This window comes from Cupressus sempervirens, chromosome 2 (assembly GCF_028749045.1).
Source record: "Cupressus sempervirens isolate cs-2001-9-10 chromosome 2, ASM2874904v1, whole genome shotgun sequence".
NCBI classification, from domain to species: domain Eukaryota; kingdom Viridiplantae; phylum Streptophyta; class Pinopsida; order Cupressales; family Cupressaceae; genus Cupressus; species Cupressus sempervirens.
Window position 1 is genome coordinate 449,016,554 of NC_143119.1, and position 72,089 is coordinate 449,088,642.

General features: G+C 35.8%; 1 protein-coding gene across 1 annotated transcript; it reads left to right on the top strand.

The window, feature by feature from the left end:
• Positions 1-17,542: 17,542 nt before the first annotated feature.
• Positions 17,543-49,130, top strand: LOC149572990 (nifU-like protein 2, chloroplastic). The gene is made up of 4 exons (XM_089814134.1): positions 17,543-17,647; positions 17,720-17,846; positions 18,867-19,177; positions 48,751-49,130. The coding sequence occupies exons 1-4, from the start codon at positions 17,573-17,575 to the stop codon at positions 48,937-48,939; spliced, it is 702 nt and encodes a 233-aa protein (XP_089670260.1). The 5' UTR covers positions 17,543-17,572; the 3' UTR covers positions 48,940-49,130.
• Positions 49,131-72,089: the final 22,959 nt, after the last annotated feature.

Consider the following 72,089-nt stretch of genomic DNA (forward strand, 5'->3'; position numbering starts at 1 on the left):
ATCTAGTGTAATTGTGTATGTGCATCTTGTTATGGTTGTTTTTTACTTTGGTTGAATGGTCAAGATTAATTAAGGTTGATAAATGTTTTAATTGGATAACTGATTCACCCCCCCTCCCCCTCTCAGTTATCTTGGTGGACTATTATTTCTAACAAAGAGAAGCTAGTCCACATGTCTACCCTACATACCCATGCTCATCACATGACAAGTTCCTATAGGCAATGCATTTTCTCAACCCAAACCCAAATAAATGATCTCCCTACTGTCCTAAATTTGAGAGTTAGGGTCTTGCAAGATCTCGTCATAGGCACACACACATGTTCATGTGTGGGAACAACCATCCACACTAAATCAAAACTAAAACAAGGGTTGGATGAGGAAAACAAGAAACACCAAGTGTAAAAAAACACACTCAACCAAGCATATTGTGAGGAGTATAGATTCAACATGAATAGCAATAAAGATAAAGTAAAACCATGGTTGGATTGGAAACCTAGTATACATTTTGGATCCACAACCAAAATTGGTGCCAAGAATTACTCGAGAAAATTGGGTAGCACATAAAATGAGGTGATGCAAAAACTCCTAAAAAATGAAGGTTGTCAAAAATCAACAAAATTAAAACCAATTTCCCAAATAGGGGTCAAATGCCCAAAAGTCAAATAAAATCAAGGTCCAAGTTTGTATGCAAAAATGACCAGCATAATACCATAGAACTTATAATTTAACACACCAAAATGCCCTAATTATTCATTCCTTCCCAATTAGGCTAGTTTAACATATGAAAATTGAGGAGAACGCTAGTTCTCAACCTCAAATCATAAAGCAATAAAAAATGGAAGTTAAAACATACCAAAAACTATTAAAACAAAATAATCGTACCTCATAGCCAAAAGGAAAGAAATGGGAATAGACGCCAAAATATAACAGGGGCACCAAAGTTGATTAAATGCTCGAAAAAGGATGATTTCCTTGCTAAAAATCCAATGAGCCTATTCTCACAATGATTCCATGAGCATAACTCACACAACGAACAAAAGATCAAAATGCTCACAAGGGGTTTTGGAGGATTTGCTCCAAAATCCTAAATTTCAAAAGTGAGTAGTGAGAATATACTCACTTTTAGCCAATATATGTAGTTTTACCAATTGACATATAAATTAGATTATTTAAAATTAATTAATATAATTAGCCCCCTAACCCAAATAATTCAAGCAATCCCAATTGCTTGAGATTTAACTATGACAAATTAGTCAAAAATAAAAATTAAATTTAAATCAAATATAAAATTTCTATAAGTAATTAAATCATAATAACTAAAGAACTTTCGTGACCACTACAGATTCTTAAATGCACAGACATGCTCACAAGTTTAATCACAAATGCATAATGAGTCCAAATTTACTAATTAACCAGAGGTTTTGTTATTTTAATTAACACAAACATGTCGCCTATATAGGGAAGTCATTGACTTAGTATGAACAACCAAATCACTAACTCCATGTGCCACTATTGGGGATATAAATCATGCACAATAAAATAACCCAATCAAGGATAGATGCATGATAATAGTAGAGCTAAAACAATAGTGTGTGAAATCATGCAAATTATCCTTTAATTAATTTCATTAAAATAATCTATTTAAATCATTCATTTAATGAACCATAATAAAATTTTACTACAAGAATGATATAAATCTCCATAGAACAAACACATCAACTATAATCTGATAAAATCCATCATATATCCATAAACAAAATTTATATCTGAATATAAAACAACCAAATATCATCATAAAACATCATGTCACATCACTAGCATCATCATGCATTTATGATCAAACTAAATAGTGTAGCACCTAATATCTATCAACTATGATATTGACAATCAAAATAATATCAAATCCTCAAATCATCTCAAATTCACATAAACATGAATATCATAAAGTATCCCCGAATCAAAATAGGCCATGGTATAGAATGCAAACACACGAGGCACTACATCCTCCCCCACTAGGTATGGGCTTACTCTCATAAGCCTGCAAAAAGATAGGTGTACATCTCCCTCAATAATGTGATAGCCTTTGAAGCAGCTGAAGTCTCATTGATCAAGTCACATTGGACCCTTACCTTCTCTATGTCTTGACCTCTGATTGTTAGTCTCCAATGTCAAAGGATGCAAATGGGCTCTAAAGAAATGTGCTTGTCCTCAACCTATAAGGCATCACAATCAAGTAGATGTGTCACATTGGAAATATATCATCTAAAAAAATAAACATGAAAAATAGAATGGATGTGTGATAGACTATGTGGCAAATGCTAGGTAATAAGTAACATGAATGATTTGTTGTAGGATCTCAAAAGGTTCAATAAAATGTGGAGCCAACTTAGAGCCTTTTCCATAATGGTTAGCACTCTTATATGGGTACACTCTAAAAAATACCTGGTCACTAACAGAAAAGTGATGATCCAACCTATGGGTATCTACATACTTCTTTTATCTATCATATGTAGTAACCAAAAGCTCTCTAATACAAACAACTTGCTACTCCATATCCGAAAGCATCTTTGGACCCAAAATTACTTGGTCCTCTGATTGATCCCAACTCAATAGGTTATGACAAGATCTACCATACAAGGCCTGAAAATGTGACATGCTAAAAGAACTATGGTACCCATTGTTATAAGAAAATTACACCAAGTACATGCAGTCCTCTCACTTTGTTTATTGATCCATCACATACATGTGAAGCATGTCCTCCAAAACCTGAATCACCCTCTTAGTATGTCCATCACTCTCTATGTGATAAGATGGACTAAAATTTAGTTGCACACCCAATGAAATATGGAGAGATGTCCACAGTGCTAAGGTAAAAACTAGATATCTATTTTAAATGATCCTATGAGAGATCCTATACAACTGAATAATATCCTCCAAGAAAACATGAGCCACTAAAGCAACTATATACGATGCTCTCATGGACGAAAAGTGTGCTACCTTGAACAACTTGCCCACTGTCACCATGATAGCATTGTGACAACATGATGACATAGGTAGTCTTATGATGAAATCAATAGATACAATATCCCACTTCTACTTTGGAATGTAATGCGGCTACAAAATATCCACAAGATGTTAATTCTCTACCTTCACCCTTTGGCACTTGAGACATCTAGCAACAAAATCAGCAACTACCCAAAAGTACAATTTTCTAAGGTCAACATGCATCTTCTTGATGCTGAGATGTGAAAAATATGGTGCACAATATGCCTAACAAAAATTATAGGATGTTGTTGCTAAAGGGTACATCTAGACTCAGTCTCCATTCTAACCTCCTAATACCCTGTATCACTAGGAAAAGCCTCTAAGACATGGCTATGCAAATCCACCCCTAATTACATCACTGGTATCTCATGCCTCCTCCTACTCATAACAAATATCTAAAGGTCTCATTTGATATATCTATATTTTTTCCTTTGTGCTATTTTGCTTAGTCCCTCTATCTAATTTTCCTTGAAACTTCACTCGTAGCTTCCAAACTTTTCTTCTCTGGCATGCATATGAAATCAGTGTTTAGATCCTTCTTTTATAACCATCTATAGAAGTTTTCTAGATCAAAATTAATAATCCAAATCCTTCACTATTGCCAATTAAAATTTCAATTTTTTTGATTGGTTGATCACTATGCATAGGGATTAATGACCTTCAACAAAACATGTAATTATCTCCATAAATGACTCTATGATCATTAAATCATACATCCATGTCAGCTAAAATGGTTTACCTCAGTGTTTGTGGCATTTGTTAGTGAATGGTTTTTCTCCCCAGTTGTTCAAGTTTATATTAACAATAAAAACCTACTTTCACCACAAATGAGTCTTGATGAACTACAAAGACTCTCTATGTTTCAAAGGCACAACTCCCTTCTACAAAGATTTGCAATACAACTCTTGTTAAAAATGAATTATAATTGACATTCTTTTGACCCAAAAGAACTTAAGGAAAGATGTAAACATCCCTTAATAACCATAAAAGAATTTTGTAGATTCTATTAATCACACTATTAGATATATGCTACACAACATACAATCTTCAAAATTTGAAACTATGATCAAGCTCACCAAATAATCAAAAGGAAAAGAACTACACCATCATTAATGAAACAACATCCATATCGAAATGAATTTTATACAAATTTCACCACCAATAAGATAGCCACTCGATTATCAAATAGATACTCTAGAAATAACCAAATGATCACTTATATTGCTATTAACTTCAATATTCACACTAACTAAAAGAAACAACCAAAACTTACTAGAAAAAGAGAAATCATGCAAAAGTCTAGAGATTCGACCCTTAAGATTGCTTCAAATATTAAATATATAGTTGCACATGACTTTTTGAATTCCATAAAAAAGTAACTCCCCTTAGGCAGTTAAAACATTTTTTAAACAACAGAGTTTTAAAACATAGATAACTAAAAATAAGAAAAATATGCAGGTGACCCTTCACTTCAACTTTAAGCTCTAGTTGTACTATCAATATTGACATGAGATTCCTAGGTGTTAGAAAAATCACCACCACTTTCCCTCCAAACGTTATGTGCTGTGAGAAAACCAACTAGCTCCTTTTGTTTTGGGACACTTAGCTGTTCCAATCTAAGCTTCCACATTTTCATGATTCAACAGATATGATCCAATTTTTTGTCTTGTATCTCTAGGTGATCAATACATATAATCATCATAAGGTCTTCCCTAGCAATCATGGTTAGATTGTGAATAGATACTTTGCTTGTTTCTTTTAGCAGCGTAATTTTGGAGAAAAAGGCAGTCTCCACCTCCTTAGGGGGCTTTTCAATTCGATCTTCATTTCCCATGATCTTAACATCAATACACTTTATTTCAACAATCAGGATCTCCTTAATGCACCCTACCTCCTTAAGCAATTTAGAGCACTCTTCTAACCCCTATTCCATCACAATGTTCCTCCACTCCAAAATAGCTCTGGCAATGAATAGAAAATTGGCATCGATTTTAGCTCCAAGGAATTCATTCCTAAATTTTTTCTATGTCATACACTTGAATTTAGAAATTTTGTTTATATATTCATCCCATTTCATTTTCTCATAATCTTAGGCATTCATTTATGACTTCAAAGTTGTCATCGATTTATCAGCTCTTGCACTAGTACTGATAATATGAAGAAAGTAATTAATTGTCTGAGCATGTACATCATTCAACCACTCACCATAAGCTTGATTGAAAGAGTAATCTCTTTTAACCTACATGATGAAGCTCTTATTCAAGGGAGACTCAACATCAATAATCGTAATGACTTTGACAAGGCCTCTACATATGGACTTTGAAGCTCATGAATGTACTCAACCATTTTCAACATTGATTGTTTTAATTCTTATTTATCTCTCTCCTTCTATATCCATTGGGAAATTCTAGTATTATACACATTCCATATCTTCATGTCAATGGCTTTGGAAGCAAGACCCAGGATATTCTTCTCTACCACATAGTCTTGGGATTGCATCTCATCTATATTTTTCTCAATTTCTAGCTTCATCACCTTTGTAACCCATTTTCGTGTATCTTCATCGATGTTCAATAATCTTTGGCATTTTAGTCTTGAGAGTCTTCCTAAGACATTTTCTCACCATGTCACCCACCAGGAGTGTCACTGGAACAATACTTCTCTTCTTGCTTACTAATAGCTCAAATGGGGAGGGAAGAGTTCTCTTTGGGAAGTGGAGTTTATAACACAGGAAATAAATTGAGAGACATCACACTCAAATTATTAGTACCCTCTATCACTTATTGGCACTCATGTTCCATTTCATTGGTTAGGGACTCTCCTATTCCTTCTATTTCTTCTCTAAGATCAAGCTCTATTATTTTTGGTTGGTCACGAATCTTGTTCAAGCCCTTTGATTGCTCTTGCTTCCTCCTATTATGAGAGGGATTCCACTTAATAAATGAAGGGAAATGAACTGAACCTTGAACTAAAAGTTTAGGTTCAACACTCGACTCTAACTTTCTTGCAATGGGAGAAGCAAAAACCTTATTAGAACTAAGAATAACCAAGGGAAAACTTGAACTATAACAGACCCTCTAAACACTGCAGGACATTGATCTTGACTGCTTCTTGTTCTTGAGCCATTTCTCTATTCTAGTTAAGATAGGCAGGGTTCTTGTTTGCAAGTCATCTTCCTCTGGCATTGTCTAGTCAATCTTTGGTAATGGGTAGGCTTCTATTTTCTCAATGTACATCGAGTCAATGGTCTCTTCACCCACCTCTTCGATTACTCTTGAGACATCTAATGGGAGACTGAAATCTTTAATCTATGCTAATTTTAGTCTAGAACATAACCTTTTTCTAACTTTGAAATCATCTTGACAATCAACCCAAAATATTCTAAGTGGGCAGAGAAACCTAGTTGAGAGTACTTTAGGGAAAATTCTTGGCTATAAAATTTGGGTCTAGTAGAGTAAGTCAGTAAGCTCATGGATTTAATTTCAAATTTGAGCTTGAGGGCATCTTGAATGGTTTTGTATGTATAGTATCCAAGCTCGACAAGGAATGTGTAACCTGAATCCTTCCTTATCTTACAACTATCTACATATTTCCATCAATACAAAATAATCAAGGCAATGACGAGGTAGTTGTAGTGGCTTGCCTTCGTATCCTCCAATCCCGAGATAAGTGAACTTGGGAAATTGGGTAAAGAAACTACCATAAATATCAATTAACTGGGTGGCTTCATTTGTCAATCTCATATTCACTTTTCCTTGCAATTCAAATACCATTTTGGCTAGGAAGGTGTCTTGGACTATTTTTAAACCTTTAGGGTTTTTTTCTCTTCTACAAGAGAGGGTAATACTCATAGATCATGGACATACTTGGGTTCCAGTCTAATTGTGGTAAACCCTTCCATTCCCTGTCACAAGCTAGAATGTAAAACAAGTAAGAAGTCATATAGAAACCAAACATTCTAAAGGCTTGGGAGAGCTCTTCCTATAGCCTAGTAGCTATTATGTTTACCCAATCAATGAACTCATCTTATCTTAGAATAGTCTAGATGAAAAATTACATCTAGTTCTCCCAATGAAAGGCATGTGGGTTACACTTTATCCTGTTCAGTAGTGTGATGGTGTCTTTAATCTCAAGGATCATGTGTTCTCTAGTTAATGGTCATGTGAGACAGAAACCCCCTCTCTCAAACTTGCAAAGCTAGCTTTTAGAAATGTTGATGTTCAACTCTATGACATCTATGGAAAATTAGGCATAGAAGGAACTGATAATCTAGTCTTCATAAATTTCACATGGGAAAATTTTTAGAACATCCATGACAACAACTGATCTCACATATACCAAGACTTCACCATTGAAAGCATGAATAAGTTTCTCAATCGTATCATATCTATCTCTGCATGCTAAGACTAACTTTGGGTAGGGGAAGACTTATGGAAAGGGAATAGCTTGCAATAGACCACTATCTAAGACTTTCTAGGATATGGAACCAGGTTTTGGATTTGTGAATCTAGCTAGCAATTTGCTCATGTCCTCTTTAGCAAGGAAGGTGTCTTCCATGTCAGGTAGAATAATACTAATGAAAGACTCTCTAACTTTTTTAGGTAGCTTTGGATAGAAAGGAGTGGTCATGAAAAGAATTTACCTAGAGCAAGGTAACACTAAAGTACGCACAACTCTACAAAAATGCAGAAGAAAATGACACGTAAAGCTTAGACTATTGTCATGTACATCTGAACTAGACAAAATGATCTTTACCAAAAATTGAAATAGCAGGGCAATGAAAACAAGGTAGCTTCCAGTTAAGATGTAAAACCTGGACTTAAAACATGCAGATGGATGACAAGACTAATGACAGGATAGGAGTTACGATCATTAAAACTCACCTAAGTTCTGCACATGTTGCAACATGCCTTACCATTATTACCCTTAACTCTTCATTAATGCAAATCTTTTCCGTAGATTTAGTAACATTGCACTTCTATTGAGTTGTCAATTTATACATGTGGCATTGAAGGCATTCATATTTATGACCGGGCAAACATGAATAGTTGAACTACAAAATAGTTCAATATTCAAGTTCAATAGTTGTGATAGACATGAAGGTGAAACTATGAACTTGAACCTTGAACAAAGTGTTTAATGTTCAAGTTCAACATCGACAATGAGTGATAGTATTCATGGAGTGTTTAACCCTTTTTTGGCTCGACCAAAAGGACTGATGAATTGATGAATCTTGAAAAATGAACAAATTGTTCAATGTTCAAGTTCATAAATTTGTTCATTGGGAGACAAAAATGTCAAAAGATTAAGATTCACAAAGAGACTTAAAAAAGGGACCCAATTTCTCTACAAAAGCTTAAGTATTTCCATGTTGTGTGCAAGAAAAATATGTGAACCATTTATGGGTAACATCATTCCAAAAAAAAAAAACCAAAATTAGCTTGCTCGACACATGAAGACTCTAATGCTTGGTTATAAGTAATATCCATTTTTCCCTCAACTTTTATCTACTTGGTACATATTGTATGACCTGGCATGAAATGACTCTAGATAGCTCAACTTATATAGTATCCTGATCAACTTGACATGTACAAGAGTACTCGATGACCATAGAATTGCTCGACAATAATAACTTCTCAACTTTAACTGAAATATGGACAAGTCCTATATACAGTGCTCATCCTTCATAGGATGGCTCAGTAATGATCGACCAACTCTTCTTTATGAATAACTAAGTGTTTGATACTAATAGACAACAAGACGTAGGGATCAAAAATCTCCCCCTTTGACATTAGTGACAAAAACACTTTGTCTTGATCCAACATTACATCCAAAACTGAAAATAGTACTCCCCCTTTTACTATGACTTGGTCTCCAAGAGACTTTGATATATACACCATATATACATGACTATTGACATACTCTGACCTCAAAATGATTATATATTAAAATTTTCTTTAAAGAATCACACCTTTGATCATATCCATTTTTCATTTTCATTTCCCCCTTTATGTTCATTTTCCCCTTATTTTTATCACTCATGGCTACTGGGGTGAAGGGGTCAAGGCATATTTTTCCAAAAAGGGTTTATGAATCTGTATAATCATTTCCAATGCATTATCCCAACTCGATCTGACAAATTTCAAAACTTGAATTTTGATTTCTAGCTAAACAACTAGATCAACCAAACTATTAGCAATAGACAAATGTGAATCCCTTTTAGCTATCTCCTTTACTAATGACTACTCTTTCTACATAACCTCTAGGTATCAACATTGACTGAATAGAAACAAGTTTTTCTCGCATCATGCCATATGTAGCTAATTCAACCAATTTTCCTTGGGAAAACATCAATCTATTATAATGAATAGAACTTGAACTTGCATCCATGTTCAAATAATGTCATGTTGATTTTAAATCTAATTGCAACTTCTCAATCTGATTTCAAATATCCTTTATAAATCTTGGTACATCACATAATGTTTTATACAAAGTTTGGATATTCATTACAACTCCCTCTAAAGTATCTACAAGATTAGAATGTTCAACTTGCTTGATAGTGATTTCAATTGACACTTTCTCCAAAACTTTCTTCTCAAACCATTGCATTAGCCTCAATGTCATCATTATTCACCTTTTCTACTATATGAACTAACTGGGCCATTATTATGGTTTTTTCATCAATATCTTTGATATCATAAGAATCTATAAAGATATCTTTAGTCTCTTGTAGTGCCTATTTCTATTGATGTTCTCTTCTTAATTCTTCTTGCCTAGTCTTCCTTTCCAATAGGTCTTGCAAGATTTGCATTTGCTCATAAGTTAATTTATCAATGTCATACTTTGGAATCACTATACTTTCATTAAGGGATAGTGGCTTCCTAGGTGATCTAGCCTTCCTCTTCAATATTTTCTTCTTCTTAGACTATGGGGTGTTGCTACTTGGCAAGGCTAATTCTAAAGATTATGTTGAGACATCCACACTCAATCTATTCTCTTCCTCTACTTTCTTATGCTTTTGACCCTATTCCTTGGTCCTTGCATCACTTGGTGACATTGTATCCTTTGCTCCCTCAGTGAGAGGTCTTGAGACTTGTGGTCTTATTTCACCAGAAGTAGAATTATCTACTTGAGTGTTCATCTCATCAGTATGACCCTATGTGGTCTGATCTACCTTAGTAGACTCTCCATCTCTTTTCTCTTCACTAGCCAACACACTTTGTTCCTCGACATCTATAACAAGTATCTTTTACTATAATTTCTCATTGTAATCAATAGTAATTCTCGTTGTTTTTGTTATACTCATAGTTACTTGATGATCCAAATCCATCTCTTCCAATCTTTGGATATTCCTTAATTTGCACAATAATTGGATTGTAGGTATCCATTAGAGTGTCTTTGATAGATTTAGAAGCTTGCTCCTCTTTTTCTAACTTGATAGACACTAAATTTTCTATTTATTTGATAGCTATAGCCACATTGGGCAATGTAGTAGTATGGGTTTCATTCGAAATGATGATTGTCTCTATTTGTTGTCCCTTTTCTTGAGCCATTTTCTCTAGTGTTTCTACTAATTGTTCAACATCATTGTAGATGTCTTCTATCTTATCCAATTCAACTTTGACATCTTCCTTTTCTTCCTCTTCCATTGTTGTTGGCATCAACCCAAAACTTTCTTCTAGACAACTTTACTCTCCTCTACAACATCCTCAATTCTATTTCTCAAAATTTTATATGTCGTTGTCTTAGGCATAAATTTCTTCACATAGTCTTTCATAGCTATAGCCATATGATGCTTCCCTAAAACTAGCATAACTTGGGCTAATGTAGTCTCTCTCATTTGTCTTTGAGTAGCTTATGCCCATTTCCATTTTGTATTACTTTTATTGTATAGTTCTTTAGGCAATTTCTTACCTAACTCTATGGGTGTGTAATTAAAATTCACCATCATGTCCAAAACAACTTGTTCTACTTTACCTTTATGACCTTTATCTAAAGTATCATACTTTACATGTTTAAAACCTATTAAGTTTGTTGAACTTCTTATGTTCTCACATAACTTTTCAATATCTTGAGGAGCTCTCCTTGGTACTACCTAAAATTTTCTTAGATCATCAGATTCAATCCTCTTAGCTTCATCCTCCTCCTCATTAGGTTTGACAACAATTTTTCTCCTAGCCTTTTCTTTTGCTAACCTTTCTTGGTCTCCTTGGCTTTAGATGTCCTCTTCTTTTGTATCTTGCCCTTAGCTGGCCTAGTTATCTTTACTAGTTATTTCTTTGGCTCGACAATTGCAACACTTGTTGCCTTAGATCCTTGCTTGGTGACTCTCCTTGATGTAAAGGTGGTTAGTGTAGCTACTTTATTTAGACTCTTTTTCACCTTAGGATCAACAATTATAATCCTTTTGTCTTTCATTGTCTAAGGCTCGACAACAAAAAGTTGTTTTCCTTTAGCTTCATCTTCTTCTTCATCATCACCTTCACTACCATGATCTTCCCCTTTACCTTTTGTGATTTGCAATGGTGATTATCCAAGCTTACCTTCTAAGTCTTGGATCATTTTCTTCCTCTTTTTGTCCATGTTAGGGACTTTTATCTTCATCATTATTTTGATCTTTGTACTCTCAAATGTACTGAATGGCTCAACATTCTTGTCAAATTCTTCTACCAATAGTTTTGTAATAGTAGTAGACACTTCATCAATGTTAACTTTGTATTGCATAGGCCTTAGCCATTTCACTCTTGGCATTATTGCTTGTACATATGTATGGTTAGTATCAACCATAAAGCATATGTGATCATAATATTGATCAACCACCGATTTAGGTATCCTTCACCAATTCTTCATTTTCCTTTTGAAATCTTCAAAATAACAATCCAAAATTGTTCCAAAATTATCACCTAGTTATTCAATATATTCATTTATCTACTCGATCATGGCTTTATCCTTATCCCATACTACATCTCCAACCATGAGAAAGGATTTCTGAACATAAAAGAATATATATTTAATACAAGTGAGCCAAACTTACATTAGGTGTTCTTGGCTTTTCTAATGGCTCCAAGGTTTTTTTGTAAGCAATGCCAATTGTAGCTCAGCCAAGTCATAGCTATGGTCCTTCTTGACTAGTTTGTATCCCATGCCAACCGCTACATAAGGTACATTGTTTAGTCGACTCAACTAATAGAACTTATGTGCAATCACTTGGATTGAAAACTCAATGATTGGATATGTGATTGTATCAATAGACATACCTCATCCATTCCACTTTGCCTTTATGAGGTCTTCAATTACATTTCTTTCCTCGAAAATCTTCACTCGCTCAAGAGTAGGGTAACTAGTTACATGATGTATGATGATAGATTTTGTGATTTTAATTGGCCCGTTCTACAGCCATAACTTCATATCATGCAACCTTCTCAAAATAATTTTAATCCATTCAACCTTGAATACCTTAGGGAATGCTAGGGCACGAGTTAACCCTATTTTGAAAACTACTTTGTTTTCTTCCATTAGTACTCCATTCTTGAAAGCTTATAATATGTGTTTCTCAATTCAAAACCACCAATTTCTCCAATTTCACACATGTAGCATGACCTTACATCATGCAACATGATAACACGGGGTAGAATTGAAGACAATTCTCCAGAAGAGTCTCCAGTCATCGTAACCTCTAGATATGCCTTGAATTTTGGAGGAGGACATACATCATTATGTACAATCTAAGAATTACTACCCTTCAATGCCTCCTTCTTCTCACTTGCAGATGCAACCAATGCTATTTGAAAATGAGGGTTTGAACTTCAAAAAATTTCACAAATTAATCAACTTGGTTCAAAGAAACTTTGCACACTTACACTCTTTGGCCAATGACATGCACTAGAATCTTTTTGCAATTCACACAAATCACTCTACAATTGCCTTGATATTGCTCTAAGAGTTCTTAATCACTAGGTGAATGAAAAATGAACTCAAAAATTGACTAAATACCTTCAAACAGTCAAAATGATATTTTATTTAATGTTCCATACTTTTAGTAGGGGTAAACACAAAATGCATGATAGTTGTCTCAACTTGCATAAGATAACTCGACCTTTATACTTCCATTTGTTGACTTGGTCACTCGCATCAACTTGGTTAATACGGGAACTCAGTCCACGGTCACAACTGACATTGATATTGATGTTCAACATAAACTATTCATCAACTTGGTATATGTGTTCTTTACTCAATTCACACTTGAGATCTATTTGAATGCATCTCATCTTATGGAGATATGGACTTTAATACATCATGCATTAGGAACTGATGTAAGATAAAGCATTTAAATGTACACTTTCTTACATACCATCTTTACTTAATTTGAATTGGTATCATCACCTAATCCATTAGATTGGGTGATCTCAACATCGTTTGTCATACTGTTGCTACCTTCATCATTCTTTCTGTATATTTGATTCACCTAGTTTCTTGTTTGTCCATTTCTAAGTGTCAATGCTTAGGTCCTACAATTTTTGCTCACATGTCCAATCTTATCATATCTATAGAAAACTATACTACCATTCATCCAACTCTTGGATTTACATCTGAAATGTTTCCTAATACAATTTTTTGCTATGTCCATATTCACCATAGAAATGACAACTACTCCAAGTATTGTAATCTCAATTGTATGACTTACCTTACTTGGGTGCATTTCCTTGCCTCTTGGGTGTCTAGTTAGGTTTTGCCTTTGATTTGCATTCTTGAGCTCTCTGTCCACACTTCTGATAATTGTAGCAGTATCCATCAAATCTAGGTGCAAGTGGTGTATTGCTAGCTTTAGATTTACAATCATGTGCTTGATGTCCTTGTTTCTTACAATTATAGCAATATCCATTGAATTTGAGCTTAAGATTTTGTTTACCAATATTCCTTCTACAAACATCTAATGTATGACCTAGTTTCCCATAATGATAACATGTAGGTTTGTTTTTCTTTGGCTTTGCATTCCTCTTTTCTCCACTTTTTGATGATTCTCCTTCCTTGGTAAATGATATGTGCTTGACATAGCCTAGTCAGGATGTGTCATGGGGTTATCTTTGTGATCTCAATAGCTCTTCATAGTATCTCACAGCTTGTTTGGGTTTATTAAGCCTTTTAATGAATTCTTTTTCAGATCTCAACTCATTCCTCAAATGATCATTTTTTGATATCAGATTTGCAATCTCCACATCTTTCTTATCAAGCTCTTGATTTACACTTAGCAATTGGTTGAGCATATCAAATTGCTTGTGTATGAGTTTCTGTAGATCAGATTTCCTTTCATCAAGTTTTATATCCATTTGTCTCTTGTCTTCTTCAAATTTCTTTTTCTGTTCAGTCACTAGCACATAGTCTTATATATTGTTCTTCATGTTTGTTCTTTAGTTCTCTAATCTCTTCATTTAGTGTATTGTTCCTCTCCAATAGATCTACTATTGTTGCATCACTTTCAATGGAATTTTCATCATCAAATAGATCTTCAATGTTTTCCTCTTGATATTGTGTATCATTGTACTAGATTGCCATCTCATTCCTTCTTTTTAAGGATTTATTCAACTCCTCCCTTGCTACTTCAAATTGCTGTAGTGCAAGTTGTATGTCAAGCTTATGATTTTCAATGATCTTTCCCAGCTTGTAAGCCTCCATCTTTAAGATCTCAACTCTTAAGTGGTTAGACTTCTTCTAAGAGAACAATGCTTTGATACCAATTGTTGGAAGTCTATTGGGAAAGTAAGATATTGAGAGGCGGGGGTAGTGAATCAAGATCTATAAAACTTTAACTCTTTCAAACAAATTTTCAATATGATATCTTTCACCTTAAACCCTTATCTCAACAATATCATAAATCACATAAACATTTACTGTAGTGATGCATTAGATCTAACAACTAATCACATCAATAAAATATGAAAGTAAATGATTAACACATAACACAAAGATTTGAAACCCTCCAAGGTGAAGGTAAAACTGGGGTCAGGACGACACCCACAAATCATCACTACTGTAACAATAAAGTTTTCTTGTTAGGGCTAAATTTTGATCACTTCTAATGATCTCCCCTATAAAGGGTCTACCCTATTAAGATCTTACAAGACTTAGATAATCTAACTTGATTAAAGGATTTAAAACTTACAACTAAGTAAGCACTCTATTAAGAGAATTACAAAGGTCTATTAGGATCACTCTATTAAGAGATTTACCCTGAATCACTTGCTAAAATGTATCAGTATCGGATCCTTTAGTTTGCATTTCAAATGTTGATTACAGGTCTTCTCTTTCCAATTTCTAATATGTTCTCTAATATAATATATTTGTATTTTGTCCTTCACTACTCTACTTAGTCACTCTATCTAATTCTCCTTCAAACTTTACTTGTAGCTTCCAAACTTCACTTCTTTCACATGCATATGGAATTAGGGTTTAGATCCTTCTTTTATAACCATCTATAGAAGTTTTTAGATCAACATCAACAATCTAGATCCTTTACTATTGCGGCTTAAACTTTCCACTTTTTTGATTGGTTGATCACTATGCACATGGATTAATGACCTTCAAAAATGTGTAATCATCTCCTTAAATGACCCTACAATCATAAAATCATGCATCCATGTTGACAAAAATGGTTTGCCTCAGTGTTTGTGCCATTCCAAACAAATATACCAAAATTGGCTTGCTTAGCACATGAACACTCTGACACTTAGTCAAAGTTGACATCCATGTTGTCCCTCGACTTCTATCTGCTTGGCACATATTGTATGACTTGTCATGAACTAACTCTGGATAGCTTGACTTATATAGTATCTTGATTAACTTGGCATGTACATAGTACTCAACAACCATAGACTTGTTCAACAATAATAACTACTCAGTTTTAATTGAAATATGTACAAGTCCTATATACAATGCTCAACCTTCATAGGATGACTTAGTTATAGTGTGATGACTGACCAACTTTTCCATATGAATGATTAATTATTTAACACAAATAGACAATAAGATGTAGTGATCAGCACATGCATGATAATAATATAATAGAAGCAATAGTGCATGAAATTGTGTAAATAATCCTTTAGTTAATTTGATTAAAATAATCTATTTAAATCATTCATTTGCACCATAATAAAAGTTTACTACAGGAATGATATAAATATTTGTAGCACAAACACATCAACTATAATCCCATAAAATCCATCATATATCTATAAACAAAGTTTATATCTGGATACAAAACGACTAGATATCATCATAAAGCATCATGTCACATCACTAGCATCATCATGCAAATATGATCAAATTAAACACCGTAGCATCTAACATCTATCAACTATGATACTGACAATCAAAATAATGTCAAATTCTCGAAGCATCTCAAATGAACATAAACATGAATATCATTAAGTATCTCTAAGTAAAAATAAGCCATGGTACATAATGCAAACACAGGAGGCACTACAACATTCAACCATCACTGACTCCTATATTTCAATTTTTTGGAACACTTTAGAAAGAATGAACCCATCGCCACTCCTTTAAAGGTGCATAGCTTGGAATACAAACTCTAAATTAAATGCCACATATTCTTACTGTGACATCATTTTCTGCCTAGCAAGATAATGATGAAATGCTAGCATGACTAATGTATGTTTACAATATCTCATCTTACACTAAATCATCAATCCTCATATGGAGGTACAAAGGTTTATCATTATCAAATGATCCTGCCCATTTTGATAGTTGATTTGCCACCCATTGCCCAATTTGTATATGTGGGCAAATATTTTAAACACATTCAACATTTTATAGGTGGATAAAATATATTTATTATTATTCCATGCCAATGCACTTTCCTTCTTTAAAGCATTTATAAAGGGTAATTTACAATGACCCTCATGTCACCCTCCAAATGAAGCTTATCAAAGATTAAAAAAATCGCCATCAAGACAACCTCAAATCCTACTTGAACTTCCACTCTATAATTTTTTGGTCCCAATTGTAACTATATCATTTCTAGAATCCATTGCCACAAGCCTATTGAACCTAGATTTCCATTCAAAGTACCATCAAAATTGACTTTGATCCAACTATCCAATAAGACCATTATACATCCTTATTGACTACTAGATTAAAATTAATCGAAATCAACTTAAATATTATAAATTACAATACTATTATTTATTTATAATTCATTATAACTTTATACAAAAGTATTGTATACCAATCAATAATTTTTTAAATTGTCAACTTGACATAGATCATCAAATTCCAAGTTTGCTAAGGGCATCCGTTTCTTTGGGGTTGGGAGGGGAGGAGTCCTAAATGAGGTGTATGTCTTTGTGGGAAGTTTAGGAAGCGGACACAAATGAGAATATTATGCGGTCAAAGCAAACATCCCCCGTTCCTCGCTTTACCAAGGGGAAATACGTTGCGAATAGCCAAACCATTAAATGCGTTACGAATAGCCAAACCATTGAACACCATTATTTCATTGTTTTTGGCAACTATGCAGGCTTTAGGGAGTCAGGGGATTTCCACCTGCCTTAATTATCGTCAGCACGCAATCAAATTTAATTTTCAGGTATACCTTTTGCCCCCATTGATTTATTTCTGTATTTGCTTTTTGATTTCTAACGATTCCTCTGGTCAGCAGAAGCCAAATTCAAGCGCTTTGGCAGCCATTGGCATCCGCAGTCCATTGTTACTGGGAGAAGTCAATTGTCTTGCGATTTCAAACACCGACCATCCCAGAAGAGCAAGGCAAAGACGAGAAAACTATGGTATTTCTTATTTTTCAGAAATTTTGATTTTGCGACCCCCTTTTAACGGTATAGTTTGCGGTAGACGAAGTGCAACCCTTAGTTTAAGAAATTGCGTTTTTATACTCTATGGAAATAAGGTCGAAGACAATTAACAATGCTCAAGCTTCAAATAAAACAAGAAATTTAAATTTGAAGGTAGATTATGATAGCTTCAGACAAGAATAATATCATGAACTGAAGGGTGATACTCTATGTTAACCACGAAGATCTGATACTTCCTTATTGAGTACAATTACTGGATTTGACCGACAGACATCTTGTCGAAGATAAAGAATACAATCTTATAAAACCATGGGCAATGGAAATTATACACCTTAGAAAAATTTACCAATAGGAGATGTTGATATGTACTTCTTGATTTTGTTTGCTTTCTTTACCATGGAGTTTTTAATGAAATTTTGGTATTGCTTCTGAGTTTTATGGTGGTTATACAGCCCATCTACTTGCTAATGTGCTATAGTACATTTTTCTTCGTATATCTTTCTTTTTAATAAATAGCCAATGTTTGGATATCTGAATCTTCCGTCATAGGTGTTAGCGGTAATTGACGAATGCCAAGCAACTTTTGTAAGGTCATTTACATTCAATTTTTTTGGCTATATCCTTGTGATGTCATTTACGTTCAGGTTTCAAACTTTAGACCTATTTTATAGAAAGAGATAGAATGAGAAATGACAAATACCATATTGCGTAGAATGAGACATTGTTTCTTTCTTTATCCTTTAGTACTCAGATTTATTCTTTCAGACGTCAGTGTCGTGGAAAATGGAAGCTCTTGGTGCATGTCTAGGTTGTTTCTTTATGCTTCCAGTTTTAACGTAATTTCAGTTAAAATAAAAAATGTAATTATGTCTCGAAAAATGTTAAGAAGATACAAATAGCTATAGTCTCAAAGACAATTAGTAGAATTTTGTGTTTCTGAAAAGATACTTGTAAATATTCGAATCACACTCATACTTTATATTTATTATTTTCCAGTTGTTGAAGCAATTGCCAGTCCACCTTCCACTGAGGGGTTAACCCTAACAGAGGAAAATGTCGAGGTGGTATTGGATGAAGTGCGACCATATCTCATGTCAGATGGAGGCAACGTGAAACTTCATAGTATTGATGGAAGTGTGGTGAAATTGCAACTTCAAGGGGCATGTGGGTCATGTCCAAGCTCGGTAATGACCATGAAGATGGGAATTGAACGGCGTTTGATGGAGATGATTCCTGAAATAGTTGCAGTGGAAGAAGTTGCAGATGAGGAATCAGGTCTTGAACTAAGTGAAGAAAATGTTGAAAAGGTATTTAAAAAAATGTATTTCACAAAAGCCATTTTGCATTATCTTCAATAATGGGTCAAATATTTGTACGTTCCTATGTTTTTTTAGCTTTCAGCTCCATGCTTTAAATAAAAATAAAAATAAAGGCTAAATATATAGCTTGAAAAGAGAGATTACAGAGCTGACTTCTCCCCTCATGTCAAACGGGAAAACCATAAGGAGAAAAGAAAACCAACAAAAACAGTCCCCAAGAATTAAATATCAGAGAAGTATTAGCCAAAAAATAGTAAAGATCATATTATGATATAACGGAATTGAATAAAATTATGATATTGTTATTAGGATATAATTGTGTAGAGTTTGAGTCAAACTCATTGACCTATGTTTCAGGAGTAGTAAGTAGTTCACAAGAACCCATCTCTCATGAGAGTGAATGGTCCACTTAGCACTCATTGCACTTTGATGATATCACAAAACAGTAGTAGTTACTGGAGCAGTGAAAAGTAAGGGGAGAAGATAATCATGCTTAAACAGAAGAAATGACTTTCTCACAAGTGACAATTCATGGAGATAATAGAAGATAATCGTGCTTTAACAATTTGTAGTGAAAGTGAATGAGAAAATTTCATGCTACATGTAGTTTGTTAGTGATCGCTCAGAGATCTGGGTTCTGATTTGCTGCTGACCCTTGTGAGTGGTTCCTTACCAGCTCTTTGGGTCCATTTAGTGAATGAGAGCATAAGTGTGAGGATGATAGATGAAAGATCCCTGATGGATCTCTGCTGCAAATCTGCTGTAGATTTATTTTATTTTATTGTTTTTTTCCTGTTTATTAATGTTTTATTGTAGAACTAGACGGAAATTCAGAAGAGTTTGTTTGTTTTTGTGTCGTATTGGCCTTTTGTGCAGGCCGTGAATCTCTAAATGGTTTCTTATCTGCCTGATAAGAAGTGGGAACAGTATCCAATCTCAATGTTACATCAATAGCCTCCTTAAGAGTAGCTGGTTGGAAAGCACGTACCAATCCTTTTAGTCTATCCTGCAAACCCTCAATGAACAACATCACACTACGTTTCTGGGGCATATCCGGTACCATAACTGCAATATGTTGGAACTCATTAATATAGGCTTCTGCATGACCAGTTTGTTTAAGGTGAGCCAACTCCCTGTAATAAAGTTCTGTATCCTTACGGTCAAATCGTGCAATGAGTCGCGCTGTGAACTCAGCATAGGAGTGAACTAAGGCATGATCCTGGGTGACCAATCCATGGTGCCACCAATCATAGGCAATCCCCTCTAAATGCAACACAGCAAATTGAATAGCCTCACGCTCAAGCATGGGCCTCAATGAAAGGTATATGTCCAGCTTGTGGACCCAAGCTCGTGCACTAGTGTCTCCTGAGCCATTATATGGGGCCAATGTAATCTTCCTAGTAGCTCTATTGAGGTCATAATTCTGCTGCTGTTGTGGTAGTCTATTACCACGATCTCCCCTGAACCTGGTTGTATCTCTACGCTATGCACAATACTGGGGAAGAGGGAAGACGTCCCTAACCTTAGGAGGTAGAGCTCTCCACTCAGCCGTGGCTGCCAAAACTGACTCCTGAAATCCCACTTTTGGTGGTTCCACCTGCGTTGGCCGTTCACCTGGTATGAATTGGGGAAGCAATGGCCTATTCTTAGTAGGTGTACGATGGTGATGCCTCCTATTGGAATGAAGGGAGCTCCCAACTGAAGAATGGGACTGATGGCTGCGCGGACTACCAGCCACTGAAACTGATCTACTTTGCTTGCCTCTGTGTCCACCCATCTCCAAACGCTCCAAGGTATCCTGTAACCTGTCTAGAGCCTGAGCGATCCTGGGTTGAATAGTGAATAGGGTCCGCACCATCTCTCTTTCTTTTGCCTTTGTAGGCATGCCATCGCCAGCAACACCCTGTGCCTCACCCATAGCTGGTATCTGTGCGTCTCTGGCGGCTTCTGCTTGCCATTGGTTTCTCCTGCGCTTGTAGAATCTGTGTATTTCTCCACCAGGATGCATAGATTTGTATTCAATCCACCAACTAGTGACTACCCAGATGCTGAAATGATTTATCAAAAACTTTTATCCAATACCTAGATGCCAAAATCTGTTGTGACAATTTCTCACAAACCCTACAGGCTGGTAGGATGTAAGCTCTGATACTACTGAAAGATCCTTGATGGATCTCTGCTGCAAATCTGCTGTAGATTTATTTTATTTTTTTGTTTTTTTTCCTGTTTATTAATGTTTTCTTGTAGAACTAGACGGAAATGCAGAAGAGTTTGTTTGTTTTTGTGTTTTTGATGATTATTCCACATAGAAATGAGAAGTAGCAAATGGCAAGAAAAGAGTCTGAAAATAAATAACAATATGCAGTAAAGTCAGAGTTGATACAAATCGTACCAGGTAGATCTCTGAATTATAGAGCCAAATAAAAGATCCAGTACATTTCCTCTAACAATGACGCCACAACTGGCTGATGAAAATGGGCTAATAAGATGCACGAATCTGCTGCTGAGTAACCGATTATTCTATGTATCCAAGTGCTGCAAATGATAGAGTACGGCTGCAAGAATTCACCTCCCATACGCCAAAGAACATGCCCAACAAAACAAACTGAAGGCCCAAGTTGAAGTGGCGTCTACCTTCCTCCTGAATACTATTGAAACTACTAACAAACCAATACCCAATGCTGCTGAGGGTTACGTCCCAGCCAGCAATTACCCTGGGGTTTGCGTCCCAGAATGCAAATCGCTCAAGCAGAGCAAATCTGAAAAGAAGTGTTTGAAAAATATGCATAATCATGAGAAATGGCGCCCATCTCCTTATAACCCCTTGCAAAGCAATTCGAACCCTAAAGTGACCCCCAATTGGCGTTGGCTATAAAAAATGAATTAAATCTTATTTTAAAGTGACCATGTCACTAGAAAATGACCTTTTCCACCATAGTAATAAATCCGTTCACCAAATTGCCCTGAGACCAAAGAGGAAGATTTAGAGAATTTCAAGACCTCTCCAACGAGCTATCATAACATGGGATACGCATCCAGATGAGGCCAAAATTCCCTTATTACTCCAAAATGGCTATTAACTTAGCCTTATTTAAATGTTAAACGCTAACTTAGGAAATATTAAAAATATAACCCAAATAGCCACAAATTGCCCAACTGACATCACAAACCATAAAATCATCCTGTCACCTGTCTGTAACTGAAGTCGGAAATCAAGGATCCACTGGCAGTCTCATCCCTAAAATCTAGGGATGCTCCTAAAATTTAGGAAACAAGCCCTATCCCTCTGAAATTGAACCCAATGGGTCATCTGATGGAAACCCAGCCCTGGGCATGATCATACCTCCTAAAAAGTAGGAATGAACCCCATAAATGTAGGAACTGCCTCCTAAAAACAAGGAACATCACCCAACTGATCAATACCCACCAGAAAACCTAGCCCCCAACACTGAATAACCATACTTGGTCTCTATCCAACCCTGTCAGCTTACAAGACCCCATAATAAGCTGACTCACATGTCTCTATTAGACTGAGCTAGAGTGGGGACATGACAATAGATTTGATGTGGGCTGCCTTTCGCATGCTGGTCATTGGGTTCAGATGATAAAGATCAGCTCTTTTACTCTATGGTGAAATCATGCCATACCCTTTCACTTTGATCACTTTGACATATCTGTGTTTTGCAGGAACTAATACAGGACATATTAAAGAACAAAAATTCATTGCTGCTTTTTTCGGTTTCAAACAACTGCCAATTCATTGCTTGCTGCGAGGTGAAGAATGCAGCTATGAAGGATTGGGACATCCAGTCCAATTTCATGGATCTCTCTTTCCTTGGCCTGGACAGTTTTCTCCATGCTCTTAATTGCTTTGAGCATGGTGGCTTGGTTATGGACAGGCTGAATTTTGGTTGACGAGGAGGGATGTTGGCAGTGGAAATATAGGTTTTGTTGTTAGTGGGAGGGAACCCTAAGAACCTACAAGATAATTAAATCTCCTTGTCTATTTGAGTGCCTCTTTTGTATGCTAAATAGTATCAACCTTCTAAACAGGGAAAAGGTAGAAGCCTCTTTCAGAGTCATGCTATACATACAATCTATGAGATATTATAATAGAATGTGTTAGAGGACAACAAAAAAAATGGACACTTAAGCAAAGGGCTAAATATAGGACAATATCAAAACAAAGTAAATAATGACTACAAATAAGGAGATTCACTTCTCTCAAGACAATGCAGTCTTTAAGGAGCAAAGAGCACTGAGTTACCTCAAACGATCTAGTGAACAGCAGGAAGAAAAATGATGAAGAATGCTTGTATCGCCAGATTCAATGCATGCTAATTTTGCAAGATGTGATAAACTGAAATCGCTTAATTACACTGATATATAGGCAGATTAAAATATTTAATATATAGAAACAGAAAATAAAAAGGTCAGAGATTTCACCACTAGACAAGTTAAATCTTGGCCACAGATGCCAATGCACTACGTGGAGGTCTGTACACCTGCAATGTCGTCCCAATCAAAACAATTGGTACATTCCCAGGTGGCAATTTTTAGTTTGTCTAACCTCCAAACCTGCACACAAAGAGACGGGAAAATGTTGGAGGCTGCATAGGTAATTGCCTTAGTGAAATCCCTGTTTTGGTCTTTCAACCTCCACGGATAGCCAGACAAGATAAAAAATAAACAATCCAAGTAATAGACACATGATAGGAACAAACACTGCTATGGAGGGGAACCCCTATCATGATGAATTAAAGATGTATAGACTATAAGCAATAGAGCATTACCAACAGCTTGTGGCTTCTCTCTTGAGTCTGAGAGATGACATTGTTGTGAATGAGAGGAGTCTTGACTCTTGTAAATATTTGAGAAATGAGAGTTTTCTGGCAGAACTTTACTGTGAGAAAGAAAGAGTGGAAAGCCAAAAATGAGCAAGAGTTGTGAAAATGTGGGACAAAGAGGGTTTTGTTCAATTGAATGGGGGGCGGGGGGACTAGTGGTTACACATGCATTTGGTTTCTTTGACACATGTCGAGGGCAAAACTATTCTGATTTGAATCTATGGCATGCCTTCAACTGGACTTATATATCCATTAAAAATGTATATTCATGAAAGGGAATAGAAAATTAAGGCTGGAAATGCAAAACTATATTAGAATCTAAAATTTAAGCCACCAAAATTAATAACGATCCATGAAAACTAAAACACAAGCTTAAAATGAGCAGTTTGTTAAATACAACTATAATAGAATCTAAAATTGAAGCCACCAAAATCAATCAATGAACCATGAAAACTAAAACGCAAGCTTAAATGAGCAGTTTATTAAATACAACTCTAAACCAAATTTGAACCAAAGGCTGACTAATGCTTTGTCATTTCCACTTGTGAGGTTGGGGTCATAAAATTCCAATCATATATTTTGTCATAAAGGCCATAGACATAGTTAATAAGAATCAAATTGACATTGGGTCTGATTTTTGACATTACAATGATATGCAATAATAAAGTAACAAGCATATGATGAGAAATTAAACCTGCATAATGACAATGCTAGGGCTAAGCTTTTGTGGCTTACTTGTAGGTGCATTAACTCCTTCCTTGACTTAAGCACACGTGGATAGCTGGTTGTGGATAGTGTGAAGGCACATAAAAGAAGGTCCAATAGATCATAGCTATGATTCCTAGAAGCAAACATATCATGGATGAACATCCTATCATTGAATCTTGAAAGTTCATTTTACATAACTTGTTTTCCTTTAAGAATCCCCTAAGGGTGGATGGAAACACGAGGAAAATAAATTGCTAATGTTTGTTTTGAGAAATGTTGACAAAACCCCTATATATGGTGCTCTAGGCCTTAAAACCTCATTTAGAAATAGTTGAACATGACATCAATAATGTGGCTGATGATGTTGGCTAAGCAAGTTCAATTGATAAGTGGGAGTTTTCCACAACTGTAATGCCCCTCAAGGGATCCAAAAGAACTAACCTAAAGTTTTACTAAGTTTGCCAAACTTTTTTTTTTTAAAAGAACAACATACACATCAATCATAAAGTAGCGGAAGCAATAACATACAATTAGACATAAGCAAACATAACAGATTACATTCCCTAAGGATCCCAAGACGTTGAATCACATTTAAATTTAATTAATACTAAGTCTAATAAATAACACATCCACATGAAAGTACAACTACAAGTTCATGTCCATTTAAATAATATACATTTGTTCCGAATGCCATTTAGCAATGAAATTCAGATGCACAATCATCCACTATACATGTCATAGCATATGAAAGGCTAAAAGAATATACATTTATAAAAATAGATTGCATTATCCCTTTTGGATCCATGAAACAAAGTACAATATAATAAATGAAATCATCCATCATAAAGATATAACCATCCATCGTAATACATAAAGTTAGAATGAAAGGAAATGTAGACAAGAAACTCCAGCCACGACATCAATGGATGGATCTCAATGGTAAGAGTAAAAAGCACTACCACCCGACCTCGTCGTAACTCAAAAAGGTCCACTCCCACCGTGCTGAGGAGATAGTCTCAAGTCCCACACAGGATAACAATCCCAAAATCAAAAGTAATATCTAGGTCAAGGAAACCCTAAAAGTAATCTAAGGGTCCAAGATAAATCAACATCTAGACCTAGAGGCAAACACAGACACGTAAGAAATCTACTATGTAAGCGAGCAAGTGCCATCGCACGAATCAACGCTAGAGTTACCTTGGCAGTCTAACTTGACCTCGACCCCTTAGTGACTATGCGGCACTAGTATCCTTTCGTACTGACAAGGCATACTAACGATGCATGGTCACAACCAATCATTCTCTCTACTCCCATCCTAGTCTGTACTAGCACTCAAGGCATGGGCGAGAACATACAAAGACTCTTATTAGGTTCATTTTACTCTCATTTAGTGTAGTGTTTTCACTTATTAAACAACTTACAATGGGTTACTCTAGCAGCCACTTTGGGCCTTGACCTCCATTGCAAGCCACTTCCCGACGTTACATATGGATAACCTACCCTAAGCTCATAAAAGTATAAATCAAAGAATCACAAATTTCCCCTCAGTCCTATACAAGTGATTGGAAATCATAAAAATGGTAATCCAAAATAATGCCTTTGTTCTTTACAAGAAATTGGAAAGCATTCCAAAAATACTGATCGAAGACTCAAAAAGGTTAAGTCAAGTATGTCATAACATTCATCTCGTTATCCCACAAGGACACTGAAAACAATAACAAACAATATAACCAAACTCATCAAAGAGCATACCAACACATTACCATGGTTGAGTTTAAAAGATCAAGATCTAATCAGCATAATACCACAATCATAGAACTCCCAAGCCTCTGGTAGACGTCCTAAAACTGGTCAACACTAGTCAACCCGAACCCAAAACATAAACAACATACAGATAACAAAGTAGTTTCATAATTTGGTTGGATTTTGAACGCATATAGTTTTGAGTTAACAATAAGGTGAAGTTTTCATTTCAATGTATGTTTCAAGTAGATGAGATTCATAGTTTACCCTTACAATTTAACCCATTCTTATATTCGAATAAAATGCACAATTACCCCTGTTCGATTTTAAGTCCATTATTCTAAATAACTTAAAGGTGATTATTTATTTAAATTATTAAAATAATACTTCTTGATCTTCAAGTAAAATAATTTACAATTTCATTAAAATCAATAATATTAATAATAATTAAATAAATTTAAAACTTCATTAATTAACTTCCATTATTAATTAAACTTAATTAAATACATTTAATATAATTAATAAATAATTATATAAAAATAGTTATATTCTCATTCATTAATTATTTATTAAATTTATAATTATTAATAAATAATAATTTAAATTTAATATTATTAATTTTTTATAAAAACAATTAAAAAAATAATAATAAAACACTATTTATAAAACCCGACATGTTTTAAAGGCCCGCCGACCTTAAACCCTGCAGCGATAGGTTATACTGCTGCCACAGTCAACAGTATTACTGCTGCTGCGAGCAACAATGTACCTGCTGCCATGGCCATAAAGATGGCGATAGTAGGTACGGGGGGGGTGGGGATTTCCCCACCCCCTCTCATTTAATATTTATTTTTTGTTTAATTAACTTTTTAAAATAAATTTAAAACAAAAACCCTCCCACAATTTATATATATATATATATATATATTTTTTATAAGAATTCTAGCAATTCATTGATAGGAAAAATATGGCGACCATACAAATTTTCAATACAAAATTTTCATTTCTTTTCAACCCCTTCCTAATTTAATTTTCAATTTTAAAATCTACTCAAAGAGGATTCTAATGATATTTTTAATCCTCATGTATACAAAAGAATCAACATGCATACTAGTAATTTCAAAATAAAATATTGGAAGATTCATCACGATGAAATTCGGATAAACAATTTAACAATCATGAAGAAGACAAAATTATAACATAATTTCACTGGGTGAACAAAACACAAGAATCTACTTGGTTCTAATGCTAAAATCGCAAACACCCAAAAGATTGTGAGAAAAATTTCTTCTCTCAAAACCTTCTCTCTGAAAATTCCTTCTCCAAAATTCCTTGGTCTTCACAAAACTTCAGTTCCTGGAAAATGAACTCTAAATTGTTGATAAGGAGTTCTCTCTTGAATTTGGGGCATTGATTGCACGATCACCCGAGGGAACTCCTTGATCACAACCCTTTAACTCTTTGTTATATTTTCTTTTATGTTTTCATGCACGCTTTTTTCAATATAAAATATTTTTATTAAATTTATTTGCTTTCTCTTTTTAATTAATGTATTATATTTTAATGTCATGCATAAGCTTTATGCAATTTAATTAAAATAAACTTTATTAAATAATTGTTCACTCTTTTAATTTTCGAAGTGTTTTTAATATAATATTTATTAAGTAATAATAATATTTAGCATTTATTTGAAAAATGATCTTCTAAATTTATTATTATTAAATTAAATAAATATTATTATGCTCTAAAATTAGAACTTATAATTTATTCTTTAAAATTTAATTTTTTTATTTAATTAATTTCTCAATTAATTAAATATAATTAAATATTGAAAATATCATAATAATTTTTCATTAAATTAAATCATTAAATAAATCTTTTAATTAGACTTAATTAATAGAAAAAATACCAAAGAACTATAAGACGAAGTACGAAAACCCATCATAAAATACCATATACAAGATCAAACTCTAGGGTTATAATCATGAATTTACGTCATACGACGCATTCGGAAGGTAATCATCTCAGATACTTGTCCTAATTTTTTTAGGACAAATGGGTTTAAAGGTTACAATTTGGACTCAAGAATTTATCTCCCCTCTCTTACCATTGAGATAATGCAATAGGGTACGCTCATCCTGGCAATTCAGGGAAGTTGATACCTGATACTTGCAATCTGCATAAAATCCACACATGTACAAACACATATATACTAAACTAAACATGCAATGGCAAGAAGTGGTGCATTGTGTAGATCCGAACTAGCAGGTGACTATGACTCCCTTCCTTAACCACATTAGAAACATCATACATAAAGAAAATATACACGCACACCATACGTATGCAGTATGGGTTAAGTATCCATCAGAAAACATGTATAATATATCATTTAACTAATCATCATCAAATAAGTGAAATCACTGTAATAATCAACATCAAGGTATAATCATGCATACATGAAGTAAATAGTACCAAGTAGTCTCATCATAAAATCAACCAAGTGTGAAATAGTATTTGACAATCTGAAAGATAATGCTACTAATCATCAAGCATAAACTGGCCTAAAAGAGTTTGGCAATAAAAACTGAATGTAAACTAGGGGCAGGCACTAAAACAATAAGTCAAATTATGATATTGGTAGCAAGATTCAACTATGTAGTTTTCAAGTCAAGCTGATTGACCCATGTCTCATGAGCAGTGGTTCACAACAACCCATCTCCTGTGAGAATGAATGAAATACTTAGCACCCGTTGCATCTAGGTGATGCTCAAAGGGGTGATGCATTAGGCCTTAACAAGAGGTCACCCATCTTAGTATTACTCCAACTCAAGCAAGCATAGCCAAAGGGTTTCCTCCAAGGTTAAACCCACTTAGCTTGGAGTCATATTTTTCATGTCATCAATAGGCAAGAATGTCTTTCTCTAAGACCATCAAGGGACAACAGGGACGCCTAAGCATCATCTAGCTTTCTTGGGATGGTAGGGAGTCACCAAACTATCCCTTATAGGGGGAACATTTTGAGATGCCCCTTTTTGGCACGGACTCCTATTATCCCTAAGACAATTGAGGGACACCCAAGCATCATCTAGCTTTCTTGGGACAAAAGGGAGTCCCCAAACTATTCCCTATAAGGGGAATATTCTAAGATGCCCCTTTCTTTGCATGAATAGCTTGGGGATATTTCCCTTATAGTTGATGGTGGCAAAGAGAGGTAATGTGGGTGAAGGACTAGGGGCCATGGAGTAGGTGAGGTTTGGTCACCATCCCATGTCTTATGGACGCCCTTGTCTCAAACATTTTGAGATTTTGGAGGTACAAGTTCCCATGAAATAATAAAACTCCAAATAACTACTAGGCCATGCTTTTATTACAAAGGATAGTTTTTTGCTAACATTATTCCATTACATATTTGCATAAGAGCAATGGTTTTTTGGAATTCTCAATGGATTGCATATAACAGGTTTTTGAGGTTGTACACAAGATAACATCTACCGAATTTGTAATAGTAGCTTTGACAAGTTTCTAGTCATAGAGCATCTACGACAAGTTTTTTTGTTGATTGGATGCATAGGGTTTATTATAGATTTTCAGCAAACTTATTATCATCCAAACATCAATAAACAATGACAAGCCATTGTTTATAATATTCATCATATCAGCTATGGATTGTATATAATATTCATCATAACATTGTCTGATCTATTATCTATGGATTGTGTTTACAACTGGAGAAGATATTTATGATAATATTTGAGAAGATATGATATTTATTGATTGTCTATAATATCCATCACATCATCTATGGATTGTCTATAATATTCATCACATTACTGTCTAATATTCATCACAAATGATTGTGTTCTATTCTCCTCATGCCCCAGGGTTGCAAAAAGTTACTTGCACATTTGTTAAAATGACTAGGGTTTGAAGAATTTTCAGCAAAGAGAAAAAAAAAGATGCTTGATATTTGAGCGCATGGCAAAATAAGGCAAGGCTAATTTCTTTTTGAAGCACATAAGGGACAATTCACTATTGAGAATGTTTCATAACCAAAAATGATAGGAAAAAAATTGCAAAGTCCAAAAAAGTGGATAAAAATCCCAAAGTGTGCATCATAATGCCATTAGGGAAAAAATTGTTAGAGAAAAAATAGGACAACTTGATCTCGAACAGGCCCCATAAAACCTACCGTCCAACAAATGGTAATGTAAAAGTATCTAATTTGAATCTAGTCGCACACCATAAGGCAATCACAAAAGTTTGGCAAACGCCCAAAAAATGTCCACTTCCTCCTTGTTGCCTACTCATTTATAAGATGCCGAAAAAGCCCTAGGCCATGTGGTACAATAGTTTTTTGAAATTTAAAACATCAAAGTGTCTAGAAAGCCCTAGTGTTGAAGATTGTAGTTTTGATAGAGATCTTTATCTCTGATTTGCTATATTTATTGAAATAAAGAAAATACCTACGGATTGTGTTTACAACTGCAAAAGATATTTATGTTAATATTTGAGATAATATTATATCAAGGGACGTGTCATGCATTTGGAAACATGAAGAGATTTGTATTTGGAAATTGAAGAGACCTTTGGTTGTGATATGAAGAGCCTCTCAATTATATATATATGTAATTGCCTTGTGTGTTGTAACAATGAATCAAGTGGATAGCATTGTAGTTGAACATTTCATTATTCATGAAAGAGATATTTTTCTGGTGTGGCTGGGTTTTTCCCTCTAGTTGGAGGGTTTTACCGGGATGAAGTTGTGTCTTTTCTACACACCAATCCTCCAAATTCTGAACAACCATCATGTACTTTCCAACCGCATCTACATGTGCACAACTAGAACATGAAGTGACAAGCTTTTGAAATTTTACACCATGAAAGTCCTTTGCCTATTCTTTGGCTTGCCTAGCAAAATCAAGTCTAGGCATAGCGAACAAGCTAGATACCTCCAAGTACATCAAATATATAACCACACAAATAAGGTCCTATGTGTGGTTTTTACACCATTGCCACATTGCAATTTTGCTGGTAGGTGTAGGCAGTAGAGTTAACTTGGCAACAATCAAGGATTTAGAGGGTCTTGTTTGGGTAGAACTTAAAATTTGCAAAAAGACAGCTAAGTCCAGGTCAAAAATTTAACAGAAGGATTTTGAGCTATTTTTGGCGAAGTATAGAGGAGATGAGACACCTCTTCGTCTCAAGTGAAGAGGAGATGAGACACCTCTTTGTGGCAAGGAAGGGGGAGATGAAGGCTCTTCCCATCTCTTGTAAGCTGAATGTTGTCCCTTCTCATCTCAATTCAAGAGGGAGAAAACTTCTCCTAATCTCATGATTGATAAAGGAAGGAGATGATAAGCCATGAGTTTGATCCTAGCAGTTCAAAACTTTTAGGCAATAAGGGCCTTATGGCTGAAGTATGTGGCCTTGGGCCCATAAACAACATTTTAAAGGCAATATAAATGGCCCTATGGATAATGTGTGAGCTTGGTCTAATTAGACCATGCCTTTATTTGATGAGGTATGGGCTTGATGGGCCCTAAATCCAAGCGAGTATAGCCCTAAAATCAAGTAGCTATGCTCAATCCCAAATGTATGTGTGCAAAGAATGAAATATCAAACATGAATTTGAATAAGGCCGACCTTAAATTGAGGCATGTTGGCATCACATGAGCAGATAAAGTCTAAACCTATGTTATCAGGTTTGGACCTTGCCAGCTGGGTTAAGCTCTGGGTCCTTCTTAGGTTCGGATTTGTGTTGGGTCCATGGCAGGTCTAGGTAGGGTCCACGCCATGGGACCTTCAAGGACCCACAAGGACCCATGGACCCATGAGACCAAAAGGTTTGAAAAAAACACAAAAAACTATATTTTATTTTAATTTTATAATGGCATAACTCACACACGCATGTGCGCACACGTAAATATTTGTATGAGCTGTATCGTTTAATCTTGAATTATATCAAATTGCAGTTTACTAATGGTACTGCTATACCCTTTTGGCTGATTGCAGCTTATATTATTTTCAAGTAGAATTGCTGTTATATTTCCGGTATATACTGTCTCTGTTGAGCAAACTTGCAACCCAAACACTTGGTGTGACAAGCTAATGAGTCTGTATAGGCAAGAAAAGATAACAACAACAATTCTACTTGAAAATAATATAAGATGCAATCAGCCAAAATGGTATAACAGTCCCATTAGTAAATTGCAATTTGATATTGTTTAAAATAAATGGTACAGCTCATACAAATATATATAGTCAAGCCCACCATAAGTAAAATAAAATGTGACACTAAATATTAATAGCAATTGAATTAACCCCAATCCAACACAGAGCTGATTTAAAATATCACACCAAATTGAAATATATATTGGAAAATTGGAAACCACATTGTTAGTCAAGCCTAGTCCTATATATATATGTAGAAACATACTCATGAACACCCCCACGACCCCAAATGGAATTTTTTTTTCTGCCGAAACCCATGAACCCGTACTTGAATCTGAACCTGCCCCAGAACCTGAATTGGCAACCCAAACACTTGGTGTGACAAGCTAATGAGTCTGTATAGGCAAGAAAAGATAACAACAACAATTCTACTTGAAAATAATATAAGATGCAATCAGCCAAAATGGTATAACAGTCCCATTAGTAAATTGCAATTTGATATTGTTTAAAATAAATGGTACAGCTCATACAAATATATATAGTCAAGCCCACCATAAGTAAAATAAAATGTGACACTAAATGTTAATAGCAATTGAATTAACCCCAATCCAACACAGAGCTGATTTAAAATATCACACCAAATTGAAATATATATTGGAAAATTGGAAACCACATTGTTAGTCAAGCCTAGTCCTATATATATATGTAGAAACATACTCATGAACACCCCCACGACCCCAAATGGAATTTTTTTTTCTGCCGAAACCCATGAACCCGTACTTGAATCTGAACCTGCCCCAGAACCTGAATTGGCAACTTAGAGATCTAAACTCAATGCAAATGGGGCCTATAATCAGGTCTACGATGTAACATTAAGTTCAAAACTTGAGATTTGATGCCTAAAAGTCGATGAACAACAGCCCCCTACACTTTAAAAGTTAAAAGAGTGGTATTGGTGGTATTGGGGCCACAATCCAATGAATTTTGGGCTTAATTAAACCCCATGGCTGGCATACAGGTTACTAAGACCTAAATTTAATTTTTTATGAAATGTGTGGCCTTATTAATTGTTTGGGACTCAATTTTCTAAATAATCTGTAGGACCTGGACTTAATTTTGATGGTTAGGACCAAAATCTGGGTTTAACTACTCAGAACTGGCCCTAAATCTGATCCATAATATGACGTCTATTATTGGAATTAAAAGTCAGGGCTTAGTACAAGTAACATGTGGTCCATATGGGCCCAAAATAATATCAGATCTGAGCTTTAGATGAAGCAAATCCTGCTCTATATCTAGCTTATGGGCTGAAAGACATTAAAATATGTTTGTATTTCAAATTGGACCCTGTCCTATAAGCCAAACATGCGACTGATTTAGTACAAATTGGGCCCAGATCTGGGCACAAAGCTCAATAAAATAGGCCCAAAGGTTACCGTGTGGCCTTGAGGGATTAACCAGGTCTTATTTATGTAGTGTGTGGTCTAATTAGGCCCTAAAACCAAGCATATGACTTCTGAGGTCCTAAATCTAGCCTCACCCTCAAACACGCAAGCTTAAATTTAATAACTGTGGCCTTAATTTTAAACTTGCAGGCCCAAATCTGATCCCTTATTGCCAGACATATGGCCATGTCTCCATGGCTATGCTCTAAATTTTGAACATAAAGGCCTAAATCTGATCGCAGGGCTCTAAATTCAAATGTAGATGCCTTAATTTTAGTAACTGCCTTAAACAATTCGAATTTGGACAGCCCTATGGACAAAATTTAATAGGAGATGCCTTTTGGTTGCAGCGTCTATATACATAGGCCTTAAGATGAAAACTCTTTACTTTTAAAAAAAAAGGAAAAAAAAAAAGAGCAGATTGGTTAGGGTGGAAAGTCAGAGGGAAGAAATTGAAAATCAAGCAACCTTTGCCACTCAATAAGGATCAAATTTGCTAAAATCAGAGTTGAAAATTGAAGAAAATTCAGCGAATTAAGGAGCAGAGGCAAATTCACCCACAGTCGGATGCAATTTTGAGAAGGAAATTTGGGATGTGAATGTTGAATTAATGTTAAGAGGTCTGATTGCAATTAAGACCAAGAGGAATTATTAATGATTAGAACACTTTCTGCCCCAAAAATGTGCAAATTTTCCAGACTTTAGTACATGCAAAAAAAAGAAAAAACTCAGATCAGAGAGGTTTATCAGGTTTCAAGGTGATCTTTGTCCTAGGCAAGAACAAATTGAAACAGAATTTAAATGCAAAATCCAGATCAGAAATCAGGAAAGGAGCCAGATAATGTTATTCTAAGCATGGCTTCAGAGAGAGATTTTACCATTTGATTTCAACAACAGAGCTAAGACAGAACTCAATCTGATCAGCATGGGTGATTCTTCACATCGGTAACATCAAGCATTTGTAGCAATAATGAATCTGGATCATAGTCAAATTCAAAAATCATTAACAATATCAAAATAAAAGGAAAATTCAAATAAGTCTTTCTTCATCCTATTACAAGTAAATTGTCTTCATTTAAGTGCAGCTTCATGTGATTGGAAAGAAATACTTTTGTCTTAAGTTATGTTTACACACCACTTCTTAAACTTAACACAGGGTTTTGTTTGTTCAACACCAAGGAGGCTTCTAGGAGGGGTCCAGCATCAGCATACAGATTAACAAGCTAAAGGATGTTTTAGGCCAAGCATTTTATAATTTCAACAACAGTAACATGGAGGCATCGTCCAGGCAGATACAAATCATTTACAAGAACAAAAAAAGGGTTAAGTTTGGGAATCAAAATGAAAATGGAAGTGCAAATATGGTGGTGAAGTTAACAGTCACGAGGCTTAAAGGTGAAATTGTGGAGAAATCGAGAGGCCTAGGTCATATGGAGAAAGGCTCAGCAAGATCAATGGAAGAGAAAGGGATGGAGTATATGGAAGATGAAGCAATTGAGAAGATAAGCCATCACATTTGAAAGCCAACAGTGATTTCTCATCAGCAAGGGGTATTTATCAAGTTCCTAGACAAGTTGATGAGGTGAGAGCCCTTTCCTCAACCAATGAAAACATACCAAGTGTCCCTATAATGATGATAAATGAGATTGTGTCTAGGCTCATTGAATGTGAAAAGAAGATGAGGATGAGTAGCACAACTCCCAAGGTGATGATGTGGCTTCTTGTACAATTGCTCTTTTCTCATTGGTCCACTTGTCATTGCACCTTATCCAATTGTTATGCATTGGAATTTTCTTATTGGTCTTTGAAGATAATATAATTTTCTAATTGGCCTACATGGTGGTGCTTAGTTGTAATTGGGTGAGCATTTAATATTTGTAGGTATGGTTATGTGATGCAGGAGTATCTTGGGTGTAAGTGCAATTTTGCATCACCCAAAAATATTGTTTAGTTTTCCAATAAGGGCTATCTTTGTGCAGAGTTACTATTTTAGTAAGTTGTTTGTCTGAGCTCAAAATGTTCTAATTTCTTCTATGGGGGTTCACTTTGGCTATACCATCTTGCTAGTGAAGTTTAATTGCAATATAAAGTGAATTTTGGTAGAAGGGTAAAACACTTTGAACTCAGTTTTGAAGGTTCCGAAGGCTCCAAAAGAGTGTCAAATCTTGGTTGATAGACACTTGGTGGACAATAGCTATGGAGCACTTCCTGCCATTTTTGAAATGGGGTTATAATAGCCAATTGGGTCAACAAGTCAAGAGTTGCAACCTTCAAAAGTTGCACTACATTGAATAGAAAAATAAAATTCCTTCAAACGCTCTTTTGAGTTCCAAAAACTGTTTGGGGCCTATTTCAGTGTAAGAAAAAATAAATAATAATATTTTAGGGATGATTTGCCTCAGAGTTTAGGGTCAGAATTTCTAGAACCTTCTGGGCCGTTAAAATTCCCTTATCTAATAAAGTTCACAAGGTTATCTAGGGCAGTTCTGATGGTGTATATGGTGGCTATGACATGTAGATTATTGTAATAAAATGCCCATGTGGCTGTAGCATGTCATATTAATGAATATTGTAATATTATTTCATTGAAGGTAATAGAAAGCAAGTTTCATGTCATTGCAATTGTTTGGTTCTTGCAATTTGATGTTTGTTTCTTTATTGTGTTGTGTGTGTTTGTGTTAATAAGGGGAGTACCCTTCATTAAGTGGTACTAGAGCAAAAGCTCTTGAGTGTATAGGCAAATCGTTAAACGTGACACAGTTTGCATCAAGACTATGGTTGTGGAAGAGAAGTGTCGAAAATGCCTCCATGAAAAAACTGTGGTGGAAGAGTTGCGGGTGTGACAGAAGAGGGTTTAAAAGCCCTCTAGAGACAAGTACAAGGATTGCAAGAGGAGTTATGTAAAGGAGCCAATATTGTGGAAAGAAATGAAAGTGAAGGTGAATTTGAAGAGGAAGGATAAACTAAAGAAGAGCAAGAGGTGGTTGGAGACCCTGGGGAGGTTAGACTTTTTAGGGTTATTTTCAAGATTAGGAATGTGCCGAAACTTGAGGTTTCCACATTTTCATTAAATCTCAATCTAGAAGAATTTGATCGATTGGATCAATGACATGGAAGAACACTTCAAGTATGAAGAGGTAGAAGATCCTAACAGAAATACCATTGAAAGCTTATGCTAAGATTTGGTGGAAAAGGGTTTAGTTGGAAAGAAATAGAAGAGGAAAGGAAAAGATAACAAGATGGGATAAAATGACTAAAGAGACAATTTGTTGATTATGAGCTTGATTTGCTGAAGAAAATGCAAGGGTTGAAGCAAGCCAAAAGATATGTGTAGAAAATATATAGAAGAGTTCTATCGAGTCCTTATCAGAACAAACATTTTGAAACAAACAAGGAGAAGGTTGCCCATCATTTAATTGGGTTGAGACCAAGTATTCAAGAAGAGTTGATAATGGTGGGAATGTCTACCATTGGAGACACATATCAATTTGCTTTGAAGGTAGAAAATTTGAACAAGAAGTTTGAAAGCAAGCAAGGAGTAGTAGTCAGAATCAAAGGGGAAATAATTTTTATCACTCTTGCGATCAAAATAATAGAGATCAAAGAGGAAGAGGGTAGGGACTAGGAAGAGGATGTTTTCGTGGGACATGTTCCAATTGTGGAGGACATATAGCTTATGAGAGTCCCCAACATCAAGGGAGAACAAATAGAAAACCAAACAACAATGCATGGGTTGCATGTAGATGAAGATGCCAAGTCATCACATTTTGAAGATGCTGAAAGTGGACATGTTTTCATCACAAGAAGAGCTTTGCTGAACGATGAGAACGAACTTGAGCATCAAAAGAATTATTTTGCACAAGTTGTAAGTGTAATGGTAAAGTATGCAATGTTATTGTTGATAGTGGTAGCATTGATAATTTTGTTTCAGAGGAAATGGTTAATAAACTGAAGTAAGAAGGAAGCATTTGAATCCCTATGAATTGCTTGGTTGCAAAAGGATCGTGAAGCTTTGGTCAATGAACAATGTCTAATAAAGTTAAACAATGGGAACCATCATGATGAGGTGTTGTGCGATATTATGGGAACTATCATGATGAGGTGTTGTGTGGTATTATGCTTATGATGTTTGTCATCTGTTGTTAGGGAGACAATGACAAAATGACAATTTGATAGCCATGCAGTACATGATGGCTATGCAAATAGAGGAAATAGAGGAAAAGTGATGTAGTAATGCAAGTATTTGTTTAATTGATGGATAGAAGTTTCTAGAAGGCATGAACCATGAGCATAGGTGTTTTGCTTTAATTCCACAAATTGATAAAGAGGAAGTAGAAGAAGAAGAAACACTTGTAGAAGTTGCATATGAGTTAAATGAGTTTCAGGATATTGTATCTGATAATGTACTTGATGGATTGCCATTAGTGAGAAAGAGTAGTCACCAAATGTACTTGATTCTAAGAGCCAATTTTCCAAATAAGGCAGCCCACAGAATGACTCCAATAGAGAGTAGGGAGTTCAATAGGCAAGTGCAGGAGTTGTTACGGAATGGATTGATTCGAGAAAGTTTGAGTCCATGTATTGTACCAACAAACTAGCTCTAAAGCAAAATGGTGAATGGAGGATGTCCATAGATTCTTTGGCTATGAACAAGATTACTATCAAGTATAGATTTCCCTTGTAAGGATGGATGACATTATAGATAGTTTGATTGGAGTTGCGTACTTCACAAGGATAGATTTGAAGAAGATATCACCAATTCTGGATTAGAGAAGAAGATGAATGGAAGACAACCTTCAAGACAAAGGAAGCTTGTATGAGTGGTTCATGTCCTTTGGGCTAATCAATGCATTAAGCACACTCATGCAACTCATGAATAAGGTACTAGAAAATCTTTAGGAAAGTTTTTTATTGTTCATTTGGATGATGTTTTGATCTTCAATTAGACATTGGAAGAACGTATAATGCATATTCGTAGGGTCTTTGAGTGTTTAAGGGAAGAGAAGCTTTTGATTAATCTGAAAAAGTGGAGTTTTGTGAAGGAGTTAGTGTATCTGGGATTTGTAGTTTCAGTAGATGGTCTTAAAATGACCCCATAAAAGGTGAGGGCTATCCTTCAATGGCCTACTCCAAGAAGTGCTACTATGGTAAGATCTTTTCATGGTTCAACTAGCTTTTAAAAAATGTTTATCAAATTTTTTAGTAGTATATGTGGACCCTTGAATAAAGCAACGCGAGGGGATATGAAAGATTTTAAGTGGACTACAAGAACAACAAGGAGATTTGATTTATTCAAAAGAAAGTTACTAAATAACTTGTATTGGCACTTCCATATTTTAATAAGGTATTTCAAGTAGACTATGATGCGAGAGGTAATGCCATTGGAGTTGTTTTGAGTCAGGAAGGTATACCCATTCCTTATTTTAGTGAGAAGTTGAATGGTGTCAAAAGAAAGTATTATGTTTATGATCAGTAGTTCTATGTTATAGATTAGGCATTGAGGAAGTGGAGACATTATCTTTTGTTTAAAGAGTTTTATGTATTTTTGATTATCGAGCTTTGCAATATTTGAGTAGTCAAAAGTTGAATCAGAGACATTTGAAATGGGTTGATTTTTTGTAGAGTTACACTTTTTGTTTTGAAGCATAGGAGTGCAAAGTCTAATATAGTTGCAAATGCCCTCAATTGGAGACAAAATTTGCTCACAGAGATGCAAATTGAGGTTGTTGGGTTCAAGGAACTCAAGAGTTTGTAACTAGAGGATCCTGATTTTGGTGAAGCTTGGAGAGCCTGTACAAAACTTGTTGACAAGACTAGATGGTTGGATTTTATAATCTAGGATGGTCTATTGTTCAAAGGTAGTCATTTGCGCATTCCAAGGAGTTTCATGAGGGAGACACTAATTAAAGAGAAGCATACTGGAAGATTGGCTGGATACTTTGGTTGAGAGATAACCATTTCTCTAGTTAGCAAGCATTATTATTGGCCACAGTTACAACAAGATATTAATAAGTTTGTACAGAGTTGCAAAATATGTTAGATGGCAAAAGAAACAAAGTAGAATACAAGATTATATCATCTATTACTTGTACCAAAGAAGTCATGGGAGTACATTAGTATGGACTCTGTTATTGTCTTACCAAGAATTTTAGAGAGGGCATGATTCCGCTTTTGCGGCGATAGACTAGTTTCTAAAGATAACACATTTCATTCCTTGTAAGAAGACCGATGATGTTTTTCATGTGGCAAAATTATTTTTTTGGGAAGTGGTGAAGATTAATGGTCTACCCAAGAGCACATATTTAGATCGAGACATCAAGTTTGGTAGGTACTTTTGGAAAACATTCAAATTTGAAGGTCAACTCAACACATCATCCTTAGAGTGATGAAAGGACATAAGTGGTGAATGGGAGTTTGGGGAATTTGTTGAGATATTTGGTTGAAGATAAACCAAAGGGATGGGATTTGATTTTACTAGACAAAATTTGCATATAATAATTCTACAAATAGGAGCATTGGTAAATCACCATTCCAAATAGTACATGGAAGTAGTCCCAAAAATGCTTTAGAATTAAGGAAGTTGGACAAACGAGAGACAAGTAGTATTGAAGTTGAAGATTTTGTAGACACTTAAAGAATTTACATGAGGAGGTGAGGAAGCAAATTAATAAAATGAATAGAGAGTACAAGGCTAAGGTGGATGAGCTAAGTTGCCGGTTCGCGGTTCGGTTCCGGGTTCAGGTTCAAGAACCGGTTCGCTGGTTCGACAAAATTTTGAAAAGGGGTTTGGGTTCATTTGGGTTCGTTAGTACAAAAACATGTAAATTTAAAAAAAAAAAAATATATATATATATATATATATATATACGAAGCATGAGTTAGAATTAGAATGTAGCATAGTAGCATAAACACATTTGAACAACAAAAAACTTTAAAACAGATAAACGATATAGTAGCAAACCACAACGATCATTGGAACCCCTAGCGACTAGATCTCTTCCCTTTCATTTAAAAAATTCATAACTGTATTTGATTAGTTTATGCAGATCAACAGTAAGTTTTAATAAAAATTTCTTCTTTTCATAAATTTATTTACCAAACTCTTATTATGATTAACATAATTGATTGAACGTGGTTAAAAACTAATTAGATCTAGCTTGCAGAAGGTAAATCCCTTTGACCAGCTGAATATTCTTCAATCTCTTTGGGCACAATCTCCCAAGCACTGATCAACAACAGTAAACTGGAAAAAGACCATTCATGGAGGCCTTTGGATAACACAGTCTGACATCCCAGATTCAATATTCTTTAATACAATTTTTAATATACCTAGAGGAGAAATAATCAGCCAAACAGTGAAAGACAATGTGGTAAGTAGCTGCCCCACCTGACCATATTCATGTGACCGTAACTTTCTTCTGCAGGGCAATGTTTCCCAATAAAATGTTGTTTATTGTTTAGTGTTTGAAAAATTCATATTGCTACTCAAATAGGCCCTGAAATTCCTCGAAATTGGTCATGGTGGTCGCTACATGTTGAGCATCTTCTCTTGTGGGTGTCTCAAATTTAGTAGCATTTTGATTCAAATAGAAAGTGTTTTACAGCTAGGGATTACTCAACACTAAAAAACTGTGGCATTGTAATGCCTACCAACCCAGACCCAAGATGTATCAACATAAATTAAATTAAAACATGCTGTAATGTGGAAAATTTATATGTGGTTCTCCTAGGTTCGAACCCTGGTCTGAAATTTTATGTGGTTCTCTTGGGTTCGAACCCTGGTTCGAACCAGATCGAACCAGGCCTCCAAAAACGAACCCAGGTCGAACCGGACCAGAACCGTGAACCGGTTCGAACCGGTACGTGGTCTGGAGGGGGGGGGGGGGGAGGTACCCGTGCAACTTAGTGGATGAGAAAAGGAGGCATAAGGAATGTCAGATTGGAGATAAAGTCATGGTTCATTTGAGGAAGGAGAGATTTCTACTCAGAACATATTATAAGTTGAAGATGAAGAAGTTTGGACCATGCAAAATACTAAATAAGCATGATTCGAAAAATGCTATAAGTAGAGTTGCCCAATGAGCTCAATATTTCACCAGTGTTTAATATTTCAGATTTGACAAATTATCATGAAGTGTTGAAGAAGAGCTAAAAAAAGCACAGTGGAATATTCTAGTAGCTACTTCAATTACAAAGGAGATTGAAGACATCTTGGATAGCCATGTTGGTAGAAGCACACGAAACATGACATATGAAGAATATTGGGTCAAATAGAAATGAAGGTTTGTTGAAGATTTATCGTGGTTGCCAAGGGAGGAGGTTAATTGCCTTGGTTTTCCTTTGAACTCTTGAGGTTAATCTCCTTGGTTTTCCTCTAAACACTCGAGGTGTAACAAGTTACTTCTCAAATTATTTTAGGTGTCTGATGCAAGAGCATTCTGGTGTAAGGGCAATCTGGGATCACCCAAAAATATTGTCTAGTTTTTCAATAAGAGCTATCTTTGTGTAGGTTTACTATTTGTGGAAATTTACTATTTTTAGTTAGTTCTTCCTTTGAGCTCAGAATGTTATAATATCTTCCTTAGGATTTCAATTTGGTTATACCATCCTACCAATGAAGTTTCATTACAAGATCAAGTCTAGTTTTGAAGTTTTTTTTTTATAGGTTTTGGCAAAAAGTTAAATAAACTTTGAACTCATTTTTGAAGGCTTTAAAAGCTCTAAAAGGGAGTTCACCATTGCAGAGCACTTTTTGAAATTCTTGAAATGGGGCTTTAATAGCCAATCGGGTCTATGAGTTAAAAGTTATGACCTTTGAAAGTTGCACTACATAAAATAGAAAAATAAAATTTCTTCACATTCGTTTGAGTTCCAAAAATTGTTTGGGGCCTATTCAAATGTAAGAAAGATAAATAATAATATTCTGGGGATGATCGGCCTCAAAATTTAGGGTTAGAATTTCTAGGGCAGTTAAATTTCCCCTATATAAAGGCCATAGCATTATCTAGGGCAAATTTGATGGTGTATATGGTGGCTTTGGCTTGTAGATTACTGTAATGCAAATGCCCTTGTCCTTGTAGCATGTCATATTTACGAATCTTGTAATATTATTTCATTGAAGATAATAGAAAACTAGTTTCATGTTCTTGCAATTGTTTGGTCCTTACTATTTGTTATTTATATCTCTATTATGTTGTGTGTTTGTGTCAATAAGGGGAGTTCCCTTCATCATTATGAAAACTCCTAGTTAGGGATTATGTGGATTAATCTTGGCTCTTGATTTCAAATCAATCTCGGCCCTTCATTGTACTTGAAGCCCCTAAATAAAGGTTTGCTCACATCGTGTGTAAAGTGAGAGTTATGTTGTAGAATTGTTGCTACATTACTATAAAAATTGTTCTCTATTCGTTGTTGATCTTCATAGTGGATATATGATCATTTTTGTAATGACCCGTACCAATAGGCCACTAAAAAAACCCTAAATTTAATACACTGCTAAAATATATTGCTGAAATAAAAGAAATAATAGTGCCAGTGTATTCATTCAATGAAAACCAAATGTTTTTACAAATGATGTCAATTTTCAGCATTGAAACATTATGACCTAGCACATTATAGATAACCCTAACTGGCTGTATACAATTGAGAATTTATTACAACTACAAACTGAAATGAGAACCTGGATTGATTAGATACTGGAGATTGACTCCTGAAGATGATATGGTGAAAGTGCAGCTCCACTTGAAACTCCAAATCAACAATTATGCACAAGTGAAAGGACTGAAATATCCTTCCCACAGCTACAATAATTCAGGTGATCTCTCACACCCTCAAAATTGCGTACCAATTGAGAGTTTTCGTTCTCAAAGGCCAATTGTGACTACTTGCAGAAGCCCTAGGCTCCACAACGCACATAAGCAAAAATCAATAATAAATCTCGATGATAGGCAATGAGCCCTCAATGCCTATTTATTCTTTTTTCCTTGATAGGTCGGCCTCCTTTTTATTTTTTCTCCGCTTCTTCCAGCAACCTCTAGAAGATTTTTTTTATTTAATTCATAAAGTTACCTTGTAATATATATTTTTTTAATTGATAACTTTATAATTAACTCCTCCAAAAAAAAAGGGACATTACAATTTTGGAGTATTGCATGGTTCTTTGCATCTCACACTTAAGATTTCATTTCATGTATTTAGAAGTAGTGTAGTTGGATGAGAGTAATTGTGGATGTTTACTTGCTTGACTTAAACAAATTCAGGCCACTAGCATTTTGTTGATTGTGTGTCTTGTGTGCATAGCCAATGATTGAAAGTACTTGACTTCAATTGACATTCAACCTTTAGTTTGCATCCAATGGGATTGAAGGAGAGATATTGATGTGAAAACTATTTGAGTATTCCTTAGAAGCTTGCACTAGGTGGGTAGCGTTGCTGATAAAGCTACATATAGTAGAGTCCAAGTTCATCCATACTTCCTTTCATTCATAGTAGAAGTAGAAGTAGAAATAGAAGTTAGAAGTTCAAGTTGGAGATGAAGCGGAAAATTTGGATATATTGTTGTTGCACATTGTGAAGCCAAATCTTTAGAAGTGCAAGATTTGATATCCATTGATTGAATAGCCTATGTCCTCAAGTGATTATCAACAAATCACATTATTTCATTAAGTGTCCACAATTGAAGGAACCTTGAAGTCATTTCATGATCTTATGTTGTAAGCTTAGCATGAGAGATGACCTTATATCAAGAGAAGATTAAATGTTTAGTGTTTCACCCCAAAAAAATGAGTGTTTGATTTTGCATTTTGTAGTTGAATAAAACAACATCAACATGTTCAAGACCTCAAACAATAACCCTTGACAACATACTCTTGTGGACTTTTAGTAGTGTCTAAAAAGAGCTGTTAGGGCACTATTTGAAGGGCTTTTCCTAGTAATTTTGTTGTAGGTATGACTTTCACTCAATGCAAGAGCAACATATAGTATTTTGGTAGGATATTGAAAGTTTTACGATTTCCTTCACTCTTCATATAGGGTGCTTTAAGGTTGATGATTTAATTCTTGTTGAAGAAATTGTGCAAAGCTGGCCCATATTCTGGCTTCAAACAATCAAGTTGAAGGAGATGATTAAATTTTGAATCAAGTTGACATTAGCTGATAATGACACCTAAGGATTGGTAGTCAGGTTTTTTGTCAGCTATGATTAGGATGGATTTCAAGGTTTTGGGGTTTCAAGTTTCTTCTAAGAACCTATCATGGTTAAAATGAGGAAGCTGCATTAGAGTCATTGACAGAAGCCATACATGCATTATATTGCCCATTTCTAGTTGTAGCTATGATTTGAGGATAGCCATTTTTAGATGACCTTCTTGAAGGCTTATGTTAGGACATGATATATTTAGTTAAGGCCTATTTCAAGAATTAATGTTATAAACTAGGTTTCCTAGTTTGCCCCCTATCCCTTTGGACTAGGTGAATTTCGAATTGGTCCGTGGTCCTGGTCCAGTTTGCTTGTGGATTTGACCAGGGTTCAAACCTTGGCAAGCTGGTTTCTCCAAGCCAAACCAAGGGCAGACCTAGGCAGATCAAGTGCAGACCAGGTACAGTTCCACTACGAAACATTCTATAATTTAGTGTGAGAAACAATTATCACAGAATTTGAATAAGATCTTTAACATTACAAAACAATTTTTTTTGAAGTTTAGATATTTATTACTTCAAATTGAAGTAGCCCTCAATATATCTCCCAGTGAAATTTTTATATCTAATTGTTGATAATGACCCCTGTCCTATTAATCGGAAGTTCTCTATAGTGATGAATCATATTTTAAACATTAAACAATATCTTCAATAGTCGGAAGGAGTTGCGAAAGTAATAAGCATTTGAGGACTTGGAAAACGAGAATGTTATTGGTGCAGCTGATCCCATTGGTATTGACACTTTGTGAATCGATTAATGCCTTTGATGATGAAGAAGACAAAGATTCGGAAAATCCATTAGATGATTGAAACCTCGTATAAAGTTTCAATTTTTGAAAGTCAAAACAATGATATTTGAACTCAATATCATTATTTCTATATTTTTATTCATGCTTCTAAGCTGCACCCACACACACATACATAAATATATGTTTTTGTACTAACGTACCCAAACCCCATTTCAAAATTTTGTTGTATAGGTGAACTGGTTCTTTGAACCTGAACCCAAACCAGCAACTTAGGTTTTAAATGATGTATTAGAAAAAAAATTATATTTTGAGATTACCTTGATTGCAAACAAACTATTTTAGTGTAGGAAGTCTAGGATGATGTTTATTTAATTAATAGAATACAGAGTATTATAAACACTTATAAATAAGTGCTCTATGATTGAATCTTGAGATGAGGGGAACAGTTAATTTATGATTTTTATGCCTACTTTTTTCTGAAATTAGTATTCAAATCGATTTGTATGCTCTTGTAAGTTTGATTATTGCAGGCTTCGTGTTGCAATTTTTTCGATTTTGAGTATTTATAGTTTTGTATGTGAATCTCCAATAGTAAACTCTTTTGTATCTTTTGATTGTGGTCAATCCAATTTGAATTCATGTTGTCCTTGCTTTTAATAGTCTCCTCATTAAGCTAGAAAATGTAAGCATTTATCAGCTGTTGTAGATGTTAGCTTTCAAAAGGAAAAATATAAAAATCTTTCATTGCATAGAGGTGCTGTTTAGTCTTGTGCCCACAGCCAAGAGCAAAAGAAAGGTACTTGTTTGTATTGAATATTGAAAACCAGCTATTTTCGGAGTTCTAGGGCTTATATTTTGTTAAAAGGGAGCTGCCCCTTCTAACTTGAAGAAAGGGATATCCTTACTGTTCCACTTTGCATTGTCTTGAAAGGGGCAAATTTACACAATACGATAATGTACCTCATATTCATGTCCTAATTCCATTTATTGGGATACATATTGGTCTTACCAAATTGGGACCCCTTCTTTTATTCTGTGCTTTCCGTCATCTTCACTTCTTATAGCATTTTTTGCAGTTTCCTTTTCCTATTAAATGTTTTAGGATGAAAATATATATTTTAAAGATTTCAAAATCTCAAAATTAGCAACTGGGTTATCAGCAATGTTCAGACCTTATACTGATTATACTAGACAAACCATTATAGTTTTTTATCATATCATTCTTGTAACTGGGTATTCATACATCTTCTGTAGACATCTACAATTGGCTAACATTGTACCGTGCAGATCTATTTCCAGTGACTTCAACATCTTCTTTGTGTACCTCTTTTCTTTTCTACATTCGATTCAGCTATCTTTCTCAATCTTTGGGTTCTTCTATCTTAGTTTTTATTTCCATTGCCTTGCCCAACTTATGAAAGCTATTGAGAAGCCTCAGTTATCTTAGCAAAATGAATATATGTTGTCTCTTTATTGTTTCTCCAGGATTATTTCCTTCTCTTGTTCTTTGAGACTCCCAATTATCTTCTTCCTTTCAATTTTGTCTCCTTTAAATTGCTCTTCTCAAGTTCATTCATACACTTCTTCACTATATGAATACATTTGTATAACAGGGTTGCACAAGTTTCATTGGGAATCACAAAATTTGGACGGTTGTTTAGTGTGCCTATTGGTTCCTAGCTTAAGTGAATTATTTTAAGAATCACAAAATGCTGACTTGGGTATACTGCACTAATATGACGGGAATTCATTTCAGTCGATTAGACTGTCATGCTTTAGTTGTTGAGTCATAAGCCTCAGTTATCTTATCGAAACAGATATGTTTTGTTCTCTTTATTGTTTCTCCAAGATTTCTTTCCTCTTGTTCTTTCAGACTTCTAATTATCTTCTTTCCTTCAATTTTGGCATCTTTATCTCACTTTTCTTTATTTCGTTTATACACCCATTCCCTGTATCAATACATTTGTATTCCAGGGTTGCACAAGTTTTCAAGGAATCACAAAACTGTGGCCATTGTTTACTACCTATCGGTTCGTTATTGTAGCTTGGATGAATTATAATAAGAATCACAAAATGAGCTGACTTGGGTTTACTTCATTAATAGGAGGGGAACCTATTTCAGCTGATGGTACATTTGCATGCATTTATTGTTATTGGAGCCACGTCCCCAGGGGATTTTTCAGCTGACTCCTTCCTGGGGATAGGGACACCGAGGCAGACTTTGACTTTGACTCTCAAAATAACATAAATTTCGCATAAGAATTATGTTAATTCTTATATTTTAAGGTTCTATAATGTATAAATCCATGCTTTATCCATGTTTTGATATGAATATTTCAAATTTCCCCACGTATTTTAATTTTCCCATTTTTATGTAGGCATCCCCTAACCGTTACCAAAATTGGCGAAAGCATTTTCTGTTCTAGAAACTTGTCCGTCAGTCCCCTGCCATCCTGTTTCAAGAACTTGGGTAACCTTGATTTATGGTTATTTCAGTGTCGTTAAATGCAGATTTATCTGGCTAAGCAAAACCCATTAAAAATATTGAAGGTAGTATGTTTTCGAGTTGCTGATGCACACCCTTGACATTGCCAACATGACCTGGGTTTTGCTAGGTTAATGACAAATTAAATATGGAAAAAACAGATCATAGAGAATCTCCTCTTTCCGTCTTTGTTGCCTAACTGAATTCCTGATTGCAGGTGCTTGAAGAAATAAGGCCGTATCTTGCTGGTACTGGAGGTGGGGAGCTAGAATTAGTCAAGATTGATGAACCAATAGTGAAGGTGAGAATTGGTGGCCCAGCAGCTGGAGTTATGACTGTGCGTGTTGCAATCACCCAAAAGTTGCGTGAAAAGATCCCTGCAATCGCAGCAGTTCAGTTGCTGTAAACTGCAAGAACTCCTAATTGTATTTATAAACATTGTAAACATATATTAACAATTTTTCATTTACATCCGTTGCATTAGGGATATAAATCACCAGTATAGTGTATATCTTGTTGTCAGCAGCAGTTCAATGTGTTTTTCTTAAATAATGTTTTACTTGTTGACATATAGAAAGCTTCTGTACTTTCATCCAAGCTGATTGTGGTGATTATTTTTCAAGTGGTTTTGCATTTTTTTGATCTGGTTCTTGTAATTGGTTTTAAACAGTATTGCTAGACAAATTTTGAGCATCAAACTGTCCTTATCTGAGGATAAAGCTAAAGTATCATGTCAAAATATCGAGCAGAAGGATTTACTTCCCACCCACCTCTCCAATGTCATAATGATGGCTATTTCATGACGCCGTTGGCTTACATCTTGATGTTTGAGTTGTCCACCATTGTCCCAATATGGTTTATGTTGGTGCCCAAGCACGTTGCTTCACTTCCTAGATCAAAAGCTCAATTACAAGGTCAGTGTTGTTGTCATTCAAGTGAATCAGCTCATTAGCAAACTATGGAGGTTTGATGGCCAATTCTATGAAAATGGAGTAGATCTCCTTTATCAAGCTCAACTTAAACTTGGGAGGGTGTTCCTTGGAGTATAATAGGTCAAAAACTCACATAAAATATTGAATGAATAAACTATATCACCAAAACTGACTTGATTTCATAGTCTCAAAGATTGTCACTGGACTAAGAACCACTGGCAGTCATGACCCCTATATAGCTTATATCATGCACATACATAATCCACATGAAATAGATTCATTAATTGTTTTCTAAAGATGAATTGTGATACAAGGTTGTAAACGCACAAAACTAAAACTAAACTAGTGATTTGGGTTTTTTCATCTTAAAGGATTTGAGATTTGTCAGGTGGGCAAAGAACGGTGCCTTTCCATTGGACTGCATAGTCACATATCAAAAAAGAAGAAATGAAGTATAAAATAAATGATCTTGGCATAACTGTTATCAAAGCACAAAAATTATACACAGAACATAATTGGTAAATCACATTGAATCGCAGATACCCATTTGAAATATACAAAAGACCATTACAAAGCTTGCAATATCGTGTTGTGATTATTCACAACACATCTCATTCTGTTCACACAAAGTGAGTACCCCCACCCCAAACTCCACCACATTTTTTGATTTGGAGATGATTTTCCCATGCCCAAAGGACATTAGTTAAAGAAAGTGGTGAATTTGTAAACTTATTTATAGTTTTAGAAATCATTAAAAAAATCCGGTTGTGGATTTAGTTTCAATACCCATTTCCAATTGCAGATTTTCAACTCACATTTTGAACTGCAGAATCCTAGCTTCAATTTCTGATTTTGGTTCTCTAAGCCTTTTTTCTATTCTTGGATTTTAACGAGTTGGAAAAATGTTTCATATCTTTGCTACGGGAAACTGCCTGGAACTGTTTTTAGCAGTAAACTGACTCTTTTCCACTTGTGGGTTTCACGATAGAAAAGACAGACGGATGTATGAAGAAAGCCGCTACTTTGGCTAAGAAGATGGTATCCGATGGAATTGTTCAAGCTGCAGGCTTCCCTCCATTAGTCCAGTATGTAGAGCTTATAGTGGAATATGCTATGCATTATATTGAATCTTCAAGGAATACGTTTCCTCCAGATTGTAGAGTTATTGTTGACATCTCTGCAGTCAAGCAACAACGTAAGCATTTGAGATTCATTTATATCCTAACATAACGTACATTACTAAGGACTAGGGAAAGGAGATCTATTATCAAGGACATGAGAAATGCCGCCAAACAGTGAGAGATGAATGGCCAAAGAAGCCCAAGCCTTTAAAATAAAGTTGATTACAGAAGTGATTTCATACCTGAAGTCAGTGACATTGTCACCATGCTTAATAAAATCACGGGCATACATCCAGCTTCACATTTTGAAGAATGGATGTTCTGTTATAATGGTTTTTCTTAATCAAGTGAAGATTCATTGGACTCAGATATTGAGTGAAAATACCCATACTAAACTCTTCAAAGTCAAAAGTAGAGCTATCGAGTATGACACAAGTTCATATGCACTGTCAATGCTGGCAAGGTATTACAACAGGTTAAGTAGTCAGGGTTGGAATTGGCCATAGTCCAAATGAGTCTAAAGTCTACAATAGTTATCCCCAATTGCAACTTCAGAACTCTTCTCATTTTCAGAGGGGGGATGATTTCTTTACATTGCTACAATGCTATAAAAGGGACCTAACTAAAAGGTTGTCTAATGAAGCTATGCAATTGATTAATAGTGTTTTGTGTGGATTCTTTGAATCCATCAATGGACTTCGAAAAGAGGGCTGCTGTCCCCATGCATGTTTGTCATTATGGCAGAGGCTATGGGGCATCAATTTAAATTGCTAGTTGTTGATAATATTTGGAAAGGAATCAAAGTGGCACAATGTTGTTGGGTAGGCTATATTAAGAGAAGTTTTAAATTATTAAATATGCAAGGGCTTCATGCCAATTATTAAACAAGGAAAAGTTAGACCTTTAATTCTTCAACGCAAGGAAGGTAATACAAAAAGTTTGTCAACCTATTTTGGTTTTCCATAGCACCCCTTGGAAATATTTGGGACCTTTTTTTTTATAGGAATGTGCAAAACAATGTATTGGGATGAAACTCTTAGAAATTGTACAATAAAGACACTGGCTTGAAAATCAAATGGTTATCATTGGTGGGTCAGATACTCATGATCAAGTCAATAGTAGTAGTTGTTCTTGTGTATGTAATGTCTTGTTTTTGCTTTCAGATGATCAGAAGAAGTTTTGTGGGAGGGTCCTAAAGAGGAACCGAGGATTCCATTTATTAATTGGGAGCTGGCATGCCTACTGAAAGAGAATGAGGATACAAGACAACAGAGGATGGTTATGCAAAATTTGGCCCTAAAGGCCAAACTAACATGGAAAATTTATAGAGACAGCAAAACCTATGGTAGAAAAATGTACAAAATAAGTATCTAGATGAGGTCAATTGATGCAAAATTTTAACAATTCCTAATTCCAAATACCCACAGTGGTTTCACTACATTGAATTTCCTATGGGAAAGAAAAATATTTATAATTGAATGTGCAACTTGGTGTGGGAATAATGGGAAGAGAGCATATTATTGGTTTGATTTGTGGAATGACCACTTACCAATCAAATATGAATGGGTCTTATTGATTAGATATACAATGTTATTAAATTCTATGGAAGTTGTGTAGCAGATAATGTTGGGAAAGACAAGTTGGGTGCAAAAGAATGCTATAATTAGGTAGATGTATATACATTTTTAATTCTTATGGAAGACAAAAATATTGAAGGAACCTCTTGAATATCAAAAATAATAAGGAATGGATCAACGCCTCGTAAATATATAGTGAGAACAATGTACGATATACATAGAAAAGGGAAATCCTTCCTAAGGTGGGAGCCTTTCTATGGATTGCCTTGAAGGAGTTCTTACTAGAGACAAAATAATGAGAATAGGCTTTCAAGGCTTGAATGTTTGCCCCATGTGCAAGGAAGATTATGAATCTATCATTCACTTCTTGTTTACATGCCTTTATATATTGATGTGTTAAGAAAGACTCTAAAAATCACTTAGTTGGACCTCTTTGAGACAAGGGTGTAATGTCCCCATTTTAGCAATTGACCAAGTGTGTGTGCGTTAGCCTTGTTCTATATGGTCCCGAGGGCTAACGAAGGGTTTAATGAGATCCTAGAGTGTTTTGGCCTAGTCATTTCTAGTTTGGGCCAAAACGAAGTTGATTTACTTAGTTTCAGGCATACTTACTATTTTTAGTAAGTCGGCAGGACACAGTGCAGGTCAATTTTGGTGATTGGATTCGATACTCCTCGGTGAGAGCTTTCCGATGAGCTATCACTCGCATTATTCAGAGTCCGATTGCTAATACATTTTAATCCCTGAAGTTTTATTAAAGTAACGTCTAATTTAATTGTAAAATATTAAAGTGTTACTTTAATATTTATTTTATGGTGATGTGTACCCAAGGGAGACATAAGGGGTATTTTAATATATGTTTTATATATTACACATCTTTTATCCCACATTGCCCATATGAGTTGAGCGGACCCTTGGAAATAGAATAAAAGAAAACATTTGTGGCTTCATTAGGCAGGTTGAATATGAGAAAAAATTGGTGTGTGAGTTGCAGCTCCGTTCTTGGCATTTGAGGACGTCTATCCTCTCTTGTAACATTCTAGACGTCATTCCCTTGGGGTTTGGCCTTTGGAATTCTTTGTTATTGGCTTCATTATCAAGCAGTTTAGTTGCATTTCCGGCTACAGGCAGATTTTGTATTTTGCTCATATCTTCTCCACTACTTGTCCGACGCTTATGCCGCTTGGAGGGAATGATATTATGAAGGTAGTGGACTAATTGAAGGACAAAGTATTGTAGCAGCAAGTTCGTAAGCATGGGCTGGAGTATTATGTCAATATTGCTGAAGTAATTAGTGAGTTGATAAATCTGCCATGTATTTGGTTTTATGAATTCTGAAAATAAGATTTTATTAGCAGCAGTTCATTTCCACTTTGCATATCATTGTAGTTTCTTTCTTGTTCATGTTGTATGATACCAATTCCATGCACGAAACACAACAAACAATAAACGTTTGATTTCCAGAGTTATAAGGGGTTTAAAACATTAAACAGAGAAATAAGAAGTTGAATGCAAACTGTTTGACATAATTCCTTTTAGCATTTTGGTTTAGTTTTTTGGGACATCCAGGGGTGCCCATTACAGCAGGGGTGCCCATTACAGTGGTATCAGAGCTAGTTGTCCTGCCATCCTGTGGAGGTCTTATAGGGAATTTGGAACAGCCGGATAGAGGGAAAAAGTAAGTAAAAAACACAAGCTAAGCATTTATGTTTGAGCATGCGACAGGGGTCTTATAACTTTCGCGATACTAGAGCAAGACAAAATAGGATTTTAGACTTGCAAAGCAAACAGTCTAGTACATCCATACAGGTGGACATTGAATCCAACCATACAGACACAGAGGAGATATTCTTTGATCAGGACAATAATATGGGTGATCGAGATGACAGGAATACAGGATTAGGCGGAGGCGAAAATGCTGGTCCAGATCAGGGGGAGGTACTGTTCAGACAGTTACTGGATACATTAGAGCAGGGGCAGTGTATGCAGCAAGAGCAGAATAGGCGAATGGACATGATGTTGCAACTCATGGCTAGACAGATGGGTGTCAATATTAATCCAGGTGATGCTAACAACAGAAACAATAACAACGAGGGAAACAATAACAACGGGGGAAACAATAACCATGGAGGCCAAGGCAACAACAATGGTCCTGAGAATAACATTAATGGTAATAATGGACACGGCAACAATGGGAATGAGGTTGATAACTTTAGAAACGTTGCACGCCCAGCGCAGACTGTGAGCTCAAGACCTCTTCTACCCACTTTCCCACCCAGAGATCCGGTTCAACCAGTAAACGAACCGCAGATTACCAAGTTACAGGATCAGTTCAGGAGGGACTGGGAGGCTAGTGGACCAGAGTTTTAGGCGGATATTTCTCTTAGAGATTATATGGACTTGAGGATGAGACACATGCCTAAAGCAGGAGGGAGGAATCAAAACTTTGAGCTGAGGAAGAAAGTTGGAAAATTTTCTTTACCTTATTATGATGCTTCAGGGAAGATGACTGCACGAGCTTGGGTGTAGAAGGTAGATACATACTTGCAGCTAAATCTTATGCCTGAGGAGGAGGCTATCAAGTATGCAACTATGCACTTGGATGGCGTTGCACATGAATGGTGGCATCATGGCATGGTGACTTTGGGGCATAATCAGATTACATCCTATGAGGAATTCACCAAAACATTGATTGGGAGATTTGACACTAAGGATCCCGAGTTACATTTCAAGGAGCTAGCACAGTTAAAACAGTCAGGTTCTGTGGATGCTTACATTGTCGAGTTTCAACGCTTGTCTATACTTGTTACTGATATCTCTCCTAGGAGATTGGTGGTGTTATTTTGTGATGTTCTTGCTGATCCATTACGAGGTTGGGTGAAGGGACATGATCCACTCACCTTAGCTGAAGCAACTAAAAAGGCACGAGATTTAGCCCCTTCGGTATACAAAGGAAAAAACCATTCAACAGATTCTTCCTACCGCAAGGACAAGGACAAAAAACCGTTTCAGAAAGAGTATAGCAAACCCAAAGAAGGATCAAAAGGACTAGACAATGAAACCTTGAATGAACTTCGAAAGAAGAAGCTGTGCTTCCATTGTAGAGAGCCTTGAGACTTATCTCATAAATGTTCTCTCAAGGCTAAGGCAAATCAAATGGAGTATTTTTCAGCAGAAGAGTCAGAGTCAGAAGGGGAGGATCAGCACTCCGATTCAGATGAGGACGCTATAGAGGAGAGCAACATTCCTAAGGATGATAGATCGTTGGCACGCTTGACAGGGGCCCAAAAGGCAATCACATTTAAGGTCAGGGGTACTATCCAGGGGCAAAGTGATATCTCTTATTGACACTGGGGCTACACATAACTTCATAGATGCACAGTTGTTAGCCAGGAGAGGGTTACAGGCAGAGGAGCATGATGGGTTTAGAGTCATGGTGGCTAACAGTGATAAGTTATTATGCACTCGGAAGATATCTAATCTTTGCATCAGGTTTGGAGATGGCTACGAGTTGGAGGATGAGTTCTATGTTGTGGACATGGGAGATTATGATGTCATCCTTGGCATGACATGGATGGCTTCACTAGTTGAGTTCACACTCAATCTAGCGAAATTGGAGATGAGATTCCAGCATTAGGGCAGAACTGTGGTACTTAGAGGACTTTCAGATGGAGATTGCAGAGTAGTGTCCTTGAGGAGAATGCAGAGACTTTTTCGTCATGATGACATAGAGTGGGCGACAGAATGCTACATGATGCCAACTTCACCAGAGCCACAAGAAAAGAGTCATCCACCAGATATCCAGAAGATACTTGATAGACACGCTAAAGTATTTAGCGATATTCCTCATGGGGTTCCTCCTGACAGAGGGATGGAACATGTTATTGAGCTCGAGGAGGGAGCCAAACCAGTTATGATTACTCCCTATCGTCATCCTAAGAAACACAAGGATGAGATAGAGAAGGCGATTAAGGATTTGTTGGAGATGAGGCATATTAGGCCCAGTAAGAGCCCCTTTGCTTCAGCAGTAGTATTGGTAAAGAAGAAGGATGGGACGATGCGCATGTGCATCGATTATAGGGCACTGAATAAGAAAATAATTAAAAACAGGTATCCCATTCCTAGGATTGATGAGCTGATTGATGAGTTGCATGGGGCATGCTTCTTCACCAAAATTGATTTGCAATCCGGATACCATCAGATCAGGATGAGAGCAAAGGACATTGAGAAAACAGCCTTTCGATGTCACTATGGCCACTTTGAGTTCATGGTTATGCCATTTGGTCTAACCAATGCACCTGCTACATTTCAAAGTTGTATGAACCAGGTATTCAGGAAGCAGTTGAGGAGATTTGTTTTGATCTTCTTTGATGACATCTTGGTCTTCAGTAAGACCTGGGAGGAGCACTTACATCATCTGGAGGAGGTGTTATCTATTCTGGAGAGAGAGTCATTGTATGCCAAGGAATCTAAATGTGAGTTTGGCATGACTGAGCTCCTTTACCTTGGGCATATCATTAGTGCAGATGGCGTTCGGGTTGATCCCGAAAAGATTAGAGCTATTGTAGAGTGGCCTACTCCCACAAACCTTACACAGCTTAAGGGATTCTTTGGTTTATGTGGTTTTTATAGGAGGTTTGTTAAGGGATTCTCACAGATTGCTACACCCTTGACAGATCTTACTAGGAAAGGAGCCTGCGTGTGGATAGGGGCAACACAGAGGTGTTTTGAGCATTTCAAGCAGGTAATGTCTTCATGTCCAGTTCTAGCTCTACCGGATTTCACGAAGCCTTTTGAGCTTCATTGTGATGCATCGGGTGATGGGATTGGAGCAATATTGATGCAGGAGAAGCATCCCATTGCATTTGAGAGTAGGAAGTTCTGAGGAGTTGAGAAAAATTATTCTATCTATGACCGGGAGATGTTGGCCATAATGCATGCATTGGCCAAATTTCGATCATATTTGGTAGGTGGACGTTTTGTGATCAAGACTGATCACAACAGTATTAAATACTTCATGAGCCAACGTGATCTTAATGATCGGCAACAAAAATGGGTGACTAAATTGCAGGCTTATGACTTTGACATAGAGTTTGTCAAAGGTAAGAAAAATGTGGTGGTTGATGCCTTATCTCGGAGACCTCACTTATGTGCTCTGGCAGAGATTTCAGGAGATTGGAGAGATCGGATTATAGCAGAGTATGTCGGAGATGCTTGGGCTTCTGGATTGATTTCAAGTACCATACAGGATGATCGCTATGAGGTGATAGATGGATTGATCAAAGTTCAGGACATGGTTTATTTGATTCCATCATCACATTTGAGAGAGGCAATACTGAACGCATTTCATGATGCACCCACAGCTGGACATCCGGGGGTCTTCATGACCTACAGGCAGATCCGAGAGTGGTTTTCATGGAAAGGGCTCAAGGATGATGTTCAGAGGTATGTCAAGGAGTGTGTGGTTTGTCAACAAAATAAGGGAGAGCACACATTTCCTGCAGGTTTATTACAGCCCTTGCCCATTCCTGATAGGAAATGGGAAAGTATTTCGATGGACTTCATCACTGGTTTACCACGAGTACAGGGAAGGGATTGTATCTATGTGGTGGTGGACCGCTTGACGAAGTTTTCTCACTTCTTTGCTATTCCGTCCACTTACACAGCAGCACAGGTGGCAGATCTTTTCTTTAGAGAGATATTCAGATTACATGGGCTGCCCAGATTCATTGTCAGCGACCGAGATAGTAAGTTTATGAGTGTTTTTTGGCAAGAGTTGTTTAGGTTGTGTGGTACAGATCTTACACCTAGCACTAGTTATCATCCGCAAACAGATGGGCAAACAGAGATTGTGAATAAATGGGTGGAAGGATATTTGAGGAACTATGTAACTACACAACAAAAGGCTTGGATCAGATGGTTGCATATGGGAGAGTATTGTTATAACACCACTTATCATATGTCCATCAAGATGACTCCTTTTATGGCACTTTATGGTTATGAAGCACCTAGCTTCATGGATTTAGTTTTGGGGGACAGTAGAGTGCCCAAAGCCAAAAACTTATTGCAGGATAGTCAGGACATCTTGAAAGTGCTCAAAGAGAATATACAACAGGTCTAGAATCAACAAAAATTGTATGTTGATCAGCACCGAATAGAGCGTAGTTTCGAGGTAGGGGATATGGTTTACTTGAGGCTACAACCATATAGACAGTCATCGCTCGAGAAGAGCGGAGTTGAAAAGTTGAAACCTAGATTTTATGGTCCCTACAGGGTGATTCGCAAAGTGGGCAAAGTCGCCTATGAGCTTGAGCTAGATTTTATGGTCCCTACAGGGTGATTCACAAAGTGGGCAAAGTCGCCTATGAGCTTGAGCTTCCAAAGGGTAATCGAGTGCACAATGTGTTTCATGTGTCTAGGCTTAAGAAAGCCATCGGTCAGAGTGTAGTGCCTTCTGCAGATTTACCCCCTTTGGATGAGGAGGGGAAGCTTGTGTTAGTACCCGAGGCTATTCTGGACACCAGAGAGAGGAAGCTTAGAAATAGGATAGTGAAGGAGTATTTGGTCAGATGGAAAGACCTGCCAGAGGAAGATTCTACATGGGAGAGTGAGCAGGTTATTCAGCAGGCTGGACTGAGATTGCTTGAGGACAAGCAATTTCAAGGGGGGCGGACTGTAATGTCCCCATTTTAGCAGTTGACCAAGTGTGTGTGCGTTAGCCTTGTTCTACATGGTCCCGAGGGCTAACAAAGGGTTTAATGGGATCCTGGAGTGTTTTGGCCTAGTCATTTCCAATTTGGGCCAAAACGAAGTTGATTTACTCAGTTTCAGGCATGCTTACTATTTTTAGTAAGTCGGCAGGACACAGTGCAGGTCAATTTTGGTGATTGGATTCGATACTCCTCGGTGAGAGCTTTCCGATGAGCTATCACTCGCATTATTCGGAGTCCGATTGCTAATACATTTTAATGCCTAAAGTTTTATTAAAGTAACGTCTAATTTAATTGTAAAATATTAAAGTGTTACTTTAATATTTATTTTATGGTGATGTGTACCCAAGGGAGACATAAGGGGTATTTTAATATATGTTTTATATATTACACATCTTTTATCCCACATTGCCCATATGATTTGAGCAGACCCTTGGAAATAGAATAAAAGGAAGCATTTGTGGCTTCATTAGGCAGGTTGAATATGAGAAGAAATTGGTGTGTGAGTTGCAGCTCCGTTCTTGGCATTTGAGGACGTCTATCCTCTCTTGTAACATTCTAGACATCATTCCCTTGGGGTTTGGCCTTTGGAATTCTTTGTTATTGGCTTCATTATCAAGCAATTTAGTTGCATTTCCGGCTATAGGCAGATTTTGTATTTTGCTCATATCTTCTCCACTGCTTGTCCGACGCTTATGCCGCTTGGAGGGAATGGTATTATGAAGGTAGTGGACTGATTGAAGGACAAAGTATTGTAGCAGCAAGTTCGTAAGCATGGGCTGGAGTATTATGTCAATATTGCTGAAGTAATTAGTGAGTTGATAAATTTGCCATGTATTTGGTTTTATGAATTCTGAAAATAAGATTTTATTAGCAGCAGTTCATTTCCACTTTGCATATCATTGTAGTTTCTTTCTTGTTTATGTTGTATGATACCAATTCCATGCACGAAACACAACAAACAATAAACGTTTGATTTCCAGAGTTATAAGGGGTTTAAACCATTAAACAGAGAAATAAGAAGTTGAATGCAAACTGTTTGACATAATTCCTTTCAGCAATTTGGTTTAGTTTTTTGGGACATCCAGGGGTGTCCATTACAAAGGGAATCTCTTCAAATTCATTAAAAGTTGCTTGATTGAGAATAAACATGTGGTTAGGGTGGCATTTGGTTGGTTGGTCCCATCCATGATTTTGTGTTAAGACTAGGAGGAGAGGAATAGAAGAATATACCGTGAAAGGTGGTGGTTGGGAAACTTGAGGAAGGATTTGGTGAAGTTGTGAATGCTGATCAAAATTCAAGGTCCAAAACACAATTTACATGGTTGAATATTGGGATGTAGAGAAAAATGGAAAGAGATAGAATGACCATCAAGAAATATCAAAAGGAAAAATAAACATGGAGATAGGCTAAAGGGAAAGCCGCTAGGGAAGGAAGAGTAAAGCTTGATTTTGAAAATACATCAAAAGGGAATATGATATTGTCAGAATTCATAAAGGATACTATTTATGGACACTATCGTATAGGTTGGTGATGGCAACTAGCAATGAAGCAAAATAGAAGCAATGGCACTAGGACTTTGTGTGTGCATAGGAAAAAGGTCTTAAAATAGTAAACATTGAAGGTAACTCTTAGGTATGTAGCAACAAAGTAGCACAAAGGACATACATAATTGGAAAGTGAAGTCATGGTTATATTAGATATGGAACAATTTTGGATAAAGTGGAACGTCATAATGCGACATGCATATAGGAAGACCAATTGTGCTCTTGATTGTTTACCTAACCACGTGTTGAAATTTTTATCAGTTTTAGCATGTCTGACCTGATGTATATATTTTGATTTCAACGTTACCGAGATATGTTATATTTCATTGTTGTAACTTTACACTTTTGATTTTTGTGCATTTCAAGTCACTCTTTCAATGAATATCTATATGATATGAAGAGGCATGTCTCCCATAGAGACGTGTCTCTTGTTAATATCTTAACTCATGTTAGTTATATTAATGCAATGCAAGGCAGGAGAATCCCCAAAGGAGATGTCCAAGCCCCCAGCAAATAACCACACATCAGAAAATAAACAATAACACAAGATATGATACCATTTAACAACTCTTTATTCATAAAAACAATTGATTACAATAAATGTGCCAGGCTATAAGGCCTTCTCGGTTATGGCCAAATACAAAGAAATTACAATAGTTCTCCAAGATCCCTCAAGATCCAACTCAAATCTTAGCTAGCCCAGATCTGTAACATAACAACAATATGGTAGAAACCTCCAAGATCTCAACTTGTGCTCACAAGCCAACAAATAATCTCCTTGTTTATAAACTGTAGCCACTAGCTCTTCTGCAAATTCACAACTCCACCACAATCCTACTATAAACTGCCTCACATTCGACGCTCTGTTCACGGACTCGGTAAAACTCTCTCTTCAGATCCCACATTGAATTGAATTGCCTTCTTCGTCTTATTATAATGCTTAAGACACTACCTAAGCCCTCTTTAAATAGCTAAATAAGCCACAAGTCAGCTAGTCAAGCATTTAATTACAATATAGGTCCACTTTGGAAGAGTAAACCAAAACTCTAACAAACATGAACAAAACTAAATGAAAAGTTATATTTAGGTCCACACATGACCCAATAACATGTCCCTATCTTAACAAGATCCCATTTCATCCTACAAAACCATGCAAGACTAAAATTTCACACATTTCACGTGAAACTGGCTAAAAATCGATACCTGAGAAAAATCGCGATATCTCCTAGCTCTAGTTGAATTAGAACTTTTTTTTTCAACTAAAGGTAGTAATTTAGATCCTCTACAACCCCTTAAGTGCACAAAGGTTGATTCCTCAAGGAGAATTGCACATCCATCTTGAAAGTCATGCATAGAAACTCGTCATGAAATTGGCAGAAAATCGATGCATTAGCAAAATGGCCATATCTCCCAAACCATAATGAATTAGGAGTTGTGCCTTTGACCATAGATAGTAATCTAGGCCCTCTTCAATATTTAAAGTGTGCATCCTCTCATTCATTGCGAAAAATTAGTTACGTTACTCGCAAGAGGGACACAAAAATCAGCAAATATAGTTTCAACAGCAAGGTAAAATGACTTTAACTTCAACATGATAACTCCAATCTCTACGTGTACATAGGAAAATGTTCCCCAATGTGTCTCCAACACATCCCCAACCATGAAAAACATAACTCCACCAAAATCCAAGCTTGATACTCCTACATCAGACTCCCCGAGTAAATAGAAAAGTATGCCCCATACTTTGATGCCCAAAGAAAGGTTTGCAACCAACTTCATCTTTACCAAAGGCTTCCACTTCATCAAAGTCAATAGGAAAAATTTGAAAATCAACCATCTATGTTTCATCCACTAAAACATCATAATCAAATAAATCTCAGCAACCCAATCAACATGTCACTCCCAAGAACAAACTGAACATAATGATTCACCAAGAATCTCTGCAACTAATCACAACCAGCAACAACAATATCCTCAAACATGTACTCAATGTTAGTAACATCATGTAACTCCAAAACCAAGTCAGAAACATGTAAGTTCAAATCCCCAATAAGAAGAACATGTAAATCCTCATCCATGTCAACCATAGGCAAATCAGGAACATACAAACCCACAATATCATGTAGATCCAAAACCAAATCAACAACTAGTGAATCCACACTAGCAACATCAAACTCCACATTAGCAAAAATATGTAACCCCTTAGAAACATATGCAATACTCTCAACCATCTTAGCAACAACATATGAATTCAGATCCATATCAACAACCTTGTGCAAATCTTCATCCATATATAAATCCTCATAATCAGCAATCTCATCAATCTCATTGCTCACAACAAGATGCTCTGCAACATGTAACTCATCACCAACAACAACCTAATTATCCACGACCAAGTGCTCTGCAATTTCCATGTCAGACTCAACCAACTGATCATGAAAACCAATCTTCATCCTGTCATCAACAAGGTTAGGAATATCCTCAGCAATGACCTCAAGTTGTTCTGCAGGTTTGACATCAAACTCCACAAACTGATCAATAAAACCAACCTCTTCCTCCACAACCTTGTTATGTCATCTCTTTCGAACAATTCTCTTAGCCGAACAAACAATCTCTTCGATATTGGTAGATTACAGCTCCACAAACATCTACGAAATACCTTCCTCACCCTGTGCTTGTCTTGATCAATCGAACTAGCTTCAAACCAAGTAGAAACCTCCTTAGCTCGATCAACAAAACTAGCTTCAAACCGAGTAGACATCTTAGAAAGCCTCTTGTCCACGACATTATGGAGATTCACAATCATCTCAGGGTCCAATCCTCTCAGAGCCATCTTCCAAGATCTTCACAAACCCTCAACAACAATTCCTTCCCATGCTCCTTGTGACAACCTCTAATTGTTTGCAAGTTAGATCGTAACCTACCACCTCACATAAACAATCAAGAACTAAATCACAAGTCTAGGAACACGGATCTGCAATCCAACAACTCTTCGCGATCATGCCTCAACAAGATCAATTTTCCATCTTCACATCCATCGATCCATCAACAAGTCCTCTGCAATTGCAAGTCAAAACTTTGATCTTCCACCTCACAACCTAGGACTCCAGAAAAAACAATCCACCACAAGATCAATATCTTCTTAGATCAACTTCTCTCAACACAAGGTCCTTGTGCAAACTACTTCAGCTTCAATGATCTGTCTAGACACTCACGAACAATTGCACTCTGAAATCACCTGATGCAGTGCAAGACAGGAGAATCCCCAAAGGAGATGTCCAAGTCCCCAACAAATAACCACACAATGAAAAATAAACAATAACATAAGATCTAATACCAATTAACAACTCTTTATTCATAAAAAACAACTTATTACAATCAATGCGTCGGTCTGTAAGGCCTTCTCAGTTATGGTCAAATACAAAGAAATTACAATAGTTCTCCAAGATCCCTCAAGATCCAACTCAAATCCTAGCTAGCCCAGATCTGTAACACAATAGAAATCTAGTAGAAACCTCCAAGATCTCAACTTGTGCTCGCAAGCCACCAAGCAATCTCCTTGTTTCTAAACCGCAACCACTAGCTCTTCTCCAAATTTGCAACTCCACCGCAATCTTGCTGTAAACTACCTCACATTCGGTGCTCTATCCACATAATAAGGAAAAATCTCTCTTTAGCTCCCACACTAAACTAAATTTCCTTTTACTTCTTATTATAATGCTTAAGACACTACCTAAGCCCTCTTTAAATAACTAGCTAAGCCACAAGTTCACTAGTTAAGCATTTAATTACAATATAGGTCCACCTTGGAAGAGTAAACCAAAACTCTAACAAACATGAAAAAAACTAAATGACAAGTTATATATCGGTCCACACATGACCCAATAACATGTCCCTATCTTAACAAGATCCCATTTCATCCTACAAAACTGCACAAGATGAAAATTCCACACGTTTCACGCGAAATTGGCTGAAAATTGATACCCAAGAAAAATTGCGATATCTCCTAGCTCCAATTGAATTAAATTTTTTTTTCTTTGAACTAAAGGTAGTAATTTAGGTCCTCTACAACCCCTTAATTGTGCAAAGGTTGATTCCTCAAGGAGAACTACGCATCTATCCTGAAAGTCATGCACAGAAAACTATAGTGAAACTGGCATAAAATCGATGCGTTAGCAAAATGGCCATAGCTCCCAAACCATGATGAATTAGGACTTGTGCCTTTGACCATAGATATTAATCTAGGTCCTCTTCAATTCCTAAAGTGCACATCCTCTCATTCATTGCGCAAAATTAGTTATAGCACTCGCAAAAGGCATGCAAAAATCAAAAAATATAGTTCCAACAACAAGGTAAAATGACTCTAACTTAAACATGATAACTCCACCCAAATCCAAGCTTGATGCTCTTGCATCATATACTCACATTTTTTATTTATTTAACATGTATCACAAATGATATTTTTTCAATGTATTATCATGATTATATACATACACATATATATAATATACACGTGTGTGTACACACACATATATACACATGTGTGTGTGTACACACACAAACACACATATACACATAATAAAATTATTATCATTATTAATGATGCTCCATGATAATAATAATAGTGAAGGATAAATATCAAATGTTTAAGGCAATAGGTCATTCAAACATTTCATTTCATCGATTGGAATCATCCAATTAGTGTTAGAATTCTTTAGAATAACTGAAAAGGGGAGGTGAATCAGTTATCCAAGATCCAAATGCCCTAATAATACTTTTTCACAAATTATAGTGAGCCCATAAACTTTTCATCCATCCAAGCTTAAATCAATCATCTTAGCAAATTACAGTAAATCAATATGTAGGGTAAAACATGCAAGATCAACACATGACACCGTGATTTACTTGGAAACCCAATTTGGGAAAAACCACCAGTAACATGCTACTTAATTCTCACTCTTCTAAAGTGATGCCCTGTTAATAGCGTGCCCTATTAAAGGCTTACAACACATTGTTAAATGTGACCTTGTTACAAGATTTCACCATACTGTTAGGAATGGGCCTGATCAAATGACTTTAGAACATTCACTTGGAATGTCACCCTGTTAAAGGATTTACAACATGGCTATTAAACCAACCTAAGTCCATAGGATTTAAACTATCTGTTAAAATTGCTAGAAAGTAACAATAATGGCTTGTTGATTTGATACAACTTACAACATATTTTGCAGATTTTAGATCACACTTAACTTTAGTCCTTTTGCTTGGCTTTGATCACTTCAGCTCTGACAGCTTGTCATCTCAAGCTTCACCTCCTTGAGTCTTCTTACTTCTCATACCAATGCAACCATATCAGTGGTCATTTGTTGAAGCAGAGTAACTATGCTTTCTTACTCCTTAGCACCTCCTTCAGCACTTTATGCTTCCATGCTTGACCTCCTTTTTTTTTTCTTCGTGACCTTATGACTCCTTAAATGGAAATTTGGATTGCCTTTGCTGCTCGATTCTCCCTCTCCAATTTTAGGGTTTTCAAATGGATTAGGTAGGATACAATGTATCTACCCCATATCATGCTTTTATCTAAAAAATTTGTCTAGAGTCTAGTTGTATTCTCAAAAATGTTCTACATGGTGTTCAGTGCCACCAGCTCATCATTCTTATCTTCTATTTAATTCATAGAATTCAAGATAACAACCTTGTCGGCTTAGATCTGACGAATCTTCAATTTTTGAAATAATGCAACAACTCAACACTATTGGTTTACTGATGTTCAGCACCTCTGTGTTACTCGACACTTGTATTTGCTCGAAACTTCTTTCTTTCTTGACACTTGTTTCTGCTCGGCACTTGTATCTTCTCGACACTTGTTGAAGTTCATTCGGCACTTACTAAGTTGAACTTGCTCAGCTTCAACTAGGAATCTATTCGGCACTTACTAGCTTGCTCAGGTCTCGCTCTCTCTCTCTCTCTCTAATGAACTTAGTTAGGCTTTACAAATGACTTAGCTAAAACCTTACATCTTTGATATGTTTTGGTGTGCCTATTCTTTGTGTCTTAGAGTATGTCATCAATACACTTTTTCATCAATGGCTTAGCTGATCCTTCTACTTCATTACAACATCATAACTTCAACTTTTCTCTAGGTGTTCTAGTTACATCTTATTGATTGCCTCCTCCTTGTCAATCAACCAATTGATAGTATTTGGATCACTAAAGCAACTGGTATTCCTGCAAGTAGCAAGTTTGACATCAATGACAAAACAATGATTGAGAACATTCTTTACCAGTTCCATTACTTTTTATGTATGATCTCTTCAGTCATTTCCAACAATCTCCCTCTTTGGCATTGATGGCAAACCAAATTGATCAATTGGTCAACTTAGTTACCACCAAGATTGTATACATTATCTACTACTTTCTTGATTGTTGCATCCTTACTACTGATCTCATATATCTCCCTCTTTCATATATATCTCCCTCTTTCTTATATATCTCCCTCTTGCTTTGTATTGATCAATTTTCTGCATATTTCTCCCTCTTTGACATAAATGCCAAAGATGTAGCATCTTTTAATATACAGAATATAAGCTTTGGCTATGATGTCTTCTCCCTTTGTCACCATGCTTGTGACTAATTTGGAGTTTTTGTTCCTGCTGTCATCCTCTACATCATTCTTCAGACATTTCAATGATTTATTCCTATTGATGCAGGGTAGCTTCCTTGTTATTTTATACTGCTTGAGTTAGGGGTATTACCCCCAACTTGCCTCTAAGATATTCATAAGCATCCTTGGGCAATGGTTTGGTGAAGATATCTGCAGTTTGTTCCTTTGTGTGAATGTAATCCAACTTCATTTGTTTGTCTTCTACCAATTCTTTGACATAATGATACTTGATTGCAATATGCTTAGTTTTTGCATGCATTACTGAATTTTTGGATATGTTTATAGCACTTGTGTTATCACAATACAATATCACAAGTTTAGTTACCTCTTCTTTCATTCATTTCAATAGATGTGTGAGCCACACAATGTTTGTGCAATTAACTGCTGCTGCCACATATTCTGATTCTATAGTGGATTGGGATGTGCATGTTTGTTTCTTGCTAGTCCAAGTAACTAGCCTTTTACCTAAAAATAATGCACCTCCACTTGTGCTTTTTCTGTCATCAATGTTGCCTCTCCAATCTGCATCTGTGTATGCATTGAGCTCAAACTTCTCATTCCTTTTGTAATATTGACCAAAGTTATCAGTTCCTTTGAGATACCTCATTATTCTTTGTACTGCTATGAGATGATTTTCTTTGGGATTAGCAGAGAATCTAGCCACTATTCCAACTGCTAATGCTATGTCTGGTTTGCTATGTATCAGATTTTTGTTTTAAGAACATAACAGTCATCATCCTGGAATAGTCATCAACAAACAATATTATATATTTATCTTCTTTATAGCTTTGTACTTCCATTGGACCACATAAGTGAGTATGGACTAACTCAAGTACTTCTTTAGATGTATGGTTTTTAGTTTTGAAACTTAACTTTGTCATCTTTTCTAGCTGATATTGTTTGCACATGATATTATCAAGTTTCTTCAATTTTGGTAAACCTCTGACTTTCTTCATTTTACTGATATTGACCAGATTGTCAAAGTTGACATGACATATCCTTTTATGCCATAACCATTCATCATCAAATTTTGCAACAAAAAAAGAAACATCATCCATATCAAGATAAAACAGATTACTTCTTGTTTGATCTCCTTTTCCTATCAATTTAGCATCAGTACCATATATTTTTGCAATTTTGTTTCCAAATTTTACTTTGCATCTTACATTGTCTAACTGTGAGTCACTCAACAAATTGTAGTTTAATCCTTCAACATAGTATGCATTATCACATGAAATTTTTTTTGTGAGCTTAATGGAGCCTTTTCCTTTTATTTGACATGGAGCATCATTACCAAATCTAACACTATTTCCATCATACTGAGTAAAGTTAACAAACTTACTTTTGTCTCCTGTCATGTGATGTGAGCATCCACTGTCTATGATCCATTTGTCATTTTTGTTCATACATGTTATCAGTACTGTAGGTTCTTCTTCATCAGACTAATCCTTCATGGCTACATAAACAACTTCATCATCATTATCATCAGAATTCTCTTCAACATATAACACTTCTTGCCTTTGTCTTTGTAATCTTTCTTATCATCTTCTCTTTTATATTTGTACTTGTTGCCTTCCTTGTAATCCTTTTTCTGTGTACACCTTGCAGCAATATGTCCTACTTCATTGCAATTGAAACAAATGATAGGCATCTTACCTTTGAATTTTTCTTTGCCTCTGTGAAATCTTCTAGCTAGCAATGCTTCCAATTGTTCCACATCTTCCTCATCAGTGCTACTGTCACTGGATACATATTTCATTTTTCTTCATTTCTTTGATTTCACCTGTTCAACATCTTTCAGTGATAGCTTGGCCTTGAAAGCAGATTCAACATTCTCAAGTTTGTAGTTATCAAAGTTAGATAACTCAAATGCAGTCAGTCTACCCACTATACCTTCAAAATTTAGATTGTTTCCTGGTACACATCTCAGTTCTTGTATTACTGATACTCTAATAGCATAGATAGGGAGCAAGGTTCTTAAGAACTTACTATTAACAATATCTTCATCCAATTTACCACTCAAACATCTTATTGCACTTACCACTTCCTTTATTCTAGCGCCATACTGAGCATCAATCTCACTTTCCTCCATTTTCATATCATTTAACTTTCCTCTGAGGCTTTCTCTTTTTTCTCTTTAAACATTCTGATCTTCTCCATAGATGTCTGATAGGGCTTTCCACATTTTGAATGCAGTGTCACATCCTTTGATATCATCAAATTCAACATAGTTGAGTGCAGAAGCAATCTCTAGCATTGTTTGATTGTGTTCCTGTTTGTTTTTCAAATCTTCTGTAGTAAGAGTACCAGTTGGATCAACATGTTCAATAACAATTGAATTTTGGGCATAATCTCCTATGGATCCAAGATGTAGCTTCATCAAACTTTTCCATGCAACAAAGTTATCTTTTTTGAGCTTGAAAACTTCTCTCTTAGGCATTCTGATCTTTTCTGCTTATAGTCTTTTTAAACTGAATCAACAGTTTGGCTTTGATACCAATTGTTATAATTCTTTAGAATAACTGAGAGGGGGGGGGGGGGGGGAGGGGTGAATCAGTTATCCAAGGTCCAAATGCCCTAATAATACTTTTTCACAAATTATAGTGAGCCCATAAACTTTTCATCCATCCAAGCTTAAATCAATCATCTTAGCAAATTATAGTAAATCAATATGCAACGATAAAACATGCAAGATCAACACATGACAAAATGATTTACGTGGAAACCCAATTTGGGAAAAACCACCAGTAACATGCTACTTAATTCTCACTCTTCTAAAGTGATGCCCTGTTAAAAGCCTGCCTTATTAAAGGCTTACAACACATTGTTAAATGTGACCTTGTTAGACGATTTCACCATACTGTTAGGAATGGGCCTGATCAAAGGACTTTAGAACATTCACTTGGAATGTCACCCTGTTAAAAGATTTACAACATGGCTATTAAACCAACCTAAGTCCATAGAATTTAAACTATTAGTTACAATTGTTAGAAAGTAACAATAATGACTTGTTGATCTGATACAACTTGATGAGAGCCATTTACGACCCGTTTAGTACCATATTTTAATCCATTTTATGCACTTACCTACTCATTTCCATATTCCATTTCCATTCCATTACCACCAATTTTACCATTTTACATTGCATATGGTTTAATATATATATATATAAGTGGTATTTAATGAGGTTTTGGGATTAAAATATGGAAAATTCATCATTGATTATGTTTTACTAATTTTTTATATTGTAGCATGTTGATATGCATAACATAACTTCTTGTTGCCTGCCAATTGGGACTGTAACTTCCTATCGCATTTTGGATGTAAACTATTAATCTTCCAATAGAACGTGGTCATTGCATTTCACCATTGATCAAATAACTATCACTGCAATCTTAATCTAGAAGATCAGTTTAACAAAAATTGTGCTTTGATTCCATTTGGGCGTATGGAATAATGTTTCATATTATTTGGAGTTAGTTTTTTGAAACTATCAAGCATTACATCGGTGGTATACACAAATAGATCCACATGGAGGACCTAAATCGACCAACATTCTTCCTATTTTTAGTTGCAAATAACAAACGAGTTGCGTGACTAGTATAAGGAAGAAAGATCTGCAAGTCTCACGTGGGAAGTTTATTCCTATATTTATTGTCTGTTATAATCCAAGACTGTACAAACTATTATATTATAGTTTTTAGCCATGGGCCAAAAATGAAACAAACTCGTTTGGCATAAATAAGCTCTATTTGCAACTACTCACAGCCTGTAACTAAGGTTGTACGATATCTGTTATGTTGTCTATTATAAGCTATTCCTATTATGTATTGTAGGCTGTGTATATAAACAACGTAATTCATAATCAAAGGGATATGTATTAATTCTGTACTATTCTTCTGAGAAATAAAAAGACTGTATATTGTGCTGATCAACCTCGTGCTCACTGCCTTCTATCTCACCACCTGACGAACTGAGGAGGGGGCCCACTTCTTAGAATGTCTGGTGTGTTTTCTAGTTTTGATTTCAGTGTGGTATGTCTGTATTTGATTAATATCAAGTTTTGTTTGAATCGGTAATTGATTTGATTATTGTTTCTATATTAGTTAGTAATCTGATTCGTATTAATATGCTATGCCTGTTGTTCCTATAACAGTTTGTAATTTGATTTGCATTAGTATAATATGATTACTATTTTCTTATAATTACTAATGGTTTATCCTAGTTTTGATTTAGTGAATAGAAATAATTATGTTGTTATTGCTAGTAGAAAGATGTTTTTGTTTATGATGTTTTTATTCTCCAAATCATTTTAGTAGGTTTCAGTCAAGTTCCTGTCGCAATTTTGTTTCAGTTCTTTATAGGTTCATTTTCGTGTGTTTTAGCTGCATTCATAATTGCTCATATCACAAGCTGCACCCCTTGATAGCAGACAGCTCAGACACCTTTCGCAAGCTTACACTCTCGGATTGACATGTATAGACCAGCCAAATTTTGTCATAAAATTGTTAATTCTTTTGTTATTATTTGCCCCAGTGTTGGCCTATCATTTTGGCACCGTTTCCGGGGAAAGGTGTCAAAGGCATGTTAGTTTGCTGATTTGAGTTAGGAACAATGCGTTAGGATGAACACTTTTGCAATTGCTAGCCTTGCTTAAGTAATTAATCTTAATTTGTGTTGTGTAAATCATATAGATGCATTGCTTTAGAAGTTTGTTTTAGAATTTGCAAGAAGGCATTAGACATTTGATTCACTAGTTGTCTTAGAAATTAGATTCCATTTTACATTATCATTAGTTGTTGTGAGTTATTATAAGCTATTTTAAAGAAAAATGTTTAAAATGATGCATTTTAAAGGTTGTTCAAGACCATCAATTTTGTTTGAAAAATGTTTCAAAAATGCAAAATTTGAAGGAAACACAAGAGGGAAAATGTGCTTGGCGCACCTTGGGTGCTGCCCCAGGACCCCGCAAGGGGCGTTGCCCCTTGACCCCACTGGTGGTTG

Bases quoted from the DNA above. Each gene is read 5' to 3' on its own strand.
- LOC149572990 (XM_089814134.1), top strand. From the start codon at position 17,573: ATGCAGGCTTTAGGGAGTCAGGGGATTTCCACCTGCCTTAATTATCGT. The intron at 17,648-17,719 runs GTATACCTTTTG...TCTGGTCAGCAG, and splicing joins CAATCAAATTTAATTTTCAG to AAGCCAAATTCAAGCGCTTT. The intron at 17,847-18,866 runs GTATTTCTTATT...ATTATTTTCCAG, and splicing joins GCAAAGACGAGAAAACTATG to TTGTTGAAGCAATTGCCAGT.